The 72,089-nt window shown below is 44.0% G+C and overlaps 1 long non-coding RNA gene across 1 annotated transcript; it reads right to left on the reverse strand.

The window, feature by feature from the left end:
* Positions 1 to 32,263: 32,263 nt before the first annotated feature.
* LOC149856351 (uncharacterized) lies at positions 32,264 to 44,026 on the reverse strand. The gene is made up of 4 exons (XR_016444441.1): positions 43,923 to 44,026; positions 43,662 to 43,741; positions 42,403 to 42,568; positions 32,264 to 32,350 (listed from the first exon to the last, which is right to left on the reverse strand). It is a non-coding gene; the product is annotated as an uncharacterized LOC149856351 (long non-coding RNA).
* Positions 44,027 to 72,089: the final 28,063 nt, after the last annotated feature.

Below are 72,089 nucleotides of genomic sequence, written 5' to 3' on the forward strand. Positions count from 1 at the left end.
ACCAGGGATAAATCATTGCCAGGAGAGTTTCTCCTAGACAAGTTAATATCTGTACATGTTGTCTTCTCTCAGAAAAGAACAGTCCTCCAGTCTCCACCTCTTCTCCTTCCCCCTCCCACCCCCAAGAGACAATGTGCCACTTACTGGACTCAGGGACAGGGAGCAGAACATGTCCCCTTCCCAATCCCCACACTGTGCTGCAGGGAAACAGGCTGACCATAGGCAATGTGGGTCAGCCAGTCTGGACTGCCCTATATACTGGTGCTATCTGTCACTGACCAGACTATGGGAGGCTGCAAAGCATGCCAAGATGTGTACACAGGTTGCTCCTTCTCCCTGCCCCCTCTCTTTCCCAACTGTAGAGTGTGAGCATTGCAAGCTCTCCACTCTTCAGGGACTCTGCATATGAATATCTATACACACAATTCTAGATAAGTGTCTCAGCCAAGAGAACAAATCTGAGAGAATTCTCCCAGATTATTTGAATGCGTGTATGCAGCCTTAAAATGTAATTCAGTTACAGTCAGGCAATTCATGACACAGCAAAAAACGAAATCAGCCACAAAATTATTACACAAAACCTGCAAAAACAATTGTGGCTGGTTTCCATTGTGCCTCAAAATGAATGTGCGGCAGGGTAGACTGTACTGGAACTAAAGCTACCACTGATCTGCTAATCAACAGATGGCAGATATTGTATCGGAGCCTATTTGAGTTCTGGTGAGGTCTACCCTGCCAACCATTCATTAAGGCACAATGGTAACCAGCCACAAAATTATTACACATTTTTTGAAGTAATCACATAGCGATCAGAAAAGTGATCAGCTGATTAACAGTAGCATCAGGACCGCACTGAGGCTCATATAGTTTGAATGAAAGTTAACTGTGGATTTTGTTAAGGGCAGTAAGCCAGGACTTCATCTGTCTGGATTTTTACCTAATATTAACTATAAGTAAGATATTTCAAACAACAGGACTATTTTATACCGATGGTCTTTGCAAAATATTATGTTTACAGTGACTAACATGACCTTCTAGAATCTATTAAAGTTTATTTAATGTGGGAACATTATGAAAATAGCTTCTAGATATATAATGTAGACATCTCTTACAGGAAGGAAGGGAGAAAGGGGGAAGGGAAGAAGAATTTTTGCTAGAAGAAACTGTCAAGGACAACTGTAGCTTTGTTGTGATATATAATGAAAAGGAAATTTTGCCTATAGGAAAACTCTTCTCCCAGGACAGGTGTTCAATAAATGGCCTTATGGCCATACCTGTGCAATGCATCTCCCAAAGATCAGTGAACCAGCAATCAAGCAGACAGATTCAGGAGTAATTATTTTCCCTTTCTAAGCTCCCACAGCATGCGGGAAGCAAGCTTCTTGAGTGATCAGCCATACAGTCTCATTAACAAATATCTGCAGTAAGTGGGTACTGCGCTTTCCTTTCTTGATTGCTTCTTTTAGTCATATGTTTGTCAGTTAGGAATCATGAGAGGCACTAATAGTCTGGAAAACTGAAGCTCTTGTTTATCCACATAATAGCACAAGTGGGAACAATTCAGGTCTCCTTTAATGACCCACCATTTTGCCTCTCTCAGCTTTGGAAGGAACATGGTAATGGGAAACATGAAGGACAACAAGAAGTCCTTTTTTAAATACACAGGGGGTAAAAAGAAGGTACTGGGTAATGTGGGGCCTATGCAGGACACGTTAGAAAATCTGGTTGTTGCACCAGGCATCAAAGCTAACCTATTTAACAATTTATTTGCTGCCATTTTTCTGAGAAGGGACAAGGTCCCCACCCCCAACAGGACTGCCATGGGTCCCAGGGGAGGCACACCCAGGCCTAGGGTCAGTGAGGATCTAGTCAGGGAAGTTCTGGAGGGACTGGACGTATTTAAATCAGCAGATCCTGATGATCTCCACCCCATAGTGCTGAGGGAATCAGCAAAGGTCATTGTGGGACCCCTGGCACAGATTTACGATCACTCATGGTTCTCTGGCATGGTGCCAGAGGATTGGAAAAGGGCCAATGTGGTTCCCGTTTTCAAAAAACGGGAGGAAAGAAGACCCAGGAAACTATAGGCCAGTTAGTCTTACCTCGGTCCTGGGTAAGCCTTTTGAGATAATTATCCTGGCGCATGTCTGTGAGGGGCAAGCAGGGTAGATTATGCTTAGGGGCAACCAACATGGGTTCATTAGAGGCAGGTCCTGTCAGACCAACCTGGTGGCCTTCTGTGACCAGGTCACAAAATCTTTAGACACAGGTGTCGCAGTGGACATAGTCTTCCTGGACTTTAGGAAGGCCTTTGACATGGTCTCTTACCCCATTCTCATTAAAAAAACTAGGGGACTGTGCCATCGACACCTACACAGTCAAATGGGTCACTAGTTGGCTGGAGGGCTGCACCCAAAGAGTGATGGTGGATGGGTCTTATTCGACCTGGAGGGATGTGGTTAGTGGGGTTCCATAGGGCTCGGTCCTTGGGCCCGCACTGTTTAACATCTTCATCAGTGACTTGGATGGGGGTATAAAAAGCACCCTGTTCAAATTCGCAGATGACACTAAGATGTGGGGAGAAGTGGGCATGCTAGAAGGGAGGAATAGGCTGCAATCCGACCTAGACAAGTTACAGGGGTGGGCAGATGAGAACAGGATGGGTTACAACACTGACAAGTGGAAGGTTCTGCACCTGGGGAGGAAGAACCAGAAGCATACCTACAGGCTGGGGAACTCCCTTCTCATCAGTGCAGAGGCAGAAAAGGATCTTGGGGTCATCATTGACTCCAAGATGAACATGGGCCAGCAGTGTGGGGGTGCAGTCAGGAAGGCTAACTGCACCTTGTCATGCATCCACAGATGCATCATGAGCAAGTCCAAGGAGGTGATCCTCCCTCTCTATATAACATTGGTCAGGCCGCAGTTGGAGTACTGCATCCAGTTCTGGGCACCTCACTTCAGGAAGGATGAGGACAGCATGGAGAGGGTCCAGAGGAGGGCCACTCATATGATCAGGGGGCAGCAGGGCAGACCCTACGAGAAGGTACGGGACCTGAACCTGTCCAGCCTCCACAAGAGAAGGCTGAGGGGGGATCTCAGACTAGTCAGTGGGGACCAGCAAGCATTGGGAGAGTCCCTGTTCCCCCAAGCACTACCAGGAGTGACAAGAAATAATGGTCACAAGCTGGCAGAGGGTAGATTCAGGCTAGCTATCAGGAGGTGCTACTTCACTGTCAGGGCGGCTAGGATCTGGAACCAACTTCCAAGAGAAGTGGTGGTAGCTCCTACCCTGGGTGTCTTTAAGTGGAGGTTGGATGAACATCTTGCTGGGGTCGTTTGACCCCAGTATTTTTTCCTGCCATGGGGTCGGACTTGATGATCTGCTCAGGTCCCTCCCGACCCTACAAACTATGAAACTACGAAAGAGGACAGCTTAATTTCCATGGCTTATTCTCAGCCTTTGACACCTCTAGTAACAGTAACAATTAAAAGATAAAAATGCATTGCTGGATGTGGGGTAATTATATATAATAAAGGGGAAACTACCTCTAGGAACTGATGTGAGATGCCATGATGGTATTTCTCAAAATCTAATATCAGTTTTCAGATCAGCAAGAAGTTGATATTCTAAATCATGTCAAACCATGAATGGACCCTTAGTTTAACTGGCCCATATTCAGTGGGTTGGACTAATCTTCTCACGGCTTCCTCTGAATCATCAGGGATGAGAGAACGTACTGTAATACAGTTTCACTTGGCCATTTACCAAAAATTCAGCAAATCCAAACCATTTTTCTGTCTAGATATGCCAAGTATAAACTGCAAGGGTTCTGTTCATTGTTGCCCTGTGGCCACTCTGTGCCAACTATGCATGCACATACGGAGTTTAATACACACACTCTGGGAGTTGCGAGGGGGAGAGGGCACTTTAATTACAGTGGCTCCAAGCCTGAAGCTTCTTGTATATCAGCATCCCCATGCTTAAAAATAGCAGCAGGGTCACTTTAACTACAGTTTGTTGAATGAGCTTTAGTTAAAGCACCCCTGACACTATTTTTAAGTGTGGGGATACTGATACATGAGATCCTGGAGTCTGCTGGAGCATGGTATTTACCACGCTTCAGCAGACTGGATTAATCAAGCCTGGTCCTATGCACTGTAATTACAGTGTGACAGAGCAACCTCATTGCTTGTGTATAGGCACCCATTATGGCTATAAAGTGGTTACAAAGCCATCCATGCAAATACCCCTGGGCAGAGGGATATGTAAAGAACTGCTGATAATCTCCATGCAAAGGCTTTCCAGGTATGGAAGGAAATATGCCTGGAGAGAATCCCCTGTGGGCATCCAGGGACATCTAAGAGACAAACCGGCCTCTAGCAACTCTAGAATAGGAAGCATAAGTGGCCCCATCTTGAACATGAGTACATTCTTATCCAGGAGGTCAAAGCACTCTCCAGTGGAGAGTTACTTGCTACCTTTTCTTTCTGGGCATGATATAAAATGAACTGCTAAACATACTTTTTCTGCCCAATTTCACAGCCAAAAAACACATTCAGACTTAGTAATGGTCACAGGTTTGCTATCCACACAGACTTCAAAGCATTAAATTACACCTACCAGTGTTTTCTTTATATGAACTTTTAATAGGATTCGGGACTCTAATGGATATAAAACAGAAGTATGATGCTGTGAGATGTCAGGACCCATCTGTGCAACTTTCAGTTTATCTTGGCATGTTGCTGAATGACAGGTAAATCCAAGAGAGGAAAATCCTAGCACAAGGTGCAGTACTTTCTAACTTGTTTTTAACAAGTTTGTTACAAGGTGAGAGGAATGCACCCAACAATGAAAGCTAGCACAACTGCTAACCCTGAAATAGAAATATGTATTTAGCAGTTAGACTGTAGAACTGGTATTTTGATTCCCAGCTGGGCCAAAGATTTGCTGTGAAACTCTGGGACAGTCACAAACCCTATGCCTCAGTTTTATCTGTAATACAGTAACCAACATATAAAGGTTTGAAGGACTCACTTAAAAAAGATGCATAAACAGTGCTGTACAAATATCACAAAGTTCAGCAACAAAAGTCAATGGAAACAGTGTTCTAGAATGTGTCACTACTAATTACCCCCAGCAATAAAACAGATACAGTCCGAGAGCTCATACAAGGAACAGCAGACGCAGCTAGTTATAAAAATCTACTTTCCAAACATTTAGCTTGCTGTTTTAAGCAAGACTTAAATGAAATCTGTGATCTCTAACTGGCCTTAGCACAGGGGTGGACAAAATATGGCCCATGGACCAAAGTTGGGCCACCTAGAGATTTTATTTGGCCCACACCATGTCCCTCAGCCTTGCCAAGTCCAGGCAAGGGTGGCAGCCCAGACCATGGTGCATGCAGCTGGCCCCACTGCCTCTGGGTGGACCGTGGGGCTGGGGCAGTATGGAAGCTTGACTCCACTTCCCAGCAGCAGCAGCTCTTTCTGGCTGCTGCTCCCAGTATTGCCACCACCACTGGACCTGGCCCGAATGCCTAGGCATTCCAGCTCATCCACCCTGCGCCCACTGCCGGGGCGCTGGATGGAGCGGGCGGGCTGGAACTCCATAGAGACCAGCCCAGGCCCTGCGTAGGCTGGGCATGCTCAGCCAGACGGATGGGATGGGGCCATGGGCAGCTGCAGGGAGTGGCATCTAGGAGCAGGATACCCCAATATGTTGGCCCTGAGGTAGGTGGAGCCAGGACTGTGGGACTGGATCATGGCTCTGCCCCAGGCCCTGGCCCATGCTGTCACTGTCCCGTGATCCCTGCCTGTCCATCCCCACTACTAGACACCACTCCCCACCTGCCCACAGCTCTATCCCATCTGCCCAGCCAGGGACAGGATTGCTGGGCAGTGATAGTGCAGGGCTGGGCCCCAGAGCAGAGCCATTTAGGGAGCTGTTATGGGGTGGGGTGGGGATGCTGACCCAGGCCCCAACAGCTCACCAAGACTCCCTGAGTTGCCCTCCAGCCCAAGTAATTGCCCATCCCTACCTTAGCAGATGATCAAAGTGAGAGGCCCACTAACTTAGCTGCTGCATCAGGTCAGAAGTTTCTCTCTCTCATAGTAAATGAGAATGCAAATGTTGCATCTAGTTAAGTTAATAGTCTTAGAGGATCATTCTACATGCAGTAGGCCAATTCAATATTCTGCCAGCAAGAATTGTCAGGAAAAGATGGCATATCTTGATGGTCATATCTAACTGTCTAAAAAATTCTCTCACAATAGGTCATAATCAAAAACCAGCTGAGTCATGATGTTATATCATATAAATCATCATCATGATTCACACTGCCATCCATGAAGACTAAGTACCTCCATGTCAGTGTACTTCGATGTCTTAGAAATCTATACCAGCACTTTAGAGCTGAAAAATAACATGCTAACACCATAGGTCAGGCCGGAAACAAAGAATTATTTCAGGACCAGGAGAAGGTTGGGAGGTGGGAGGGGAGGATAATGTTTCTGGCATATTAGACTCTAAATAAATGAAAAAGACATTAGGAGAAAAGCCAAGGGGCCCTGAGGTAGGTAAAATGTAGTGATCATATAACACAGACCTCAAACATAGATAAATCTGTTCTAATCTGAATAATTTATCCTGTTTCCAAACCACCGTAATTTCTTCTCAGTACAGCAGTTTATTTGTAGGCAATTGCCCCACGTAGTTACTTCCAGACATTGCCTCATGGTTCCCTTTCTCATGGTAGCTTTGCTGCTGCTAAAGAAACACAGACCACTATGCCAGATATGCCTAATGTATTTGCATTTAAACAGGCCTACGGAGGACCCCAGCATGGTTTCTTTACTAGATACTACTTTGATTGAACAGCAGATCATCAGGTGTGGCAGCCCTGGACCCACAAGGAAAGGATTACATTTTGCATTTGCAACTTTTGGCTGTCTCAGGAAAAAAAGTTAAAACCTACAAAACTTTAACTGCAGATTTGCCAGCTCCACTTGTCAAGTGATAATATTTTCTTCCCTTCAGTGAGCCATCTTGCTTCTCTTAAGAACTTGAAAATCATTCTAGTGGAAGGTTAAATTGAAAGTCCTTTTATAAAAATATCTTCTTTCACAGTCTTTTCTGGTACTTCTCAGCCCTGGAATTATATACAAAAAATTATTTTGCAACACATTCTCTGAAATGCCTAATATAAATATACTGAAGCTCACACTCATTAAAGAGTGTTACATTAAACATGAACAAAGGCAATACATAAATCATGTACCAATACTGCCCCCATTTGGAATAAATGTTAGATTCAAATTTTTGACATTTTCCTCTTGCTTCTTAGAAGAAAAATGCATCCATTTTTCATATTAAATAATTGTTCTTCTTTATATGTTCTGACACTCAGAGTATAGGAGTCACATGCGATTTCAACGGCTAAATGAGATCATAAGTCAAAAGTGAAATTCCATTAGACCTTCTCTTAGGGGACAAAGAGGAATTGATTCCAAAACTAAAAATTACTGTTCATGACTTGATTGTGCTTGCACATAAATATAATTCAGGCCAAGTCAGTAGTATATTTGGCAATAGGTAAGTGACAGCTCCATAAAGCTTTTAACAACTATAAGCCAAATCAGGAAATAGGACAGAAACATAAGATTAATAATTACTATAATAACAATTTGAAAAAAATACAAGATCATAGTCATGATTATATATTAGACCAGGGATGGCCAACTTACTGTGCCACAAGTGACATGAGCAGCCTCCATATGTGACGTGTGGCAGGTCAGGGAAGGGACAGGTAGCACAGCAGCAGCAAGCAAAAAGCAAACAAGCAGACTGTGAAGAAGGAGGTCAGAGGGACACTCCAGGACAGTGCAGAGCTGATTCGTGGCACACTTGCCAAAAAGATTGGCCCCCACTGCCTTAGGTGCTAGTATTTGTGGAAAACTTATAAGGGAAGTTAAAAGAAGGAGGTGGGGGGGGGAATTAATGACCAGAGTTAAGGGCAAAAAGGATATTTTCCCAAGTATATTTAGAACAAATAGAACTGTAGTAATGGCACTGATCCATTCCTAGAGGGAACTGCTATTACTGTCAGAGTAGAAAAGGGGAAAAGCATCACACACAAATAATTCATGTCCTCTTCCCCATCTATCTATACCTTAGGCAGTTATTTCAACAATAACTCAAGAGAATATTAAATAGAAATTACTTACGTTAGATATGTTCAAATCAAAAGAACCAAATAACTTGCATCCACATTTTAAGAGCTTATTGAGAAGTACTTTCAACCACTGTTTTTCACTAGAACTGGGAAAGCTGAGGAAGTCCCAAAAGACTCTCATAAAGCTAAATTTGTACCAATATTTGGTGGAGGATAAGCAAAAAAAATATAGACCTCTTAGCCAGACAACGGATCACAGGCAAAATAGTAAAACAGTTGATAAAAAACTACTTTATTTGTAAATGATAAAGAATTAATATTAAGGCTAATCAATATGGATTTTCAAAAAACTAGGTCTTGTAACAGCATTGAAGGACATCAAGTTCGACAAGTCTTAGTAATATGTCAGTACTACTAGCTTTAATATATTCAGACTTCTGGGAGGCATTTGACTTGATGCCATGTAATACTCCGATTAAGAAATGTGAGCAATAACAAAAAAAAGTAAAGATAGCACATTAAAAGCAGCCTCATCCCTCAGCCTCTGCCCGGCTAAGGAGCTGGCACTGGAGACGACCTCAGTTGAATCCTTGCAGGGTTGGAGTGTCCATATGGGTACAAATGAATGGGACACGGGCAATTCATAATCGGGCTTTGCTATACAAACCTGAAGACCTCTGTTCTCCACTGAGAACGGGGCATGAGTCATGAAATGAAGTCTACTCTCAGATTTCCAGCCCTCAAGCTACTCCTCCTCTTCGAAACACAACATGTGAATTTTAGTCCATTTCATATAAATGTTCATATGAAGCTTTCCTTCACTGAAATTTCCTATAAGAGGCTGGTAGGGGGAAATATATATATCTCATCCATTTGACCTTTGCATTTTTTACAGAGCTGAACCTGGCAACTTTGGCCAGCTGTATTTGTACATTAGTGAATTGCAGGGCATCTACAATACCGTGTAATTACCAAGTGCTTCTGTGGTTATTAGTACCTAAATAAAGTAATATCAAAGAGGCCAAGGACAAAGAAAGCTTTGAACTCCAAGTACTGTAATTTAAGAAAACTGTGCCAAAAATAAGCAGAAATATACGTAGGTCTTCAGGGCAGAGGAAGTAAGGAGTGCTTTTGTGAAACATTTTGGTATGCCAATTTCTGGAGGTGCCATTATAAATGTTTCCTAAATAATTTCAGCACCTCTACTTCTCCTCACTGGAATCTGCATTCTTATTACGTAGCAAATGTACAAACAGCAGAACAGGGCTATGGTTTACCTCAGGGACTGCATTGTCATTTTGGCTGCATTTGTCTGACCTTTTACATTCACACATTAAGAGATGATGACTATTTCTGGCCTGCAAAACACTAACTGAAGGACAGATAGATTATATACTATGCATTCTAAAGTGGCAGGTTGCTATGGTTTCCTACTGCAGGAAAGAAATTCTCTTCATTAGGTTATCTAAAATCTGTTGTATTGCACCAAAATGGTCCATCAGGGAAACAGACTGTCCTTTAATCACAGTTCTGTCTGGTCAAAAGCAGGCTGGCTTCCTCCCATGACAGACTTTGACAAAACAGAAAGACGTGGCTCTGCAAAAACTGTTTATTTAATGGGCTGAGATGTCTTAACGTTACACATAACATAAGCTGTGCACTCTCAGCAATGGCTGTGCTGAATTGGCAGTCTGGGCAGTCACTGGCTAACAGACTGCAATCTTCAGAGTCACGGTTCTGAGCAAAAATTATTTAAAACAAAAACTACACTAGCTTAAAAGAAAAGATGAGTCAGAAGCACGCTCAAGGCCACCAAAGCCAGCCTTAGGGAAAATGGTGACCTAGGTGAACTTGTATTTTGCCCTCCCTCTCCATTCCCTTCCCTCCCTTGCACCCCCAGTCCCATTTCAGAAATAAAACTGTAATCTCAAAAGTTTTTTTGTAATTGATTCTCTCTCTCTATATATATATATAGACACACACACAAACACACACACATATATATGAAGGAATGACAACTATCCAATACAATTCAATTAAAAATAAATGCTATAACATAAAAAAATAACATTATAGCTAAGTGATAAATGAACTAAACATTAAGTTAAACACTAAACTAACAAATAAAAAAAAATATCTCCAAGATTTCAAGACTCAGAAGCCGACTCTGCATGCATTTGCTGCCATAGACTCTGATCTTGCTTGTGACAGGTCTATATTTTGAGCCACAGCATTAGACACTGCCTCAATAGACAGGACGGTCAGCAAAGATAGCCTGCAGTCACCCCAGTCAAATCACAAATATGTTTTTTATGAGCTTCAAGTTTAAGAAGCTCTGTTTGCTGCTTGCCACCAATGCAGGCAGGTTTAACAGCATCCTGAGTACTATCTATGTGCTTGGGAAGTTGTCATGAAGTTCACAGTTGTAAATAAATTATAGAATTCCTTGAGGAGTGCTACAGTCTACTGGAAATACCAAGTTCTTCACAGAGACTGGCACTGTTAATGTCAGAGCTCTCCATATGTGAACATACCATGAAGGTCCTTACAATGCTTCTTCAAAGTTTCTTTGTCAGGGAGTCATGTCATGTTATATAGAAATCCCCACGGGTTCAGATGTTTCAGTTGCTCAAGCCATTCTTCCACGGGCACCTCTCGCCAGTCTAAAAGCCAATTGAAAACTTCAGTTTGAAGTTTGAACTTGACTTCTGGTTGTTCATCTTCACATTTGTTGCTGAATTGATACTTTTTACAATGAACACAAGGGGCTGGTTTAAACACTAGCTCAACACCAAAATTTTCAACTATTTCCTTAGCTGTTGTCAGAGCTCCTTCATACCTGACTTCTCTGCAGTTTACAATACAGTCATGACAGGCATTTATCAAGTTCGTGACTGCAACAATGTCAAAGTTTTTGTTTTGCATTTTTCCACCACAAAAAAAAAAATGACTTGAAAAAAGATAGCGTACCACACCATAATGAAGACAAGAAACTTGGATTCAGTGAGTCAGCATGCCAGGGTGAGCGCTTCATGATGGACACCAGCATCTGCTTGCTCCAGTTCAGCCAATGTGATGAGGGCATCATGGACTTCAGCTTTTTGGTATCAGACAGCTTTAATGCTTTCAATTCTGCACTCCCAGCGTGTTTGACATACTGGCTTAGCAGTAACATGGACATGATCTGAGAATTTTCCAACAATGAACAGAGGCAGAGAACAGAATGTAGGTCCTTTGCAGAATGCCAAAGAGGGACTTGGACTCCACTGAAGATGTTGCAGCATTCACCACCACGAGATTGAGTGGTATCCACATGGAAGGAAAAACACTCAGGTTTTGATTAAGGATTCTTGCCCATACACCCTTGTTTTTCCCCTTCATATTTTCACTGTCACAACCCTAACCCCAGCAGTCTCAGATGTTTATGTTGCATAGTAATAGGTATAGTATCAGTTAGTCCTTGCCCAGTTGACTCATTCACTATTTTAAATCCAATAAAGTGCTCCTGAATGGTCATTTTGCCATCCAAACTGTCAAGGACCCTGAAAGACATCTTTTCAGAATGGCTCACATCTTCAGTGCAGTCCAATATCCTGCAGTAGTACTTGGCACTCCTTAACCTTTTAATAAAGTCTTGCAGCACTTTTGTCACCAATAATTCAATTATCTTATTCTGAATAGTTCTTTCCACAGTAGTGATCCATCACCTTCCTGGAAAATGTGTGTCACAGTTAGAAATGCAAAACTCCAGAACTCATGGTTCAGAGGTGATACCCATAAAAGGTAGCTTTTATGGATATCACCTCTGAACCACGAATTCTGGAGTTTTGCATTTCTTTTCGTCTCAGACCAACACAGCTACCAAATACATCCCTGGGTCACAAATATTTCTTCATTATTTAATAAAAAGCCATGTCATTTTAGAAAGCTAAAGTGTTGTTATCATGAACATCTCTAGAACATTCTCCCAGTATCGTCTCTTGTTTAATCACACACTGAAGCTTCATGTTGATGCAATTATCCTGTTTTATCCTTTGCTCTGCTTCAACCAGTGTTCAACAGGAATTAAAACGATGAGGCAATATTTCAAGATGCATGAGAATCTGAGGCATGTAATCACTTGACCCCTCAAATGCTAGGGATTACTTTGGATTCAAGCTGAAGAGCTTGCAGCAGAAACAGAAAACCTTGTTAGTGGACTGTGAATAAAGTAGCCAGGACCACTTCAGAATATCACTGTTTTCAGGATTTCTGTATAAAAACATCATAGAAAAATATTGATTCTGTTTATCCAGAGAAAAATCTATGTCTTACTTTTGGTGGACTGTTGGTCACTGGCAGATCTCAAATTCTGGGTGTCAGATTGGGCCATAAAGCAGGATTAGAAATGGTATCACCAATGCCTATCATGAGAATTGTTTCATCTCTATTGCTAGTGGCATTGTCTGGTCTGGATGAAGAGTTCCTGCTTTGTTCGTGTCACTTTGTTTCTCTTGCAATGATTCTTGCAATTTGAATTGTGGATCATCTATGCATTTGATCTATTCATTTGATATCTCCACTGATCATCTTGCTACTACTGCCCAGATTGTCGTTAATAGTTTTCAAGTATTTTTTCATCACGTTTGCATCTTTTCTTTTAAGGCATTGACTGAGCTTTTCATTTCCTGTTCTGCACCCCCAACATCCTCTTCTTAAGTACTTGTGACAGTTTATCTCCTTCCAAGTCTTGCAACCAGTGAAAATTAAAATGGGCATCCCAGGATACCCTCGTACATGCTTGCGCACCCTGGCACAACCTTGCAAAGATCATGGGTGGTGAAAATTAAAACAAGTGTCCCAACTCTGGCCCTGCTCCTGCCACTACCCCTCTCCCCTGGATGATGCGCTTCTGGTACGTATTACTATTCAGGTAGCTAAGAGAGTTAGTGATATACTAATGACCCATTGGTCTTTACTTCACAGGTGTTAACAACCATCTCCTTTTGTTCCCTTAGCTGCCTGAAGAGTAATACCAGAGCTGTACCACGCTACCCCAACCACTACCTCCGCCTTCAAAACTGCACCTTGCCACCAGCTCCCTGGGCAGTCGCCCATACCACCCACCCACCCACCCCTAATACTAGCTCTGATGGACATAGTCATTCAATAGACTTTCCTTGAACAAAGGAAATATTCAGAGAGGAAATTAGGATCTAATCACTGTGCCCCTTGGGCAGTGAACTATCCCAGTGTAACACGAAATATTTTTTTATTCCCAGGAAATTATCAGGGTTTTAATCTGCCTTTCAACCAGGTGATATAGAAATAGCAGAATACAGTTTGTTATAAGCCTGATTTTGTTAGTAGCTGAGCACTTTCAATTCCTAGGGTAGAGAGACTTACAGGATCAGACCCCAAATCTATACTACACCTTTTTATTCCAGACAATCATGAAAAGTTGGACATTGACAGATAAATGTTGTCTCGTATGTAACACCTAGGAAACTCTTCACTGCAGTGTTACCTAAATAGGCTTTCGTATAGAATTAGGGGCAACAAAGGAGTTCATTCTGCAGTGAAGAAGCCATTACATGGTTGGAAATTATGAACCTCTCGAAACAACATCTGGATCAAAACCTAGGCTAGAAGACATTTTGCAGCATGTAAAAAAAAACAAAAAACAAACAAAAAAAAAAACTTTGTCGGTTACCAAGTTCATTTCTCTTCAAATAATCATATGAGCCTGAAGTGACTGATTTGAAGTTTCAGGCTTTGGGCATTTTTTTTTTTATGACTGTTCTGCTCCAGAACCCATTTGTTTCAGCTGCATTCATTTGGGGCATATTTGGCAAGCACGTTTTGTCTATAGGAAGCTTTGGGAATCAGTTATTTTTCTCTTTAAAATGAACATTGTTGTAATATCTCAAACACAACTGAATTCTGGAGAGAAATATTCTTGAATGTAGTTCCTTAAATAAACTGATCTTAAATAATCTACAGCACCAAGAGATCACCCTGATTTATTTATTTTTTAAGTAGTATATGGTAAAAAAAATTGTCTTGTTCTACACATGCACATACTGAGAGACTTAGCAAAAGCAAGTCATCAGAAAGCAGACAGGAAAGAAAGAAGCTGGAGCTGCTGGAACCCACACACAGCACAAGAGGGAGGCAAACAGACTCAAGAAAAAGCTATTTAGTAATCCAGCCATGGCAGCAGTAGACCACTTAAGGAGATGCAACTTACCCATCATTATGTGTCATTAAACATTCCTACATAATTGGTTATATTAAAATTCTCTCCTCAGCTTTGGTCCCATTTTACTTCTATGAAACATCCTAGTAAAGAAATTTGCCTCGTGTTAATAATGAGCCTTCATACAACTTGAAGCTGTATTCCCTTTCTGCTGCATTATTGACCTACTTAATCAACATCAGCCTCTTCAAGCCAGGTACCTTAAGTTAATTCTCACTGACGGTACTTGAAAATCGCTTCAGTATAGGTATCTTAAAGCTGTTTACAATGGATCTGAATGACTCCAGGAATTGGTAATACAGCATCAGCATTCTGCAGCAAGTTTAATTTTGGCCTTCATTGGGAATAATGGAATTATTACATTATCCCAGTAGCCAATTTACTTTCTTCATGATTCCAAAATACATTGGAATTTTATACCATTATTCCATTCATAGATCTAAAACTATGTCATAAGAAAATGAAGATAATTCTGCCTCCCCATTTTAGAAAAAAGGGAAAGTAAAACAGAGAGGATAAGAAAATTGTCCAATTATCAAAGCAAGTTTAGGCCAGATGGAGTTCTACTCACTGGAGTATCTTGCTCAAGATGGAATGGGCCATGGAGGCATCTTCACCTCCTCCAAGTTGGAAGAAACTGTAGACAAATGACACTGACAGATATGCAGCTTCCTGGTTTAACTTACAGCACTTCTCAGAAAATACCATGAGTTAAACTGACCCTCCTGACCCAACAGACATTCACTAGGGAGGGTGGGTGATTAAGCTCCACTTTGGAGCTGATGCAGAGAGAGAGGTTGAGTGTTTGCCGTGTCCCCTAGCCTTACCCGCCTCTCCAAGCTCTCGTACTGTCTCAGGATGGGAGGGGGGAAAGGGAGGTCCATTCCAGCATTTCCCAAGCCAGCTCTGGAGTGATGGGGTGGGTGGATTGGAGCCTCCATCTCAGTCGGGCTCCATTCCACTTGCCCCACCCTCCAGCACTGGCTGGGGAAACCCCAGACCAAACTTACTCCTCCTCCAATTCTGAAGACAGCACCCGGTGTAGTGCTGCATTGTATCAGCCCCACCCTGCTCCCAATGTGCACTGGCAGATATTAATGAAGGTGCTCCACTTTGGAGTGCCTTTATCTGAACCCTTATGCAACGAGGGTTCAGTTTGTTGAACAATCAAGCATCTTTTAAGCACGCTGCAGCCTTGCACTTGTCAATGCACAGCTGTAGAGTGCTTTCAGTGGCTGATTGCATGACAAATCACCACATCTGTCAGGGCCCGTACATTGTGAAGCAAATTTAATCCTAGCATGGCCCGAGTTCTCCTTGCTCCATGGATAAATAAAAGAGTATCACTTTCTAATGGCTTCAGTCTAACATCTGTTCACAATTTTGATACAAAAAGAATGGAAATAAATTACAAAATTAACTGTAGTAAATTTAGACATAATGAAGGTATCATTCAGGTCACAATTATACCATCAATAAATGAAATAATCTCATAAACAAAACTAAAAATTAGTCTGTTACACTCAAACAGACCTGCCGTACTGTCTGCCTGACTTCAGGCTAACTTGATTAGCCACATCCAAACCAAAAAAACAACAAAATTTAACTGACTAGAGAACTGAGCAAAATAAAAACAGCATCATCTACCTGCAGCAGGAAAAATTACTCTTAGCATATTTCTATACTCACATAATATCCAGACCTCTCTCTCTCAGCTCACATGGCATCATAATTTGAAATCATTGAAAAGACCTGATTCTTGGTCTTGCTTTTTGTATTATTAGAAGTTTAAGCAGCACAGCAGTAGTGTAAATTTATTTGCGGCCTGAAGGTAGACACTTTCCATTACATTGTCTATGGAATGCTATTGTAGGTAAAGGCAGCCCTTTTGCAAGAAGAACAGAGTTGATCAGGAATTTTCTCTGAAAAGGATGCTTTTTGATGAAAAATGCAATACAGTATTTTGCTAGAAAATTGTGCTTTTCCATTACTTCAGATCAATCTAACCTTAATCAAAATGTTTTTTGAGGCAATGTAGCAAACAGAAGTTCTATAGCCCCTCAGTTCCCTGATGAAAAATTGTATGTGGGTGTCTCACGCCCCTATTCTCTTCTAGGGGCCAGATTCTGATCAGACTAAAACACGTGATGCAACCCATTTTTTCTTCTGACAAAGTTGTATGAAGTATCATGTCACACACAGCCCATCAGGGAGCCTGGAACAGAAGACAGTGAGGACATCTACAGCTAAAACTTTGATGCTTCATAGGAAATGTAGTTCAGTGTAAATTGACTTGGAACAAAACAGTCTGGGTCTCTCCAGCAAGCTAAATGAAGTTAAAAACTTGCCAACCTCGGAATGTTCCATTTCAGTCAAAAAATACCTTATTGGCCATTTTTAAAGTCAAGCGAAAGGATTTGGGGAACTTTCTGTTCTGTAAAAAAAAAAAAAAAATCACTATTTCAACTTTTCATTCCTATTGGGATGAAACCTATTAAAAAGTGCTGGAATTCCTTTGGGCTGTAAATTCTGATTTTTCTTTAGCTCTAAACAGAGACAATGGCACATTCTTTTATGTATTAGAATTGATGCAAGCCTGTGGGCAAGTTTTTGAAATCAGGGACTCCTTTATACTCCAATTATTTTGAGAGAGCTGCAGGAACATAACTGAATATAGGGATATCTGGCCCTATATCTAAACCGCATACCTTGACTATCATTCCTTCTAACTAGTACAAGAATGGTTTGCCAAGAAAAGAAACTGACGTAAATCTACTTTCCATTTCTCTTGGGAAATAATCTTATTAGTGCTCAGATTTACACTGCTAACAAATAATGCTTTTTTTGGTAATCAGTTATAGGTATGGGTTATGTCCTTAAAATAACATCACACCAGTGGACTTGAGGTTTTAAGTGTTACCATGTAACTTCGACCCAGCACAGAAGAAAAGAAAAAGTCTATCTGTTTTATCATTCTGCCTCGTAAATCCTAATTCACTCTGAAAATGACTATACATTTATCAAGGGATTACCTGTTTATTGTGCCTGTATTGAAACCAAACATGATTAGTTTGTAAACCAAACTATGGTACTGTATTTTCTTGCTGTCCTGCCACCTTGACCTTTAGTTGGAAAATTCAGGAAGGGTTCTCTTTTTTTTTAATTTATGTATACAGTAGTCCTAGTGAGAGAGATTGCTGGCCAACTGGCATCACCACGTTTACCTGTAATTCACTGTAATTAGGCTATTTTAAGATTCTGATTTAAATAACACGTTGTCTTATGAGGCTGCAGGACATGCATCTGGGAAGAATCTGGCTATGCTACCTTTAGTATTTAGACACCAACCCTAAAAACATTTGTTGAAAAAGCTGGTTATTTGGATAATACAGAAGATAAGTAAAAACTGTTCCTTTGCAATGAATGTAATGGCTCTTATGGCTTTAAAAACAAATACCAAGGTAATCATTCTTAATATAGCCTAGGAGCAGATCTGTCTCAGTTCTACACTGTAACAATCATATCCATCATGGATAATAAAGCATACTTCTGTTTTGATCACAGAATAGAATCTATATAAAAAGACACTTAAATAAATTTACAATACTGCACTTTAGATAAGTACTTTAGTCATAGTCACTCATGGCATCATATTTAGGCTATTACTATAGTATTTGGGGAGGTTATAAAAACAATAGTATTTAGACGGGGTCTTTTTGTCTTCTATATATGTTATTTTAAGTCCTGCGTATAGAATCTGTAGCCTAATTCAAAGCAAGAGACAGAATTGCATAAAACCATCAAAGCTTTCAAACTGTAACTATGAGGAACACAGTGCACAGATTCACTTTCTCCCTAACATACAAGCAAACCTGGGAACTTTTTATTTACCTCTCTGGATCAACATTCTCTTAGTGCTTCTCTGGGGAAGTAACATTTGTAGTACGAGCCATTGACAGGTGGGTAGATAACTTGTAATTAACAAAGAAACGTGTGCCTAGTGAGTAATACAACAAAATAAATCCAATTTCCTATTTTTTCTACATGTTACCCATAATTCAATTATTTCAGATTCCAACCCAACTAGTATTCCAATTAATTATATCCCATCATGTTCAAAAGCTAATAGTTAATTATACTGCTGATTGTAAGTTATTTCTCCTCTCTTCTTGAAAAACAGTGACTTGGACTTTTAACTTTGATATGGCTACTGATGGGGAAGAGACATTATTTGAAATGTTAGAAGACTTGTGTATTAATATAAAAAAATTACCGTGTTTCACTTCAACCAAAAAGAGGAAGTACCAAAGGCTGCTGGGCAAGTTAAAAAAAAAAGGCAGGGCTGAAAGATGTTATACCGGTACCAGTCTCTACTCACAGACCGCGCCACGTTCTTCAGAAAAACCAGGCCACTCATGTAGATGTCCTTAGGTGCCAAATTTTAAGAACCCACATTCAAAACATTTTTGCTTTAATTATTCATTTTCTCAGCTCTTGTAACAGCAAAATGGAATGTTTTCCTGGAGTTGCTCATGGTCCATTTTGGTGTTTTAACTGAATTTGTCTATGTGTTGATGGACTAAGCAGTCATGCAGTATGCTCATGAAAGGATGCGAGAGTTGTGTAAAGAGGTCCTGGACCATATGAGTGACCCTTTTGAAAAGGAATGATGTACTGTATTTTAGGAAGTTCATGGGTGCCTTCTGGTGGCACATATAACTTGATCTACATTGGTGCCTTTTGCCAGCAAATCTTTGGATGGATCCAGTAAATTTCAGTTTTGCTGATAAAATCCTGAACTTAGACCAGTGGCATTAAATCAGAACTGAGCAACAAACACTTTATTATACTGCACAATAGCTAGATAGGCATTGTATTATTGATAGTACAATAATGAATACTCCAGTAACAAGCCTACTATTGCTGAAGAAGTGACCGCTCTATTGTTTTAACTTTGGTTACTCAGGGAGTAGCAATCCCTAGGCATGCTAAGCCTAGGTTGGCCATCATAGAGGACAGTATGGTTGTCCGCTCTCCTCTATTGATACAAAACCGGACATCTTTATGCTCTCTATTTTTCTCTTGAAGAAAAAAAATAGAGGGCATAAAAATGTCCAGTTTCATATCAATAGAGAACAGAGGAAAGAGTAGCAGAAAACCAGAACGTCCTCTCTAATGTATATCAAGAGATCCACCATAAACAGCAAAAATAAAATAGATTAGGGAAGATACATTCTCAGTTACCCAAGACATTGAGTATGCCTACACTGCCTTCCCAGCACTAGCAGGGTTATATAAACTCTTGATCATGCTCCAGCCACCCACAGGTGCAAGAGATGGAGAAGAAGGAAGCCATTCCTGAATGCCTTCCATACCTAGAAGTCACAGGGGAAAACTCACTTTTGATTACGCATACAAGCAGCAGTAAGTGCAGGGCATGCTCAAGTAGACTCTATAAGCAGCTCCAGGAACATGGTGGGCTCCCTTTGAGTTCAGGGAGTCTATGGTAAAGAAGTACTGAAGAATCAAGAGGCACATCAAGACATCTTGCAGTTCCCCAGATGGTAAACTGAGATGCTCCATAGCATTATGAAGCAAGGTTCAAAGGGCTTTCATCCTACCAGGCACAGAATGAACAACTCCATTTTCTCCAAGGCTACAGCCATATTCTCTCTCACTTGACATGCATCCCTCCTGAAGACACCAGCCATCCCTGTTAGCAGTCCCTTCCCTGCCACACCACTGAGCGAGATAGAAAAATGCAATGAATACACCAATGGTTTTTCTGGGTTGCAGCCAGCAACTCAATAGCTTACTATTGCATTAATTCTTATTTTTCAACCATGTTTTTTCTTGGTCTTGAACTACAACAAAAACATTCCCGCCAAATCCACAGCTCCCTAGTATGCATGTAAGTTTAGTATTAAGTACTTATCCAATTTCTAACAAAAAAATCCACAGAAAAAGAATCCATGACCAGTTGACCACAGCCACACAAGCCACCTTGTGTGTATATTTTTCAGTGGTTTCCTCAGTCAATCTAAGTAATTAGCTTCGTCAGGCTCCTCAAAAACAACAGTCTTCCATGTGTTAGGATCAGGTCTGTTAATTGCAAAATTTCCTGTTATTTATGCCAGTAGCATAACAATGGATGACTGAGTACAACATGAGCCCTGGGCACAGGTTGGTTAGCGAGAGAAATTACACATAAACTAGTATAAATGATCAGAAACTGGTTCAAATATGTAATACAACAGAAGTTCAGTGCACATAAACCATTTTCAAAATGGTTGAATCTGATTTAAAATAAACCTGGATGGATGTATCAGACTTCACTGATTTAGGTTAAATTGGTTTACTGAAGTTCTGTCCCAGATCCCCTCCAGATTCAAGTTAACTCTCAGTCCCCCAGCATCCCTGGATGCTTTGCACCTCCTCTGCAAACCCCCTTCATAGGATGGGCAAGCTAGCCTTGGCCCAAGCTGTCTACTCCAGATGAGCAGGGAGGCATGTTTTAGTGTCCTCCAGCTTCTGACCTGGGCCACTGCAGGCCTGTGGCTCCATTTCTAGAATCGCTTGCTTATCAGCTCAGTCTACACCGCTTAGACAAACTTGAGAAGATTGAATTGATTCAAGCCGTAAACTTCTGTGAATATGTAATTCAGCCTCAGGCTTTTTCACAGTTTGTACTTAGCCTTTAAGAGTGGAGGGGAAACTGAACTAGAGCTAGGTGGGCTCCCACCCTCCTGTTCCTTCTCTCTATTTCAGTTCCTATTACACACACTCTGTACCTTCCCTATGGCGTCTCCAACTCTGGCAGGGGGGAAGGCAAAGCATCAGTGACAGCACACAGGAGCAGCTGGCAGAGGTTCACTACCTTTGGGGACAAGGGGAGGGGAGATATCACTTTCCCTTCTCCCACTTCCATTAGAAAAAAAAAAAGGAGTACCTGTCCCCTCCTCTGGCCACTGCTCTTGTACCATGCGCTGGCACTGGCTATGTGCTGCCACTGCCCCACCAGTTATACCTCTAAGATATGGAAGTATTACACTGCCAGTTCTTTTGCTGTATGCAGCCATTTAAAAAAGTCACTATTCAGATACCATATTCCATCAGCTTTGACCAAGTAGCTGAACTATTTAAACATTTTTGTTTAAAGAACAAAATTAATTCAACGCAGAAATGAAGGAAACTTTCAAGTGACTCAGACATCATAACGATCTAAAGGATGAGGAAAAGAAATCTCAAAACTGACTCAAAATCCTGTAAGGAAACAAGTCACAAGCACCTTTCCCCCCACCAATGCAACATGACTCCACTGGAGTTGTATCACCATGAGTTTCCTATGGCTTTTACAGTCTCTGATGGCCTAAGTAGGCTCCAAGAAATGTGCTAACTTTTCTGTTTGGAACAGAAAGTATGTGCACTCCTCAGCTTGCTCCTTTGCATGGAGATCTGTAAAATGACTTGTGCTAGATGGAGAAAATGGGATAATATTGGGAAAGTAAGTGACCCCACTACTTCCTTAAGAGTCAGGGAAATCCATGCAGGAAAAAGTGCACACGGTTCTGGAGGAGAATCCCAGACCCAAGTAAGGACTTCCACCAAATAGATGAGTTCCTTCATCTCCTGAAGTGAAGTGAATATGCTCCCAGGAAATGTTAAACATACCACACCAATAAATCAGAATAATGTATTACTACTTCACTTCAACCAGAGAAGTTATACAGCAAGAGAAAAAGATGTTATCCCAACTTGTAGCTAAAATAATAGCAAGGCAATGAAAAAAATAAATAAATAAAAAGGCTGAACAGCTATATTGCTTTTTGGGAAAGTGCAAATATTCTGATTCTCAATTCCAACTGAATAATCACTTCAAAGTGAATAATTCAGATATACAAAACAGTAAAGCTTTTTTGGTAAATAAATTCTCTTTTCTCTGCAGAGTGCTGTATGCATGAGTATCACTCATCTCCCTCATTCATGGGATTATTCTCTTTCATAGCACATATCAAGAGACAAGATATAATCCTGTGATTTGATAGCATGATAAAAGCACATAGGCAAGGGAGAGAAGTTACACATAAACCAGTTTAAGTGATCAGAAACTAATTTAAGCCTGAAACAGAACAAGGGTTTCATAGTTTCATAGTTAGTAGGGTCGGAAGGGACCTGAGCAAATCATCAAGTCCGACCCCCTGCCATGGCAGGAAAGAGTACTGGGGTCAAACAACCCCAGCAAGGTGATTGTCAAGCCTTGTCTTAAAGACCCCCAGGGTAGGAGCCAGCACCACTTCACCTGGAAGTTGGTTCAGTGCACTTAAACTGCTTTCAAAATGGCCAAAACTGGTTTAAGATAAACTGGTTGGCTATAGTATCAGACTTAACCGATTTAGGTCAAAATAGTTTATGGAACTTCTGCCCCAGAACCCCTCCTGGTTCAAGTTAAACCACAGTTCCCCAGCAACCCAGGATGCTTTGCAACGCTGGACTGTGCTGTCTGTAAGAAGGGTCTGCCCCACGCTACTCCCTAGCTGGAGCATCATCAACCCCTCTGGGTAGCTGATGGGGTGGAGAGGAAAAAAAATCCACCCTGCTGGCCTGGCAGGGTGCTGCTGGCAGGAGTGGGGAGAGAACCAGAGCCCCAGCTGCGTGCTGCCAGCCTCAGGCAGGGAGGCTTGCTGTCTGCAGAGGGGGCTTGACTCTGCCCCCCAGAGCTGGGCTGGCTGAGAGCAGTAGGGGGAGAAGCCTGCACCAGGCTTGGCTCCACCCCCAGAGCCAGGAGCCACACCCCCTTCTCAGCCTCCTGGATACCTAATGGCAGGGGTGGGGGGAGAAGCCTGCACTAGGGCTTGGCTCTACCCCTAGAGTTTGGAGCCAGAAGCCATGCCCCCTTCCCGGCCTCCAGGCCAGTTGAAGGGGGCTGTAACTGCCAGCTCTGAGGGTGAAGCTAAGGCCCCACTGCAGGCTTCTCCCCCACCTACCCTCAGCCAGCCCAGAGTATGAGGAGGGGGCATTCCTCCTGACTCCCAATTCTGGGGGCAGAGCCAAGCCCCAATGTAGGCTTCCCCTGCCCCCACCCCTCAGCCTGCTGGAAAGTTGAGGGCATGTAGCTAAGAGATTTTTCTCCCTCCCCCTCCCCTCACTGTGCCAGGCTGCTACTGGCTGGTGGCCTAGTGCTGGGCCAGAAGGGTGGGTTCCCCCCCGACACACCCAGTCTGCCAGCGGAGGTGGTTCAAGCACCTACATTGAACACCTTCAAGAGTAAATTGGATGCTTATCTTGCTGGGATCCTATGACCCCAGCTGACTTCCTGCCCTTTGGGCAGGGGGCTGGACTCAATGATCTCCCAAAGTCCCTTCCAGCCCTAATGTCTATGAAATCTATGATTTGGATGAGGGGGTGAAGAGCTCACTGACCAAGTCTGCAGATGACATCAAGCTATGGGGAAGTGTGGTCACTCTTGAAGATAAGCTACAGATACAGGAAGATCTAGTCAGGCGAACAAGTTGAGCAAGTCAGAACCAGATGAAATTCAACATTGAGAACTGAAGTGCTCATCCTGGGGACGAACAATACCCTGCACAACTACAGGGCAGGCAATGCCAACCTGACCAGCACTACGAATGAAAGAGACCTGGGGATAATAATAGACCACAGCATGAATATGAGCCAGCAGTGCAACTCTGTTGCCAGCAGGCAAATAATACTCTGGCATGCATCAATCAATGCATCTCCAACAAGACCAAGCAGGTGATTCTTCTGCTCTACTCGGTACTGGTTAGACACCAACTGGAGTACTGTGTCCAGTTCTGGGTGCCGCACTTTAACAAGCACATGGTAAAACTTAAGAGAGTCTAGAGAAGGGCCACCTGTATAATTAAAGGCTTGCATGGCAAGCCATGCAAGGGAAGGCTGAGGGGCCTGGGACTCTTCAGCCTGAAAAAGAGAAGGCTGAGAGGGGACTTGGTAGCAGCTTACTGCTACATCAGGGGAGTACATCAGGGGCTCAGTGAACAACTGTTTACCAGGGCATCCTTGGGGAAACCCAAGAGTAATGGCAACAAACTCCCGGAGGATTATTTCAGGCTCAACATTAGGAAAAACTTCTTCAGTTAGGGTGTCCAGACTGTGAAATAAGCTCCCTCCAGAGGTGGTGCAATCACCTACCCTGGAAATCTTCAAGAGGAGACTAGACAGTCACCTTGCTAGGGTCACCTGACCCTCAGTTATCTTTCCTGCTTGGTGCAGGGGGCTGGACCCAATGATCTTCCAAGGTCCCTTCCAGCCCCTTATAATCTATGAAACCCAAAGATTCCTTGCAAGAGGGTCTTGGTGTTTTGCTCAGGGTTAGACCAACTGCCATATTTTGAGTCAGAAAGGAATTTTCTTCCTTGGGATCAATGTCTCATAGGAAATTATAGGTATAGCATCTACTATAGGGATCCTTTGGGACATGCAGTCTTTTTCTAGAATCGTCTTAGAATATATTAGCTAACCACCTTCCTGTCATTACATTGGCAGGGTATCGACAATGCCGTCAAATTTTATTCTATCTATGGCATATTATGGAGTGTTACCAGCATTTTATATATTGTTCCTTCTAGTTGTAGGTGAGGGTTTGAAGTGGCTATTTGGAGTATTCCTTCATTTAAGGGTTGCCTACAAATGGAAGAAAATAGACACAATGGTACAGGAGGCCTCCTTCAAGTCTATGTTCCCATAGGGATACAGAACATGGCTGCCACCTCTTAGACTCCTGCGGCCACAGTTTAAACATTATGTAGGAGGGTGCTACTTCAGTGAAGGCAGCACAGTTACCCACCAGGCCTCACCAGAAGATTCTGACCCCAGACATGGGACCAATCAGCACAAAGTCAGTTTATTGCCACAAAAAGATCAAAATGAAATTCCATTAACTGTTGGCAAAGGCAAGTATTTAACCTTTACTACATTGAGGCATTACAGTGAAAGGACTTTTTGATGCATCACAAAATAGTTTACATCAGGTCTGAATTTCACCTATAGAGATAAAAAATACATAACATGAGATCATTATAAATTGCATACATATTTTCACAAGGACTTGTCTTTGTCTTTCACATACATTAGTCATTAGCACCATTTGCAGATCCGTATCTAAAAGAGAGTCATCTTGGTCTGAAGTCAGAGACGAGTTTCCTCAAGTAATAACTCCTTACTTTAAAGCCCAGAAGTATATACTGCTAGACAAAATAGTCCAGTTCCTACATAGGTTAATTGTTCACATTTTTACAGCAAGTACAACTCACCTCCCCTCTCCCCTGTATTTTGTTACATTTATTTTTTAATGTATAAAGTTATTAACACCAGAAACCCAAATGCTGAAGTCCTTCAGGCAAAATGCCTATTCAAGCTAATGAGACTTCTGTCTGAGTAAGGAATAATTAGAAACAACAAGATTTAATCCAAAAAATACCCTCACCCAGTACATACTTTTGCATACTTATCTAAAATTCTTCATATTTCAGCAATAGTTTGAAATTACGGGATGGACTGTAAGGGTAAATTTTATTTGAACAGATTGCTTTTAGCTTTGCTCCAACCTACTGGTAGGCACAGACAGAGAAAGGAAAATGGAAACTGCAAAGGACGTTATTCACAATTCAGATTTGCAAATGAACCTTGGTAGGTGGAAATTTAATTCTAAAAAAGTTTTGGAGGGGCCGAAATGATCTGGGAAATTGGAAATGTTAATTTCAGGGAAAAAAACCTCTCTGTTCTATTCAAGAGCATTCTTGAAAAAAAATCAACTTTATGTATGAACAATGAATTACACATTTCAACCAGTTTCCAGTCATTTCAAAGATACGGAATGATTTAGGCTCAGCAGTGCTACGCTGGCTAGCACTACAGAAGAAAGAGACTTGGGGGTCATCACTGACCACAAGATGAACATGAGCCTGCAATACGATGCTGTGGCTAGTAAAGTGACCAAAAACCTCCCAGGACGTCATTCTCCCCTTGTACTCAGCCTTGGTGTGGCTGCAGCTGCAGTATTGCATCCAGTTTTGGGCTCCACAATTCAAAAAGGCTGTGGAGAAGCTTGAGAGAGTCCAGAAAAGAGCCACGCGCATGATCAGAGGTCAGGAAAACAGACCTTATAAAGACATGCTGAGAGCCATGGGGCTCTTCAGCCTGAAAAAGCGTAGGCTCAGGGGTGATCGGATGGCCACCTGTAAGTTTATCAGGGATGACCACCAGTTTCTGGGGGAACGTTTGTTCACCAGAGCGCCCCAAGGGATGATGAGGTTGAATGGTCATAAGTTACTGCAAGACCGTTTCAGGTGGGACATAAGGAAGAATTTCTTTACTGTCTGAGCCCCCAAGGTCTGGAACAGCCTGCCAGCGGAGGTGGTTCAAGCACCTACTCTGAAAACCTTCAAGAGTAAATTGAATGCTCATCTTGCTAGGATCCTATGACCCCATCTGACTTCGGGCAGGGGGCTGGACTTGATGATCTTCCAAGGTCCCTTCCAGCCTTAATGTCTATGAAATCTGTGAAATCTATGAAATCTCCATTCCTCTGCTATTTTGTTATGTAACCTGTTGCTACTATACCAGTGTGACAACTTCTCTTTGGGCGCTTGTACATGTAACAAAAATTGCCCTTTTGTGTGGCTTAATAGTATCACACTCTACACATACACAAGTTCTTGGTGATTTAAATGAGTTTGAGTCATTAGTCACTTATCCCCACCCTGATGTTATTTAGTTTGCAATGATGCAACTTGGAATGGGGCAGCCATCAATCTGTCATGTATACATGGTAATTTACTGAATGATACGTGGTGAGCCTTTTTATCCATCGAATGTCACTACAGTGTTTTTGTAGTGAGCCCCTTTGCCCACCAAGTGTTGCTAGAACTTGAAGATGTTTGTGTATAATTAATGTTTTAGGACACCAGGGGTGAGCTGCTAACTGGTGCCAAAACTCACAACAGTCACCACTAATTGGCACCAAAACGTGCAACAGTCGTAGAACACAGCTGTTGTGTGCCCAGCAAAAATCCCCAGACTTTGCCTAGCCACAGCCATGAGAAAGCTCTGCTCCCCTCACCCTGCACCTCTAAAACTTTCCTTTTCAACTGGGTCTGGTGTAACTGTCCCCCTAACAACATTAATTCATTTGCTGGTTTTATATAAACCCAACAAGTGGAGTCCCGAGAGCCCACATGAGCATGCCCACTTTATGAACAGCCAGTGAGTCCTGCCAGCATTCTTTCCCTCGCTGGCTATGTCCGAAATCCTCACCAGTTCATACCATGTCCCACTACGAGTGGTGTCTTGATACATGGGTCACTGGATAGCTTGCTGTTGTGCCATACCCAGACAGGGAGCCTATGGGCCCCCATCAAGGGCCTAACTCTCAGTATATTGCCCAATATGTAGCCTCCTATGGTGCCATGGCATACACAGTTAAAATACCTAGCAGTGCTAAAAGACATGCAGAACAAGTATGTCCATAAGATACAAAGTTGCCACTGGTACAGACCCCCCTCCCTGCCTTGACCTGACCTGGTGCCAGTATGTCTGATGTCCAAACTTTGCCCAGCAACAACAGGATGGGAGTGGGGTGAACTTCCCTTGGCCCTGCCACCTCAAGACCTATAAACTGAGTGGACAGCTCCCTGGGATATCCTTTATTGATCCAAGATGTCTAAAGTTCAGGGGAGAATAGAAGTGGATTGGGATATGTAGATCTATGTCCAATGGGGCCTTCACTAAAAGAAAGAACTTGGTGCAGGTGCTGTGCAACACCCACCTAATTACTGTTCCCCACATTAACAACATTCTGGGCAGCCCACCACCACCCAGCTTTAGTCTGGCTACTGTGCCTTCTTCCTGGTCACAATACTAAAAGCCTGGGCCTTGAAAGCCCATGGTCCCCTGTGACAGGAGTATCTCACTGGAGCCTTTTTATTGGTGGCTCCACCTTCCTGTCTTGGGCTAACTGCCTGCTTACTCGCCTGCCACACTTTGATCTTAATTGATTGACTGATGTAATTAGTGGGAGGCTGCCCACTTTATATGCCTGGTGTCAGGGGGCGCTATCTGCGGCTCCTTTTCCTCCCCTACACCGTAGCCCAAGCCTCACAGATGGTACTTGACATGGTTTGCCCTATGCCTTGGCCCTCTTCTTCACTCCTGGGGCTCCCCACTGCCCCCTCTCGCTCCGGGGCTGGGGTCAAATGCACCCCGAATGCTGCGCCCTCTATGGCGCCAGGGTCCCCACGCTACCATGGAGCTCCTATGAGGCCTCCTCCAACCCCTAATAACCTCACCCAGTCTTCTGGTAAAACAGTAAACACAAAACTCTAAGCCACTGGGCTATAATGTAAACTAAACTGTCTGGTCAAAACCACATTGTATCCCTACCGGGAAAATACTCCAACTCATAGTGGCAACCAGGGGATGCTCCTGCAGTCTATCTTCTCCTTCCTTTCTGCACTAGCTGAGCGCCCCCTTCTTTGGCCGCTGGAGGGTAACTGCCCTCCTGGCCTCATGCTTGGGCTTAAGAAGGGGCCAAGCCCTGCCCCTTCCTGTCAGCTGATTCCCTTGGTTCCCCTAGCAACCAGCACCTGTGCTGCCCTGGTGACTGGCAGTTGAGCCTCCCCCTTCTCACCACTAGGGGTCTCTCCTGAGCCATTTCTGCTTTTAGGCGCAGGGCACCAGAGTGCTCTGAGACACCCCCCAAGCTCCCCCTTGGGTGGTGTGCCTGGGGAGCATTCCACTCAGAGGAAATATTATTACAGGTGCTGTGTAGCACCCCCAATTGCTGCTCACCACCATACCTTGTGATACCCACATTCTGGGCAAAATGTCCCCCCCGCCAGTCCAGAGGTGCTTGCGTCCTCCTTCATTCATGCAATGTGCCTGAAACAAGCCTGGTTTTCCTTGGTTTGCCTTACCTCCCCCCCACAACCCATGCCTCTACAACCCTTCCCATTACAACAGACAGACAAGGATAAAAATTCATTTTAAATTCATTAAAGCATTTATTTTATTGTCAGTAACTGAAGCAGAACTGAAATAGTGCAGGAACACAATGCCCACTCCCTGATTTCCTATGGAAGCACCAGCACTAACAACTAAAAACCCATCAGGGGAGAAGGCGGGGATAGAAGACCAGGGTCTCTCGTTAGCCCAAGGAGGGAGCTTGGATGGTTGGTATGTGGATTTGTGAGTGGAGCATGGGGAAGAGGCTGAGGAAACTGGAACTTGGGGGGCTATGGGAATGGAGACCCAAACAGAGACAGAGACAGAGACATGGCAAGAGCTGTCTGGGGATAGAAGGGAAACAGTGAACAAAACAATGACCCCCGACAGTGCAGGAATGTGAATAGAGGAATGTGGGTGCAGCAGGGCAGGGGGGTTCTAGGTATCTGCCCGGTCAGATAATGCAGGGGGCACATTAATGGAGTTTGAATTAGTGCACCACAGAGTGCATACTTGTGTGTATATTATAAGCACTCAGAGAATTTCAGCACCCTGTTTATAGGAGTGGTTGTTTGAGGAAAATAATAAAGGTAAATTTACACACAAAATAAAATTTACCTGACCTAGAAATAGGAAAATAAAAAATAAGATGAGAATAAAAATAAAGATAGAAATAAAAAGAGTAAGAATAAAATAAGAATAAATAATTAAAAAAAAATATTGGTGTAAAAATTCAAAACCAATTAAAAACGTGTATAAAATTAATGACAAATATCCAGGGATCAAAAAGTCCAACAAAACCTATACTGCTTTCATGCAACGTGGAGAACGGGTGAGCATATGGTATGTGCCGCACACTTCATGGCCACCCTCATCTGGATGTGGCCTTATCGTTTGATATTGCTTGTGAGTGGGGAAATTTTTTCACAATGGAACATCTAAGCACAAATTATCTTCCCAGGTTTCTGGATAGGGGCTCAGGCCAAAATAATCAATTTGTGTAAAACCCCTGAGATGAACTCAGCTTTTGTTGCTGCCATCTAGTGCCTGGCAGAAGGGTTAGTTACTTTCTGAAATCCTTGAAGCTTGTGGGAACCCTTCCTTAGAGATTACTATAACAAGGTCCTTGTTAGGAACCCTGTTACTTGGGGAAAATTCCTGACAGCTGGAGAAGGACTCTCCACCCCTGCTTGGGCAGCCAATAGGGCACAATCTCCAAGAATAAAAGAAAGGGGAAGTCCTAATGAAAACGCCTTCAGGCACCATGGAGAGGAGAGGAGCTGCTTGAGACTCCTGAGAGAAAGGATCCGGTGGAGGGATCCGAGACAAGTCAAGCATAGAGACTGAGGAACCCCGCTCACTATGTAGCAAAACCCTCTTTCTATCGAGAGCGAGAGAGAGAGAGAGAGAGGCATGATATATATGGTAGACATGCATTCCCTTCCCTTCCACAGTTATTTCTGGCTTTTCTTTCTCTCCCTCTCTATTCCCTATAGACAAGCATAAGCGAGCTCAGACTTAGGATAAGCTTTAACATTTTTATTTTGGTAGCAAACTTTTGGTTTTGGATATCCTCTGTTTTATATTGTATTATTATTAGGTTTGTATTGATTTTTACTGTTGTATATTGTATTATTATTATCATTTTTGCATTGATTTTTGTTGTTTCCTATAGATATTGTATGGTTTAGGCCTGTGTTTCTAAGTGAACCAAAGTAATATCAAGTTTCCCCTCTAACTTCCGTCTCATTTCTCCCTTTCCTGCTTCTGGCTCTCTGCAACCTCCAAAGCCTGTCCTGAGCTCCTCTCTGCCTCCAAACCCCCTGTTTCTTTGCCACTGTCTTATCCCCACCGCCTTTTCCTTTTTCCCCTGAGCAACCAGGTTTCTGCCTCATTTTCTTTCCTGGCTATCTCCTCCTTGCTACCACTTACCTGCACCCCCGCTGCAATACCTCAGCTGTCTGCCTCAGTTTCCAGCCCCAGTCTACCTTAAGTAAACCCAAGCCTCAGTTCCTCAGCCAGCTTCTCTGTAGTCCACTTCTTCTAATCCTGGTTCTGGAAGCTTTCACTCCCTACACTTTAACTCTCTCTCTCTCACCTTAACCTTCCCCCAAGTATCCCAGGTACGCCAAGCACACACATACACACTGTACCATCCAAGTTAGGAACTTATGTGTGTATGTGTCATTGTGTGCATGACATACGCTATACGCTCCGGAAGTTAGACCCAGATCACTAATTTGTATGTGCTTGAATTGGTGATAGGTATGCCTGGGGGTGGGGGTGTCACCCTCCTGTCTAACAGCGCAACATTGAGATCCTGAAGGTTGGCCTGACCCCACAGGGCAACAACTACTTACCACGAGCCCACAGGAGTTGCAGTGAGTCTGGGAAGAGCCGAGCCTCCATTCTGGGATGAACCACAGTTGCATGCTAGGATGCAGCTGGGTAGCATTAAAGTAAAAAGGGGTCACAAGATGAGACCCCAGAAGGGACACTGTCCATCAGCCCAGAGCTCAAGGGGAGCCGGGTCCAAGTTCTGTGACCCCAATGGCAGGAACATTCCCTGGGTCACGCTGGCAAAGAGCACAGAAAAAGACTGGGCTGCGCCTGTAACAAGCCACTAATGAGTTAATTAGCAGCAGGAAGCTGAGACAGGGGCAAAGAAAGGCCCCTTTGATCTTTTTTCTCCCCTTTATTATTTTGCATGGAAAATGACTGGGACAGCAGGGGGTTACCATGAGTGACCCGCACAGAGAAAGGCAGATGGGAACACCCTCCATAAGGGCAGCCTATGTAGAGCAGAAGCCATCAGGTGTGCTGACTATGGCCACAGCTATTAGCCTGAGAAACACCAGCCAGCACTTACCTTGGAGATTTCACCACCAGGAGTCCTCTTTTGAGCCCAGGGGTGATCCCAGGGACAGCTCAGATGAGCTGCTTCCACCCATCTGGTCCTCTAAGGAAAAAAAAAAAAAAAAAAATTAAAATTATGTAATGGGTCAGGAGTAATCCTTCAATGGGTATCAATTAACAACTCAGTTTCTTTCCTCCCCTCATATGATTTAAGTCGTGGCAAGTGAGAACCAGAGGAACGGGAGGTACCCCACCAACCCAATAATAGTACCCAACAGGCATTTCACCCTTATCCACAACAACAAATTCCAAGGATTCCTTTGCATTTGAAATGCATGTTTTCCCTAGGATTACTCATGAAATAATAGTCCTGGAATTAGACATCAAGACATGACAGGATAGATGATCAGCTGTCGTGCAGTTTTAAACCAATGAAATATTTAGTAGGGCTGTGCGAAGCTTCAATTGTTGATTCGATTCAGAGACGATTTGACCCAATTTGCCAGGCAAATCTTCTAATAGAATCGGGAGACCCACTAAAAGGTCCTAATTGAATCCAAAGCCTCCCAATTGATTCAGAAAAGATTCAGAGAGATTCAGATCAGCCAGTGAGATGCAGTGAGACTGTCAGCTGGAGCCCAGCACTGCTCAGCCCCAATGGTCCTAGCTCCCAAACAGCACGTGGCACCCTGCCAAGCCATGTTACACCCACACTAAGGAGCAGCTGCGGCAAGGGTGCTAGGCAGGGGGGCCAATCCCCACTGCCCACCACGAGCCCTGATAGCTGCTACCAGAGCCAGTGAGTGTATGGCTTATTTTTTTTCCTTAAAGTGCTAGGGGGGGAAGGGGCTGGGCAACACAGCCATGGGGGCTTCTCCTGTGGCTCCCCCTGCCCAGGAAGAGACAGGCACAGCCAGAGGAGCTGTGGGAGAACCTGCAGCCACCTGGCTGTGCCTGCCTCTCCCCAGCTGATCCAAATCTCCAAATCAGCACCAAATCTCTGATTCTGATTTGGCCAAATCAAATGAAGACAGTGATTCGGATCACCAAATCAAATCACTGCCCTCCAAATTGGCCAAATCCAAATTTGAATTGAATACTTCCCTATTCACACAAGCCTAATATATAGCCTACTGTTGTTGTTTCTTTTTTATGGGACTTCCCCTAATCTATTTTCAGCAATACTTTGTTTTTTACTTAAAAAAATATATATATTATTGTTTTTTGTTGTTTTTTTTTTTAAAAACAACCTAATTTCATCTGAGGCAAATGATTTCAAGTGCATAGAAAAGGCTAAAAGCCTACTGCAAATGATGGGTGAAAAAACACTGTAGAGACCATTTCATTTGCAATATAAAATTTTGCATTTGTAACTCATACAACTATTTCTAACTAGAAATAAAATGCATATTCATGAGAGCTCATTTACTTTAATCTTTCTTTATTTCTGATATCCTGCATCTGTGAACACTTCAACTACTTGAGTTTGTATTCATTGGCAATTATAAAGGAATCTCAAAACAGCAACAGATTGATTTATAGTTTTAAGAACCCTTTTTTGTTGTTTTTAAGAGCTGTAGAATAAAATTGGAAACTAAATCCCTCCCCCCTTCCCTCCCAAATATGAACAAATGTTTGTTTTTGCTGAATAAAAGCAATACCAAGACCATCATAAGGACTGATCAAAATGGCTATTTACAGATGTGTTAACTTCTTTAAATGTCTGATAGCAGTCTACGGGAACAAACTGGAAGAGAAGGCAAGTGTATACTCTCAATTATTCTAGTCTATGCAAAGAGAAACCTGAACCTGAGAAAAGATACACAGAATTGCACAAACAATGACTGGATTTCTTCTAGTCTCCTGCACCATTTTCCATTGAGTTTTCTGGAACTGTTTACTACTCTAGGGAAGATTGTGTCCTTCCAAGTCTCCAATATCTTGTCAAGTTTCTCTTTGAGACTCACCAGTCCTCCTCTCTTGATTCATCTTACTAAAAACCTCCGCACACTACAAAGGTATTCTAATAAAATAAATTGCAACAAAGTTTTGAAGGTAAGCCTTAGGGACAATAGGGAAAGCATATTAAAAGTCAATGGCAAAACACATGAGAGAAGAGAAAATGAATGTCTGTATTAGAACTAAACTTTGCCCTCTAGTGTGCCTGCAGGTGACTCCCACTGATTTCAAAATAGAGCCATAGCTCTAAATTTAAAGAAAAATATTGGCACCTATTGTCAGGCAAGTTCTTTCAGACAACAGTCAGTTTTTGGTTTTTTTTGATCAACAGCAACTGAAATCCAGGTCCTTGTTATTGATGTGAAGCTGCATCTCAGCAATAAATGAACAGTGGTCTTGAAGCTAGAATCAGGAGGATAACATTTTCTATTTTTGCTATAAAATAGTGAAAGGAAGGGATTATTGAGGGCTTTTAACTAAACCTTCTAAATATTATTGACATGTTTTGAAACATGGGATGGGTCTATTTGCTATATCCCAGACAACCACAACTTATGCTTTTAGATTAATGCACATGAAGGATGCAAAGATCCACAAGATCAGTGTCAATAAGTGGATATGGGATTTAAATATTTCCTTTATATGCTGAGCCAATGTGATACTACAAAGCATCACAACCAAGCTGTGTTAGAGAAAAAAGGTTGATTCAGAGCCGTGCAATGTAGAAAGCTTTTGCTGGTCCTAATCTCTCTAAAAAGGTGAGGCAGAGCTGACAATCCCATTACAACAATATAGTTCTGCTGTTATCAGCTGGAGAAAAACTACTTCATGCCTTTCATGTTAGCTAAATAGTGGCCAAAAGTACAAATTAACTTTACTGTTTGTTTTTGTTCTGTAATCATAGCAAAGATCTTCTAGTCCCACAACTTTTGGCTATTGTAAAGAAAACTGAAGTTAAGGTTATCTGAGAAATCAGAAAGCCATAACTGAGCTGGAAACTTGGATACGCTTCTAAAATACCTGTTACCTTGTCAAACTATTGCACGAGGAGACTCTTGTCTGATTCTGATTCTGTGGGACAGCAGAATATGCAGTTACTACTTTCCAGCTGCTTGTGTATTTCCAACTGCCTAGAATTTAACTACTGTCCTTCCTAACACAGCCATGACTACGTCTGTCAATTCAAAACCAGTGCGACCAGCTGAAAAGTGTCAGATGTTCTCTAGTGACCAAGTTCCCTGTAGTCAGATTCTGTTCACTTTTAAGAACTCATTGAAAACAGATCTTCACAACTGACCCAAAGAATCCTGGGCTCCTATACATGTGCAGGGAGGCTGCTCGGACAGACTAATCACAGTGTCAGAGCAGACTTGATTAACTGAGTCTGCTGCAGTATGGTAATTACCATGCTCCAGCAGACTCCAGCATCATGTGTACCAGCATTCCTGTGCTGAAAAGTGGTAGTGGGTCCCTTTAAATTAAAGCTCATATGCACTGATACATATGACACGCTAGGCACTTCAATTAGCGCAGCTCTCAGAGCAGCACTAATTAAAGCACCCCCCTCACTTCCTGGGCCATGTCTATAAAAGGCCCGATTCCCACCAAAACACTCACCAGACTCCATCCTGCAAGCCCTTATTATTAGACTTAATACCCATAGTCAGGACCAGATTATGGCACTTCTACACAGAAGATCCAGTACTGCCCAACAAAAGATCAAACCCTATGAGAATTCCATATTTTATACATGTAAAATTATCTGCCAATACTGAAAGCTTTGGCAAAGCGTTGCTGTTTCCCAGTGACAGACAGTGTGCAGTTCCAACCATATCGCATTTTCTCCCAAGAATTTCTCTTTTTTGCATCCTGATTCAGATTAAGGTTCCTGCTTGGACTCTTGCAAAAGCAACAATATAGTGAAGCAGTTGTGGTTAGCCAATGTCCAAGTATCAGAGGATTCAGTATTTTGAAAATGGGCATCTCCTGTCAAATACAATCTTTGCCACCGCTCTGTACATGAATGCACAGTCTAGGAAACAAACAGGAAGAATTGGAAGTCCTTGCACAGTCATGGAACTACAATGTGACTAAAAATTGCCCATCAAGATGATGGGGGGAGGCAGGGATGCCCCCCGCTTCCTGCCACTCCAGGTCTGGCCCCGCTCCACCATCACCCCCCACCACTCCAGGTCCTGCCCCACTCCACCCCCATCATGTCTGGCCCCACTCCCCACCCCTGCTGCTCCGGGTCCAGCCCTGCTGTACCCCACCCCCTGCATCTGGCCCTGCTCTGCACCCCCCTCCCAGTGCTTCAGATACTCTAACCACCCCCCCTTCCCTCCCCTGCCCTGCATCTGCCTGGTCCATGTTTGCCTGCCTCCCCCCACCTCCCCTCTTTGCCCACTACTGCCCCCTGCCTGCTGGCTGTTCTGGGGGTCATCAGGGCCAGGCAGCGCCACCACCGTGATCCCCCCACTACACCCTCAGACAGAGAGGCATGGGGAATCCTCACTGCTAGGGCAGCCAGGGTGTGTTTGCCACTGCCACAAACTTCACTGGCAGTAGCTCAAACTTGGACCCACACAGCCCAGGCCAAACAGCCAATTGCCACCTGCCACCTCAGCAGCACATGTGCAGTTGCCCAAAATTGTTATGGACAGACACACACACAGACTAAGCCTTTTATTATATTAGACTTGGAAAAACAGAGAGTTAGTGGGAGCTTGCATGACTGGAGCACTGTCATGGATGGATACAAACTGTTCAGAAAGGACAGGAAAGGAAGAAGAGAAGGAGAAGTTGTACTTTATGTCAAAGAGCCATATGACTGCTCAGTGCTCCAGTGTGAAAGTGGAGATCAGCCTGCCCTCCAGTGTGAAAGTCTGGGCTAAGGTTAGAGGGGAGAGCAGCAACGGTGATGTTGTGGTGGGTGTCTGCTATAGACCACTAGACCAAGAGGAAGTGGTAGATGAGATTGGAGAAACTTCTGCTAGTCGTTTGAAGACAATCACAAGCCCTGGTTCACATGGGGAACTTCAATCATCCTGATATCTGCTGGGAAGGCAATACAGCAGTATGTAAGCAATCCAGGAAGTTTTTGGAGAGTGTTAGGGACAACTTCCTGGTACAAATGCTGGAGTAGCCATGCTTTTCTTGACCTTCTGCTCACAAACAGGGAAGAAATTGGTGGGGAATGTAGCAGTGGATGGCAACTTGGGCATCAGTGAACATGCAATGATGGAGTTCAGGATCCTAAGGAAAAGAAAGATGGAGATCAGCAAGGTAAGGACCCTGGACTTCAGAAAAGCAGACTTCCACTCACTCAGAGAACTCATGCGGAGGATCCCCTGGGAAACCAGTCTGAGGGAGAGAAGAGTCCAAGACAGCTGGCTGTAATTTAAAGAAGCCTTACAGACAGCACAGGAACAAACCATCCCAATGTGAAGGAAGACTAGCAAGTATGGCAGAAGACCAGCTTAGTTTACTAAAGAGTTCCCTGCTAAGCCAAATCACAAAAAGGAAGCTTTTAAGAAGTGAAAACTTGGACAAATAAATAGGGAGGCGCATAGGACCATTGCTCAGACATACAGGGATGAAGACAGGAAGGCCAATGCACAATTGGAGCTGCAGCTAGCAAAGTACATGAAGGGTAACAATAAGGGTTTCTACAAGTATGTCAGTAACCAGAGGAGGACCAGGAAAAGTGTAGATCCCTTATGGAATGAGGGAGGCAACCTTAGGACAGAGGATGCAGAAAAGGCTGAAGTGCTCAATACTTCTTCCCCTCAATCTTCACAGGAAAGGTCAACTACCACACCAGGCAGCACAGTTTGGTGAGGAGGTGAGTAGCCAACAGTGGCAAAAGAACAGGTTAGGGAGTATCTAGAAAAGCTGGACACATACAAGTCCATGGGGCTAGACAGGATGCACCTGAGGGTGCTGAGGGAGTTGGCTGATGAGATTGCAGAGCCATTGGCCATCATCTTTGAAAACTCATGATGATTAGGAAAGGTCCTGGATGATTGGAAAATGGCAAACATAGTGCCCATTTGTAAGTAATGGAAAAGGGAGGATTCAGAGAAGTATAGACCAGTCAATCTCACCTCAGTTCCTGAAGCAGATCCTCAAGTAATCCATTTCTAAGCACCTGGAAGAAAAGGTGGTTAATCCTTGCTGACTTCCTAATCAAGGGCAAGTCATGCCTGACCAACCCGATTGCCTTCTAGGATGACATGACTGACTCTCTGGATGAAGGGAGACCAATGGATGTGGCGTACCTTGATTTTAACAAGGCTTTTGATACAATCTCCTACAACATTCTCACAGGCGAACTAAGGAAGTATGGGCTCGATGCATGTACTGTAAGGTGACTAGAAAACTGGCTGAATCGTCATGCTCAAAGAGTAGTAATCAATGGCTTGATGTCTAGTTGAAAGCCGGTATCAAGTGGAGTGACCTAGGGGTTGGACCTGGAGCTCTGCTTTGTTCAATGTCTTCATCAGCAACCTGGAAAACAGCATACAGAGCACCCTCAGGAAGTTTGCAGATGACACCAACCTGGGGGAGTAGCAGATATGCTGGCGGGTAGGACTAGGATTCAGAGTGACCTAGACAAATTGGAGGACTGGGCTAGACAAAATATCATGAGGTTCAACAAGGACAAATGCTAAGTCCTGAACTTAGGATAGAACTATCCCATGCACCGGCACAGGCTGGGGGCTGACTGGCTGGGCAACAGCTCTGCAGAATAGGACCTGAGGGTTACAGTGGACAATAAGCTGAATATGAGCCAGCAGTGTACCCCTGTTGCAAAGAAGGCTAATGGCATACTGGGCTGCACTGGTAGGAGTGTTACCAGCAAGTCAAAGGAAGTGATTATTCCTCTCTATTCACCACTGGTGAGGCCACATCTGGAGTCCTGTGCTCAGTTTTGGGCCCCCCACTAAAGACAGGATGTGGACAAATTTGTGATGGTCCACTGGAGGGCAACAAAAATTGTGAAAGGGTTGGAGGACATGACTTATAACAAGAGGTTGAGGGAACTGGGTTTATTTAGTTTAGAGAGGGGGAGACAGATGGGATATAATATCAGCCATCAACTACCTGAAGGGAAGTTCAAAAGAAGATGGAGCTAGACTCCTGTCAGTGGTGGCAGATAACAGAACAAGGAGCAACGGTCAAGTTGCAGCAAGCAAAGTTTGGGTTAGATATTAGGAAGCATTTTCTTAATAGGAGGGTAGTAAAACACTGCAACAGGTTACCCAATGAGGTGGTAGAAACTCCATCCTTGGAGGTTTTTAAGACCCAGCTAGACAAAGCCTTGGCTGGGATGATCTAGTTGGGGATGGTCCTGCTCTGAGCAGGGAGTTGGAATAGATAACCTGCTGAGGTCCTTCCCAACCCTAATTTTCTATCATTCTACAATTCATGTGAAATCTTTTTCAGCATTTTGCAGCCTATCCATTTCAGGAATGCTTCCATTAACAATGGTGCCAACTTTGTATTATTCTCAAAAGTAAATGCACTGTATTAAGCAAGAAGGGTCGAAAGTCTGGACCCACTGAAGGCAACACTATTGACTATGACGATACCAGGATTTCACTTCTAGTCCATAGCAAAATTGTGCTGTATTAACTTTTTAATTCCATCACTAAAATTTCTTTGGCTTATTGCTTCAAAGCTTGAGATTGCTGAGATTTTACCTTAAAGTCCACATCAGTCACATACCAGTTTAAAGCATTCTTAACATCTCCCTAATATGTGTCTGTATTTAGAAAAAACTTATTTCATATAGGAAACAGTATTGACTTAAAAAAAAAAAAAAAAAAAAAAATCACAGTTTCATGCGAACAGAGGTCAGTGCAACATCACTTTGCAGTACGGAAACTCATGAAGTTCAAGGAGATAGATTACAGTTTGGGCATTCATTTGAAGTCTAGCAGAGGCTTCTGGCTTGGGACCCTCGGGCTGTTCCTGCCTCCCTCTGCAGGAGAGGGAAATTTAGATAAGAAGCAGGGGAGTGGAGGCAGGGGAGGACTGCGGGTGATCACTCTTGTCCTCCAAACTGTTCAGGAAGGACAGACAGGGAAGAAGAGAAGTTGTACTTTATGTAAAAGAGCCATACAATTGCTCAGTGCTCCAGTATGAAATTGGGGACTGGCCTGTTGAAAAGTCTCTAGGTTAGGGTTAGAGGGGAGAGCAACAAGGGTAATGTCATGGTGGCTTTGTGCTATAGATCACCAGACCAAGAGGAAGTGGTAGGAGCATTACCAGCAAATCAAGGAAGTGATTATTCATCTCTATTCGCCACTACTTTCATCATGCCTAGCAGAGTCTTCTGGCCTGGGACCCTGGGGCTGTTTCTGCCTTCCTCCATGGGACAGGGAAATTCAGGTAAATGGGGGGTGGGGAGGGCAAGTGGCCCTCCAGCCTAAATAATTGTCCGCCCCGGCTTAGATTCAGCCAGTTCTACTATAACGTCACAATATTGCCACCGTCCAGCTTACGGAGAAAAAGAGAGGCAAAGATCAGATTTTGTAGCTAGGATATAATGTTGATATCCTCCCACAGTGTTTGCTTTAGCTGATGTTTGTTCAGGGGCTACCAGTCTGTCTTCTTGTCCATACCTCCATATCAATGCCTCCGCATCAAACCAATCAAGTCCTAATTAGCGACTAGTCATTAGAACTCACAGGCCATAATCAAGTTTGTACACCTCCCAGCACAAGATTAAAATGGCCTTTGCCTCAAAGAACTTACAGTCCAAGCCAGGGCAGCATACAGTTCATGGGCCATATCCCGCCAGCCAGCTGATTCTGTCCAGCCCGTGGGTGGACAGTGCAGATGGTGGCTCTGGTTCCAGCTTCTACTGGTGTCCCAGGGGACAGCAGGCAGAAGCAGTCTTGCCTGCCTGCCTGGCTCTGTGCAGCAGGCTCTGGGTGAGCCACGCTTAGCCCCCAGGGCTCCTACTTGGGCTGGGCTTGCAACACCCCTCCTGCCTGCAGCTTAGAGCTAGCAGAAGCTGCCCTGGGTGCTAGGACTGTGCAGTGGGCACTCTACACCTGTGCCCAGAGGCAGTGGAGTTTCCCCAGTGTCTCCTTGCAGATGAACCCAAGTCTCAGCCCCACTCCCACCTTCAAGTAGAGTGCCATGACCCAGCCCAGTCACCTGCCACCTCCCAGCTGCACCCAGCACAGCTCCCATCCTATCCACCCAGGTGAAGCTGCCCCCCATTTCCTGAAGCTGGATCTCCTCCAAAGGGAAGGAGGACTCCTGGGCTGTGGGTGGGTGCAGGCCCTTGAGGGGAGCTAGGGCAGACTGTTACGGGGTTTCTGGGCTTCGCCAGACTTTGTGGGGGCAAGTATGAATAGGAAAGGGGATAGGACAGGCAAATTTGGAGTGTAGGAGGCTCGAGGGGCATGTTGGGGTACAGGCTGAGGCAGGAGTTCCCTTGTGAATCATGGCGGGGAGGGGGCTGGGCAGTAGCAGGGGGTGGGGGTGTCTTCCCTTGGCTGTGTCTCCTGCTGGCTGGTTTTGGTTCCCTTGAGAGACAGAGGCTTTATTTTGAGCTATTATGCAAATCATCTCTATATACACTACTAACCGCCCCCCCCCCCCACACACAAAAAAGTCAGGAGAACAAATATTTTTTAAAATAAAATTAAAATATTTTGTAGTAGATTTTTAGCTTAGGATTTGTGTTTTATCTATAGTTTGTGAAAATTATAATCTTCACCATTAATTTTGTGTGTGCAGCCCTCAACAGCTCACCAGAACTCATTAAGTGGCCCTCCAGTTGAAATAATTGCCAACTCCTAGTTTAAGTAGTTCTCAAGAGACTCTGAGAGCTGCTGTTCATAGGTGGTAGGCTGTAGGATTAAAATAGTAAAAGAGCAAATACACTGCAAAAAGAGGTGTAGTGTAATAACCCTCTTTAAAATGTACCTCAAACTTTAGGGTTATTCAGCTGACATTTCTGATTTGGCTTCTCAGCCTCAGCCTCCCATGCACTCCCTCCCTCAACCCATCTGCTTTTAAGCAATACAGCTTTACTAGGTTACTTCCCATGGAGTTCTAAAATTAGTTGAATGTGATTTTACATAATTCAATGCAGATATATAGTCATAAGAAAGATCTGTTACAGCACAGAACATAGACAGCATCTTACCCCTTCAAAAACAAATAGACACATACCAGAGAGAACATACAGATATAAGGACTTTTTGGTAGCATCCTCTTCAGAGATGCACTTTAAAGAACTTGCTTCTTTTCATCAAACACTAATATTGATTGGCCTGCTTTCTACTGGATACTGCAGGCTTTGCTGTTTTCACAGAAAGCAGAATTCTCCAAGGAGATGCTAGAGCAAGAAAAGTAGGTTATCCTGAGAACGTGAAGGATAAAGAGAGAAATAGATACTGCACAATTTGTCTCACTCTGTATGCTCAACAGTATACTAGGAGAAAATCTGCTCCTTCCCCCAAACCATTTCTTTTGCTGCACTTGACTTGTATGTTTTTGTCAGGAAAATTGATACTCTTTAAACCTTTCATTCCATTTCTTATATAAACACAGGTGGGCTAGAAACCCAAGCTGTAATACATACTTCTCCCCTTTGCAATCAGGCAAAAAAAAAAAAAAAAATACTTGCAGTAATCCTATGGCTAGGAAACAAGTATAATAGTATTGAACACAGAGAGGGACTAGAATTCAGTTTTCACATCATCATGTGTATTTTGATTTTGAAGCTGCTCTCACTAACATCAAAAGGAAAATTATTTTTCCATTGGAGAGCAGGATCTGGTCTATCACTACATTACCTTTCCTTTAAAGGAACACAACACTGTGCCTTCCAATGCAACTGTCTGGGACAGTTTAGTTTTACAATGATCATCAGTATTCTACAACAGCAACTGAATTTCCTATCATATTTTGTTGGGTTTTTTGAGGTTTTGGAAAGGATATTTTATTTCACAGGAACTTTCTTACTTGCATATCGCAGCATTTTACCTTGGCTAGAAATCTGCCTCAGACAACGACCAGTGCCCTGTGCCTCAGAGTTACACACAAAACCCTGTATTATGCACTTAATTCTACAGTAGTTGAAACATGGAGAGATCTGTGTGATTTGCTGTGAATACCAGCTATTTCACTGTGGCAAGTAAGTAAAAAAGGATGTTAATAAATAATAGATTTCCATAAAGTCAGTCAGTTAGCAACACCCATTATTTTGAGAGCCGAAAGGATAGCGCAGTTCCAAAACAGTGTGTGTTCTTGTGGGCTCTGGGACACTCAGTATTAGTCAAGCATCCAAGCAAAAGTACTTGCGAGGCCCTTGAGATCTACCAAGTGTTAATAATCTATTAGAAATAATAGAAACACCTTATAGATTCATAAACTCTTGAGTCAGAAGACAATTGCCAGTGGGCTTAATTAAAGTCTTTGCCACATACCTTTAGAGCCCATTTTAACATCATCAGAATCTTTTATTGCCACAATTTATGGAAGAAGTCCAAAGAGGTGGATGTCAAAACTGCATGAGAGAAAAAAGAACAAGAGAGCAACCTTTATTAAACTCTTCTGCAGATCATTCTGCCTAAATTTAGATGGAGAGTTCACAGAACCGACTACACCTAAATGTTAGTACCATGCTGCCATCTACAGCAAGAACAACAAAATGCCAGAGAAGCAGAAGTTCAAGGGATGCATTTTACCTATCAGCTGTTGGGAACGCACCTCCTTCGTCATGAGATATTTCTCAGTGCTGGTTTTGGACTTCACCCACAGATGTTCTCAAAGTAACAATGAGCCTTGCAACACCACTGCAAGGTAGGCAGAGATTATTACACATAGTCTATATAAACTGAGGCACAGAGCACTTTATTTGTTCAGTAACTGGGGCAGGCTCATTTGGAATGCAATCCAAACATTTTTAATGTAGGAATTGCAATCAAAAACCCAAAGGATTTTGCTCTGAGCTTACATAAGCAAGCATGGGTCACAATGGTGGGCCTTTACTAGCAACCAGTACTGGCAATTAAGGGTGAAACTCCCATTAAGAATCATGCAATTAATCCTCCTGCTTATCCCAAAGAGCTGCTCTGAAACTTCACCTCAGCATGCAATGCATTTTTCATAACTTGCATATAGGAAGTGACAGGAAAGAGAAGTCATGGAGACAGCTCTGCAAAGTGTTCCCTGATTACCAGTCTCCTTTGTGTTTCAGAGAGGGCCATAAGAACAATGACAATGAAGGAACAAAAAGCAGCACCCTCATCTCTTTCCTTGTGTGATGATGGAATAATGAATACTTGTGATGATAGTCTTTACCAGAGGAAAGAAAAGAGGGGATGCCCAGGTGATAGTTAAATTGCTTGTTTTACCATGGCTTTTAAAAGCTTTTTAGCTTACGTTATGGAGGCTTTTAAAATCAGCTTCAGGTAACCACATCTACAGTGATTCATAGCTACCTACCAGTATGCTGTAAGTTAGCTAGCGTATTCCTGAATGATTGGGAGCATAAAAAACTGCTCAAAAAGTCATTAAGGTTGCTACAGGGCATGACTGAGATCAGTGGCTGTTGCCTCCACTAATGAAAGTACTTATTTACCTTGAACACTTGTTTAGCTATCACACAATAGAGGCATCCCATCAATGCCAGACAGAAATGGCTAGGGTCACTCAGCTTATGTGGATATAGCCCAACGATTTGGAGATTAAAGCAGCCACACTTTATGAAACACCAGAGCTAGTTAAATACCAGCTAGATATTATATGTTTTGCGTGGTGCCGTCTGTCCCATTTTATTATTTGCTTTAAGTGCTCACTCATGTTATAAGCATGCTAGATTCATCCCAAACAGGCAAAGATTTTCATTCTTTTATACATACTGAAAGGAAATAAGAGTGATAATAAGGTACTTCTACCACAAGAAGAAGTACAGACAGTCAAAAAGCATAAGGCTGAATTGATTCAGTCTTTGCAGGTTAGTCTAAACTGCACAGATTAAATTGAAACAGAAATGAACAGACATTTACCTTTCATCCAGGTAATGTAGCCACATGCCTGCAGTGGCTCAGACCAGACACTTTGGCTGTGTGTTCACATCCTCTTCCTGCTGCCCTAGAGGTCTCTGGGATTTGCAGTGCAGAATTATAGCACCAGGACTCTGCAAGATTGCTCATCACTTCCTCTTCCTGCTTCCAGGTGCCTTTGGGATTTGTAGTCCACAACTGCAGCCAGCAGTAAGTTTAAGCAGGGGAAGGGGTGTTTAGCTCTCCTCCCTGACCCCAGACCACAGATGTTTGTTTCAGTAATGGTTGGTTAAGTGAAGAGAGTAGTTTTGCACATGCTCAGGGGATGTGATGCTAGGAAGGTTCTAGAGAGAGCTCACCTTTCAACCTCAATAAGGTATTGACCTAACTAGAGTGAAGGAGCATGTACAGTTTAGATATTAATTGTGTAACCATTTTCCAGTCAAAGTGAGTGTGAGGCTATCAGTATGGATAGATTAGTTCTGAGGTGTGAAGAATAGCAATTGGTATACATGGTGATTGACAAATGATTGATAGGCCTCTTGAGAGAGTGTGATTGACTGGTAAATGATCAACAGCAGTGGAGTGACTTGTGAAATTAAAAAGGAGCTTGCACCTATGAGATGATGCTTGAGTGGGTTTGCTTGTTGGGGTTAAGTAAGTCTGTGGAGAGGTAAGGGAATTGCTTGGTTTATGTAGCAGGTTTTGACTGTTTGTTGGTGGAGTGAGATGATTGGTGTCCTAGCAGATTAAATGCTGCTCCAAGGAGGGAGCATTGCTGATAGATAGGCTATTAGTCCAGGTGACCTTCGAACCCCATCATCTCTGCTGATAGCAAAGTATTACCTATCCCTTTGATCCTTGAAGTGCTCAGTTCCCGGAGAGGAACTGCAGGGAGAACTTCACACTGAGCTGCCAGTTTCTGTGGCACTACCGTGTAGTCAGAGAAACTATTTTGCTCTCTGTTTGTTGTCTCTGTGGTTATCCCTCACATTGTTGTAGTATCATCTGCTATTGTATATACAGTTCATTATCCTACTTTTGCCTTACCTCTTTAACAATATGGTCCAGTTGTTTTGAAACTTACCCTTGAGTCTGTGGTTTTTATATGTAATTTTCAGACACTAGGTGGGATTGGGCAGTATATCAATACCAAGTGGAAAGCTCCGCAAGTTCCCAACACCACAATTATTTGGACTTGGGCTTCAAGGATTAACAGCCCTGCTACTATTTATTTCCAATTTCTGATTAGTATATAGATTTGATTAAATTGTACAGGAGACTTGCGGCTCTTCGATCCCTACTCAGTCACTAAAGCCACAGTGCTAACTCTTGTAGAAGAGCTGAAGTTTAAGTGCTAATCTTTAAGATTGCTTGACAAGACTTTGACAGAAAATGTGCTTGTGAACAGTTTCCCCTTCCTCAAGAGAAGTGATTCACGACTTGTGAAGGTGATGGAGAAAACAAGAAGTAATGGTAACCTACAGTGCTTTATGTATGAAATCATCGGGGCAACTTGCCTTCAAAAGATACAGACAGTGAACTTAATAGTTTTGCTTCTATTCAGCAGTCACTGAAGAACACATTTTAACAGTGAAAAAATACATAGCTGCCATTTTCATTGCACATCTATTGTCAAACCATCTGATTTCACTATAGTCTCCTTCCTTACAGAAGAACTGAACAAGAACTGTTTGGAGAAGTTCACCATTAAGAAGGCTATATGATCTGAAATAAGATGTCCAGCAAGCTTAGGATGACCATATGTCCTGGACTGGCTGTCTCTGTCCCACCATTAGAGAAAATTTAAGCAAAAAGTTCCAGATTGGTGGGATCCTGGGAGTCACGAGGTGCATGCATGTGTGCGTGTTTGGCAGTGGCCAGAGTGGGTTGGGGTGTAACAGCTGGCAGGGCTGGAGCAGCTGTTGGGACTCGCTGGGAAGCATAGTGCCTCTGTCACTATGCCAAGACGGCAGCTGAGACTGGGACCAGGGCATCATCCAGGCTGGGGGTGCTATGCAGCCTCTACCTGCTTCATGCTGACTTGCACCTGCAGGTGCTGGGATGGGGCCAGAGCTGCATCCTGGCTGTGAGCCCTAGGGCCAGACCAAGCCAGCTGCATTGCAGCCTCCATGCAGAGAGCCCAACCTGGCCCTCCCATACCCTGCCCTAACTGCGGGGGGAGTTTGCAAGGTCAGGGCTGGCTGTGCTCACCCAGCCCAGAGGCACAAAGCCAAGATGCAGCTGTAGGTGCCAAGATGAGGCCTAAGCTATGTTAGACAGAGCTCATGCAATGCACAGACAGCACTGTGCCCCAGCTCCAGTGAGAGAGCACTGCACTCCACAGCACATCTTGGCCTCAGACTTAGCTCTGGTGACAAAGCCACGGAGTTTCTGACACCTGCTCTGTCTGGCCCTGCCCACTGCCACACAGTGGGTGTGTGTGTGTGTGTCCGTCCAATACTTTCTCTATCCCAGATTTCTCTAAAATAATTGACCACCCTGTGCATCCTTACTCTTGAAGTGTCTTGTGCAAGTCACCTGACTTTTCCAGCTTTCCCACCAGTACAATGGTGATGACCCCTCCAAGAGGTAGGTAGATGAGACTAATGTCTGTACTCTCCTTTGAGCATATAATGCCGAGTATGATTCTGAATGTGGCATGTAAATATAAGAAGTGAAGAACATATAAATAGATGTACTAAGAAATCAGTGTGGCTTGTTTAGGGAGTGACTGCACAAGGAATCAACACCTTCAGTGGAAGTGACAGGACATGTGTCAGTTAGAGAAATAACTTCTGTTGCAGAGAGAACATGTTAGGCATTCCAAGCAATGGCAAAGGGAAGGGATAACAACATTGTGTGGACAGGAATCAAGAAACCTGGCTACGCTCAACTCCATCAGTAACTGCCATATGATCTTGGGCAAGTCAGATCACCGTGATGCTCAGTTTCCTTCTCACTTCTAATCTGTTTAGACTATGGGCTTGGTCCTGTGTTGGTGCATTTACATGTGTAATTAATGCTATTTAGACTTACTGCACAGCACAGTAAGCCAGCCCCAAGAAGGTATTTACACATGCACTCTGTGGGCGCATCTACATATTCATTAATGTGCTGTAATTACAGTGCATTATATTAAATACTTGTAAAAAGGCGGTGTTGGGGCTGCTTTAACTAACATTTGTTCAATGAGCTTCAGTTAAAGCATCCCTGCTGCCATTTTTCAGCTCAGAGACCCAGGTATATGTGACACTCCAACTACTTTAATTAGAGTGGCTCTTGGAACCTCCCTAATTAAAGAGGCTCCCCCCCCTTCCCCACTGAAGCACATGTATAAGTGCCCAAGGAGGTTGAGTAAAGCAAGCTGAGAGCAAAATGCAGGAGGCCCTGACACGTAGAGGCAAGAGCTGCGTTTAGCTCAGTGAACCTGGGTAAAGACTGCATTTTTGGTTTTAAGGTGGAAGATAAGAACAGCTCAATGTTCTGGTGTTGTCTTTTGTTTCTTACTATTATATCTCTAGAAATCTTATGCTTGTTCTGTTTTTATAATAAATCCTTTTGCTGTTTGTCTCTTTACTGGTTGCCTGTGGAAGGAGCGACTTTTAGACAGGTGACACTCCAGGCTGACTCTCTCCATGGGAAGGAGGACTACGATTTCTTCTCAGACCAGAAATGGGGTGTCTGCCTGAGGGCTGGCAGAGATTCCTTCTCCATGTCTGCAGGGTCTAGTATAAGGGCAGCAGGATGGAGATATCCTGGAATAGGGAGCTATTCCAGGGCCACCTTGGTTTTCTCCTTGGGGCAAGTGGTATCACAATGGGGAAAAACTCAGGGCACCAAGACTCCCCCAGTTAGGAGCTGCCACCTGTCAGAAACTTGTATTTCCATTCCCCAAACTCAAAAGTTGACACCTAGGGCTACTGCTCCAGTTGCCCGCCTTAGTTACGCTACTGCCAAAGGCTGACTGTTTTGGCACCCTGGATGGAGCAAAGTGGAAGAAGGGGAGAGGATTCTGAAAAGGTCTTACTTCAGCTGGGGACTCATCCTAACAGTCAACCCAGCAAAGGTTCAAGGCTGCTGCTCCTGCCAGGCATGGGGTCACTGCACTCTGTTTGCAGCTGCCCCCCTGACAGGAGGGCAGAGTTTCTGCTGCTGTGCCAGGCTCAGGCTACTGTTGCTGCTGCAACAACACAGACTCTCCACACAGCAGTTTAAATCTCCCCCAGGGTACAGGCTCCCTAGTGGCCACTATCGTCACCCCCCTGCTAAATCTGCACCTGGGATGGGTGCCCCCTTCACCTACCTCGTTATGCTACTGTCAGAGACTTACATCAACAAGACCTGCTGGTACATAGCATTCCTGATAACTTGGGCCAGACAGTGTTTTGAGAGCAGGCATCTCAAAACTGAGGCATGCAAATTCACTTGGAACAGAGGTATGCACATTTTGGAAACGTAGGCACGAATGCAGTGCATTGCTACACCTTGCAACATGCAAAGAGTTACATGTGTTTTATGGTATTTGTGCCTTCAAAAGTTACCACTAGTACTTTGTACAAACACAACATGGCAGGTTAAAAATCTAGTGAAAAGATCCTCTCAGTATAGGTCCTGCTCAAAATGTGTGAAAAATATTTATAAGCAGAATTATTTGTATTTGAATCTGCATGGGCTTAGTGATGAGTAAGGAGATCCGGTATTTCTCATAGAAGACCAAATGCCTACAGATTTAGCTTTATGCAACAATATGGCACAGCATGATTTTTTTGGACACATTTCTTATTTTTGACTGTATGAGAACTGAAACCTCGGTAGCTGTTTGCAATTCTCCTCTGTAGTAATGAATAAAATATTGTAGAGAAACACGAATGTCACCCTTTCACTAAAAAAGCTACAGCACATACTGTACTCAAAACTACTGACAAAGACGAAAAAACCTCTAGGTTCTTCTGTATTAAATGTGAAGAACATTGACCCAGAAAAGGGAACAAAACAAATACACAAACCAACCCTACCTGTTCTCTACTTATCCTTGTCAACAAAGTGAGACTACAGAGGGTCACAGTTAGGGACTTACTTAATTTGCAGCCAGACAAAGGAATTTTCACAGGTTGGTTGCAGCACAAAGAGCCAATTTCACAGGCATTTCCCAGCGGCTCCACCCCTCATCACTGATTGGTGGAGAGGCCCCAAGAGGGAGGAAGGACAAGGAGGCTGTTGACTTCTTGGCTGCCCTTCTGCCACTCTGCCAGCTGGTGTCTTCCCCTCCCAGGTGGGCTGCAAGGCAACAAGGACCACTGGCTCCCACTGGGGAGCCAGGATTGTATTTTTAGTAAGGTTTTTGCAGACAATCACAGATTTTGTGATTTCTCTGAAATCACAAATTAAATAGGGCCCTAATTATCTGATGTCTTCACACAGAGGTCCCTTTAAATCACTGTCAAAGGGCTTAGAGGATGGGGAAAACATATTTGTCATTCTCTCAGATCATTCTTCCCTCAACCCCGAGGGCTACAAGAAGGTATGAATCTCCATGATGTTATTCTCATCCCCTGACACTTTTCCAGAGTTGATCCTCTGTTTGCAGAAAGCTATATGTGGCCAAGTGTTACTCAAAAGCCCTTTAACAAGATGCACATAACAGAAGCCAAATGTTTCGCCAATGGAGCCATGAAGACAAAACATAGGAAACTTAGCTAAATATGACTACCTCTATGTCCATTCCTGGCCTTATGGAAAAATATCTTTTTGCAAAAGTCACAATATTTAGAAAAATGTTAGAAACTTAAGGATGTCATTTCAATTTCTGTTACATTCCTCTACTGAAATAGAGTTTGTTTGTGTTCCCAGCTACCATAAGTAAAGGTTCATGTTGCTACAGCTACTGATTTAATGCTGGTGGTTAAAAGGTAAACACGTGCTGTTTATTGCTAAGCAGAAATTTCACTTGCTATCAAAGACGTTTTCCCAAGGTAAATTGCATATTTTGCTTCAACGCGAAAACTATTTCAAAGCATATGCATTAATTTGAGACCTACAGGATGCTGAAAGATAACAATAGTTCTTCGGGTCTGTAATGGAAGGAATACGGGTACAATCATAGTCTAAATTAGCATACCTCCAAGACAAAATTTGAGAATTTAGGCAATGTACTGACAATTCTGTCACACTGTACTGAGATTTAAAGTGTGACACAGAAGTAAACACAGCCTGGAAAGGAATCAGGAAAGCTAAGAAAAGAAAACAATTTTGGCAGATGAACAGGTATAACACCACCACCAAATTACTTTGTTCAAATAGATTTATCTGGTTAGTAGCATTAAATGAGAAAAGTGAAGGCATATATGTAGTCTAGATTAAACAATTTTCTGAACAATCAGGTAGAGAAATGCATTGAAATGGCATCAGATTCACTATCAGGAGAGGATAAAGCTGTTGTTCAGGCATCAATCAAAGACCACACTCTGACAGATGTCTGGTTCAGTTTCTGAGTTTTAACCGGTCAGTATTCCGTCGTGTGAACCTCCACACAAAGCAACTGGATGCAACTAACTCTTGTGAAAGTCTTAAATCCAGGGTTTGCCAATTTTGCCTTCCCCAGTTCAACACAACTGCTAATAATCAAAAGTAACATAATACAACATTTCAGGAAAAAGTCTACTTAACACAAATATTCCAAAAATATGCTGCAGCATTTTTGCTTTTCCACCTGTTTACATGGCAGCACAGTCCATTAGTTTTGGTCATGCCATGCCTTGGGGCTCCACTGTCTTGACATGCTGCAAGCAGGTTCAGGGAAACCAAGCTACCACTACTTCTGCTAGCAGACTCAGACAGGAAAAAATAACAAGGACAGAAATGGCCTATCATCACTGAGAGAACATTTTTCACAAAATAATCACTACATTTCAGATCTCGCAGTTTTTTTCCTCAAGGGAAGATAGACTTGAGGAGAAGGATTCATAGCTTTACCAGACCAAAAAAAAAAAAAAAGCATGGATTCAACCACTGACTTTGATTCATTACAGTTTATCTCCCCTTTGCTAACTCCTCATCACTCCACAGGTGGTGACTGTCTAGTTCTTTCAGGCGGTCCAATCAGCTAACATAATTTAGTCAAAGTGGGAGTCACTGTTTTAACCTGAACTCGATTGCTTCTTCCTCAGACCTGATGAAGGGCACTTGACGGTCTGAAAGCTTGTCTCTGATCTCTTCTTGCTACATAAGTTGATCCAACAAAATCTCACAAACTTTAACCTGCCATGGTTATTGTCCCTCTGAGATCTCCTTAAGTAAAAGAGATGACTCAAGCACCACATACATCATTCTCTTCTGGGATTTGGAAAATGTTTTATTTTTCTGTAGTATGCATCAGTCTGGAGCAATAACCTCCCACAATATGGGGGCTATTCTGCAGGTACACTAACATCTTAACAGTATTACATGCAAATCAGCATGTCACTTTTTAGCTACATTTTAGTACTGGTGTTTTAGTATTTTGGTACCATTTTCTACTAGCCTGTTGGACTGGTGAAAATAGGGACTAGTGGTGATATGTCTAAAGCTGTATTTCACTGCAGACTGTGGAACTCTTGCCTACTTCACTGCACATAGAGTTTGGCTCCTTTATTAAGGCAACTTCACTCTTCCCCTTTCAGATGAAATGGCAGCAGTTATCCAAAACAGGTACCACACGTGTTTAAAGTAAAAGAAAATAAGAAATGAAGCCATCATACTTACCAACTATTTTAACAAGGCAACACTACAATACTCTCAAACTGTCCTTTAAAGACAGCTATGGATTTTGATAATACTAGTAGCAGAGCCAAAATGGATCTGAGCAATTAGACACAGCTGTGAGGATGTGGCATTAAAACATAAAAGTTATTTCTGAAGTTTGGAGATTATGAGAAGAATTCTTGGTTTTACACTATATATTTAGTGTAAATTCCCTAGCACCATTTCTTTCTAACATTGGTCAAGGAGGTTCTGAATGACCATGGAAGCACTACAGCCTTTGGGGTTCCACAGAGGACCACTCAAGTCCCTCTTCCTTTCCTCCTCTTTCCCCATCTTTTTCTAAAATGAAATAAAACCAAGCTCAGCTGTACCTACTTTGCTCCTTTTTGGAAGTTCCTCCCTGACACAACTTTGAACTCACTCTGGGAGAATTTCCTCTAAAAATAAAAGCATTTAGAATAAAGGGATGTTTTGCTGCTGTTGACCCGAAGCATAGCTCCAAATACTGTAATGTACCCTGTTAACTCAGTAATAACCATATCCTCTGCTAATAATTAGTTTCAGTCTCACAGTTTTTCCTATAAAAATCCTTAGCCTTTATCAGCACAGCTTCGTTACTTAACAGCAGAAGGTATGCTCTAAATCACATTTAAGTACTTCAGTCACAGCCAATCACTGCACGGTGACTTATAACTGCAAGCTACAGTAACGTGCATATTGTACCATTAAGAAATAGCTATTATTATGCAAACTACATTCAGCCAAGAAAAATTACACAACTGAGGAATAACACAACTTGGCTCACCAACGAAACAGAAACCATTTACTTTGATTAGGTAAGAAAGTGCTCAAGTATAATTTTATGCCAGCTGTGTAAATAATTTAAAGACTGTCTTGTCTGTTGCTCCTGAAAGATAAGATACATTCAGTCAAAGAGTTTGGAAATATAGGAAGACAGCATCAAAGATATTACACAGGGCTTTAGAGCCTGTTATTTCTTTTTATTATGAAATATTAACAATTCCTACACCCGTCTAAAGATTTTTACAATCCAGTCCTAGAGGGGAAAAAAACATTTCACATAATTCCATATAATTCTAACATATTCTTGTGAAAATATTCACCTTGAAAATGGCCACAATAGCTTTAGAACAGATTACCTCTACAAAATATTAAGAATCAGTCTCCTTTAAAGACATACCAGGAAAAAGAAATTCCTACAAAGAGACCAGCATTTTATTAAAATGTTTAGTGGAATCTAGAAAAACAATGCAAGAATATATTAGGTTGGAATGGACTGCTTTAAGAGTATACCTCCTACCATTGTATCATGTTTGCATAATTAAAGTAATAAAAAGTCAATTACCTTTGTTTAGCTGTGTTCTGGTAATCCTGTGGGTTTCAGTGTATTTCAAGGCATGAATATGACAGTATCGAAGTACAAGTTTCTACATGCAATCAATGAAGCTGCTGTTAGTTAAAATTAGACACATGTAGGAGTTTTCAGGATTAAGGCCTAATACCAGTTTTTCTGCTCATCCTCTGTTGTAGCAGCAAATTTCCTTGTGGTAGAACTAGAAAAAAAGCATCTTGCGCAACAGTCTTTAAAATATTTCTGTTATATTTAAAATGTTTCACTTTTTGATGGTGTTTTTTTCAGAACAATCACTTTGAACTGTTTCATGTAAAATTTAATTTTGATTTGTTTCCTTTTGTCTGGGAAAATACTTTGATTTTTTTTGTTCTCTAATAAAAAATGTTAGGGAAAAAAGGGAAGAAGAAGTGAGATAACTGAGATTTATTTTATAATATATGAGAAATATTTTGGAAGGTTCCACAAATCTCAGTGTTTTTTGTAGAAAACTCACATATTGATCCTTTCTTATCTGATCCTGCAAACATATAGGTACTGTGTTTAGCTTTTTGCATATCATTTGCATGATCGATCCTGCAAGTGTGGGAGAAATGAAGATCTCTAATAATGATGTTGAACCCACTGTTATGCCTTTATATAGATTATAAAGATGGCAGAGAGAGAATTTTTATGTTTAGAAACTGGGAATTAAAAACATTTAGAACTGTTTTTTTTTAAATAACTGGAAGTGATTTGAGAACCAGACAGAGTACTCTTAGCTTCGCTTTATCTTTTGTCCTCTTTTCCCCTTTCACTTCTATTTCTTTGTTAACCTTCTTTCCTGTCTCTTTACTTTCCCTGTTTTTTGCTGGTTTCCTTTCACATCTCTTCTGCCTTCTCCTAGTATTCAGTTTCCTTCATCTCCATTTGCTTTTACTTTGCTGCTGCTTCATCTCCCAGGTAACACTGCTTGGAAAGGTGCTGAATCACAGGAATGGATAAAATGGTGACAGCAAACAGCACAGCAGAACAAGTTTAAAAATTCAGTGCAGGTATGAATCTCTCTAGGACTGCACTAAAAAACCTAGGAATAGGGACAGAGCTTCTGTGAGCGTGGGAAAGGCATATAATCTTCAGATTACAGATAACAGAAATATTTCTCGCAATAAAGAAAACAAAGCTTTTTGATAACCTAATCTACTGTGTCTATTAGTAGGTATGGCAAATTCCCCTTAGTGAAGGGGATGAGCCAATTGAAAAAGCCAAACTACTAAGAATTTTACCATCAGCAACACAATTTTCTTGTACAATTGATCGAAGGATCTTTTCTTCAGCTTGCTACATATTGACTGTAACTTCTCAAAGTCTGATTCTTCATGGTGTTAAAAACCTTAGATTTCCATTATTTCAGTGACCAATAAGATAAATGTCTCATGAAATTTACAGCATATCTCATGATCAGACCTTAAAACTACAGCCTCTGACCTGTCTATATCTGAAAATAGTATAATGCAGCCAACCTACGTAATATTTGCCCGTAATCATGTTATACTTAGTCCGTATTAAAATCACTTTTCTTGTATGTATATTTGTTGTTGCAAAAAGACATCAGTTTTTGCTGACATGAGCTCTTTCAATAAATGCAGAGATGCAACATTTGATCCAGGTATCAAGGCTGTAGCCATATTGGTAGAGAGGCAAAAGAAATCAAAACTTGTGGCAGAGATGATATATTTTATTAGATCAGCTAGATATTTACAAATACATTTTTTTATTTGCAAGCTTTCAGGAACAGGGACCCTTCATCAGGCATAGAAAACTGCAAACATTGTTAAAGTTTCATAGATTCATAGATTGTTAGGGGCTGGAAGAGACCTTGTAGGTAATCGGGTCCAGTCCCCCTGCACTAGGCAGTAAAATACAACTGGGGTCAAGTGACCCCAATGAGGTGACTGTCCAGTCTCCTTTTGAAGATTTCCAAGGTAGGTGACTGCACCACCACTGGACGGCATTTATTCCACAGCCTGGATACCCTGACTGTGAAGGAGTTTTCCTGGAATTGAGCCTGAAGCGGCCTTCCAGGAGTTTGTATCCATTACTCCTGGTTTTCCCCATGCCTGCCCTGGTGAACAGCTGTTCACCGAGTTCTTGATCTAATCCCTTGATGTAGTAGTAAGCTGTTACCAAGTTTCCCCTCAGCCTTCTCTTCTGTAGGCTGGAGGCCCAAGTCCCTCAGCCTCTCCTCATATTGCTTGTCTTGCAAGTCTCTGATCATATGGATGACTTTCCTCAGGACGCTCTCAAGTTTTTCCATGTCCTTGTTGAAGTGTGGCACCCAGAACTGGATGCAGTACTCCATCTGCAGTCTCACCAGTGTGGAATACAGTGGGAATATCACTTCCTTAGTTTTGCAAGAGAGGCAGCGTTTAATACATACCGGCATGTTGTTTACCCTGCTGGCCACAGCATCGCAGTGCCGGCTCATGTTCATGCGATGGTCAATCACTACTCCTAGGTCCCTTCTGGCCGTGGTGCAAGTTAAATTGTCACCACTGAGCCTGTAGGTTTGTTGGGGATTTTTTGCCTCAGATGGGGCACCTTACACCTCTGAGTGTTGAACTTCATCTGGAAGTCTAAGTATATAATGTTGACCTTCTCTCCCGTGTCCAGGTGGAGAGAGACCCGTTCATAGAAGGAGATGAGATTGGTAAAACAAGACGTACCCATGATGAAGCCATGCTGGCTGTCGTTCAGAATCTTACACTCAACAAGCATATCACACATAGATTCTTTAATGAGTCTTTCACTCTTCCTCGTCTTGAAGATGGGCACAATATTGGCTGTCTTCCAAACCTCAGAGCTCTCCCATGTGCCATGATTTCTGAAAGAGTTTTGCCAGGGGTTCTGCAATGATCTCAGTCAGCTCCAACAGCACTCTTGGGTGAAGTACATCTGGTCCTGCTGACTTACAAATGTCTAGCTTTGTTGCCCTGTGGGGTCAGGCCAACTCTCAGGATCTCAATATTGCACTGTTAGACAGGAGGGTGTGACACAATTGCACATATACAAACACACAAATCAATCAGTTGCATACAGATGCACACTACCAGCTCAGGCACATACACATCCAAACCAGCCTAGGCACATGCATACCTGTTACCAATTCAAGCCTATACACGCTACACACATGAAATTTATACAGAATCAGTTACCAGTTACCAACACCTGCACATCCAATACACATATGTGGATTACTAATTTATATACCACACACACACAATGATATCTATATATGTTTATATATATGTATTCACTAATTTACACACATACCACCCACCTGCACATACACACAAGTGAGTTCCTACGTTGGGTATTGTGATATGTATGTATGTATGCATGTGCTTGGTGTACTTGGGATACCTGGGGAAAGGTTAAGGTGAGAAAGAAGTGTAGGGAGTTAAAGTCACCAGGACCAGGATTAGAACCGGTAGACTACAGGGGCCTGGGCTGAAGAACTGAGGCTTGGGGGTACTTTAGGTTGATTGATCTTAATAGTTTAAAAGACAATGCCCAAAGCCTGCGGAACAGGGAAGCATGTCGGCACAGAGTCTGAGACTAGAACCAGAGCTCCGGGGGGCGGGGGGCTGAAAAGGTATTTGGGGAGGGGGAAAAATGGGACTAAGGGAAAGTGTAAGTGTTAAAGAGGGGCTCTGGATGTGGAGAGCCAGAGGATGGCTCCAGGACATCTCCAGAAGTTGCAGGGAGCAGCAGTAGGTGCTGGGAGCTGGAGAAAACTGCAGGACAGCCACAAGGAGCTGGGAAGCTGGGGGGGCGGAACTACAAAAAGTGCCAGGGAAGCCTGAAAACAGTAGAAAATCACAGGAAAAGCAGCAGGTGGCAAGGCAGCAGGAAAGCAGAGAAAGGTAGCAGAAAGTCACAGGAAAAAGGCAGTAGGAGCAGGGAAGGCTGGGAGGTGGCAGAGAAGAGGAGATAGAATTGGGAGGAGATCGGGAAACTAGCAGAGAGGGTGGGGACTAGAGCTGAGAGAGAGAGAGAATGAGGCTGGAATTTGAGGTAAGGAAGGCCCTGGGATTTAGTAAAACATGACGGAACTCAGGGTTGCAAATGACAGTGGTTTTATTGAACAGGGGAGATGGTGACACAATGTCTTATTGGTTCCCTTGCACACATGCGTGCGCGCACACACACACACACACACACGGGTTAGAGAGGCTTGGTGCAAGGGTTGAAGTCCACTGAAGTCCAGGAGGAGAGAGAAAGACAGAGAGAGTCCGAATTGTAGGAGGAGGTGTGCAGGTAATATCTACCTATCCCAGGCTGGAAGTTGATCCTCGATGGCCAGTTGGGGGTCTCCTTCAGCTCAGTGTTGTCCAGAGGGGGGTCGCTGACAGGGCGTCTGGGGTGGATAGGTGATGTGAAGCTGGTCTGGTCCAGATGGAAATGGCATTCCCACTGGGTCTATCTTCACTGCCCCTTTTTATAGGGACAGATCTTGTGCGATCCTAGTGACAGGAGGCATACCCAGGCAAGGGTCAGCCCCTGGTGTACTCAGCATGTGTGCTCCATGCAAGGATGTGCAGTTTTAGGTGTCTGTAATGATGAGAGTTGCTAGTTCTGCAGGGTCTTTTGTCTTTCAAATGTTGGTCTTGTCTCTGTTGCTGGGTGAGGTCTGTGGTTCCTGGATGAATCAATGCGAGGTGATGGCATTACAGGCCATTCAGTAGAGGCCTGCTACCATTGTATTTCAATCATTCCCTATCACACTCATTCATTGGGGAACCAATTTACATAGGAGGGATATATGACTCATACAGTTGTGACACACAGGGGATGCCCAGGCGGAGGACACAAGATGGAGACTTGACATATAAAATGGAAACTTGACATGACTTTGGTTCACTTACAAACACAGGCCTAAACCATACAATATCTATATGAAACAATAAAAATCAATACAAAAATGATAATAATACAATATACAACAGTAAAAATCAATACAAACTTAAGAATAATACAATATAAAACAGTGGATATCCCAAACCAAAAACTTGCTACCAAAATAAAAATGTTTAAAGCTTATTCTACATCTTAGAGCGAGAGAAAAAGTCAGAAATGGTTGGGGAAGGGGAGTGAATGCAATAACATTTTTTAAAAAGAAGAAAAACCGGGGGTTTTGCTAGAGCTTTTCTAGTTGGTTTTGCACCAACTTGGCATCCGCAGTGGGAAGGCGATCATTACCATCGTGCCCCCTGTGATCCTTATCTTGCTTGTCTTTCCCCTTGGTCCGGTGAAATACCAAAGCAAAGTGGGCATTCAGGAGTTCAGTTTTTTCCTGAGTATGTTACCAGCTGTCCTGAGGTGCTAAGTTCACCTAGGTAGAAATGAAAGATGCCCAAAAGCTTCCAAATAAAGATTTTTTTTTTTAAATATCTAGTTGGTCTAATAAAAGATATGACCTCTGCCACAAGTTTTAATGTGTTTTGATCCAAGCTTTTAATTGTACTTACATGGCTAGGGACAGACATTACACGTAAACCAGTTTAAGTGATCAGAAACTGAACAGATGTTCAGTGCACATAAATCAGTTTGAGAATTGCTGAAACCAGTCTGAGATAAACCTGACTGAATGTAGTATCAGACGTAACTGATTTGGGTCAAACTAGTTTATACAATGTCTGTCCTAGAGCCCTTGCTGGTTTGAAATAAACCAGACTCCCCTAGGATCCTGACATGCTCTCAGGGATAGGTGGGGCTCTCTGCTGCACAGGAGGGCTGGCCCCTCCCCTCTGCTCCCTGGCTGCAGCTCCGGCAGAGACTGCAGGCACAGCAGGGTCTGTCTGGCTTCCCCATACCTATCCCCCACCCCTCACTGCTCAAGCAGGAATTCCCCGCTTCCTCCCTCCCATCTCCCACAGCACAGACTCAGCCTCACAGATGCTACGCATGTGGTATGCTAGCTAATGCCGTGTGTGTGTGTGTGTGTGTGTGTGTGTTGTGTGTGTGTGTGTCCAATTCCCCTGGGACAGGCAGGCAGAACAGTGACCACTTAGGGCTTTTTGGAGCTAATCAACAGGTCAGCTGGTAAGCTGTTTAATAAGAGTTTGAACTAATGGAGAGAGGCTGTTGTTTTACTGATAGGGTGATAAACACTGTTATCAGCCCCCTGCTGGCTTGCTTGCCTGTCAGTATACTGCAGACAGTATAAAGAAGCAGGGAGGGATATTGAAAAGATCCTTATCGTCAACAGATGCATGCACTGCACACCACCCCGTGTCTCCGAGTGCTAGCCAGCCTAGGGTCTGGCAACACTCCCGCCCCTTGAGCAGTCATCAGAGAAAAGCCTGGGATGGTCCAGGCAGACCTCCCTAATCAAAGCGTCCTGCCTGGCCACCCCTCCCCACCTTAGCTCAGCACTGTACAAGGGAAGGTAGGGCTGCTCTAGCGTTCCCTCCGCCCCCCGCCCGCCTTCTAGCTTAAGCCACTGCAGGCATGTACCTGAATTTCCTTAGTCTAGAGTGAATGTCTATCTAGTTACAAACTGGTTCATCCAGGCCAGATTAGACTAACCTGCAAAGATGGAATCAATTCAGGCTCAGGCTCTTTGAATCTGTCCCTAGCCACAAAGACGAGGGCCCCATTAACAGGAGACAGAGGTATGCAGAGATATGTATCTACAACTTGTGAATAGTGCTCTTCCATTAGCAACAAAGTTTAAATTTGTCTGTGCTGCAGGAATGTTATTAAATGAAGAAGTTTAATCTAGAAAGCTTTAAACAATAGACTATTGTATCTCTAGATAGATTCATAAGCCAGAGCTGATAGCCTCATTGTGTAGCAACAGGCCACTGGGAATTTAGGCAAGTTTAGAAAATGGGAAAGGGGAAAAGGAAATTGACTGGGTATTCAGATTACTGCAAATATTAGTAAATAAAAGTCCTGGAAATAACCTAGTGTGCAGGCTGGTTTTTAATGAATTAAGAATTACTTAGGTACATCTAAATGTGTTGGGCTCAGTTGCGACTCTGAAAAGGGTATAAAGCTTTTTTTTTTTTTTTAAAGTATTCAGCACTAACTACAGCCATGGATCCAAAATTCAATTTTTACACCTTTGCCTCCTACATGCTCACAGGAAACCCATATTCTAGGGCACACCATGTCTGCTGGCCTCACATTTTGTTGTAGTAAAAGGAAACAGAGGACAGAGAAGAGCTGATACAAAGGAAATGTCATCATTTTGATTGCTTTGCTTCTACAAACATGTTCATACTGTCAGCAGAGTAGGAATTACAGCACATTCAACAACATCTGAGGTACTTTTATTCTAGCCAGCTCAAATAGATACCAATAGCAAGAAGACATGGCATCATGTATTTCAGCGATCTAGTCACCTTAGTTGAGTCTTCAGGTTCTAGAAAGACTTTTAGAGCTCAAGCTTAAGTTTATACTACCGTGTCTTCACTGTGGTTATCCAACCTAGTTGGATTAGACTTGGTCAATATGCTCTAGTCACACTTGCTGAATGTGTTGTAAACATACCCAGAAAATTTCCCCCAGTTCTTCATTATTTTGTGACTTTTTATTTGTTTGTTTGAATGTTAATCTCCCCAATCCTCGATGTACCTTCCTATCTGGTTCTTGCACAGTATGATAGGGCTTTGACTATGGTGTTGTGCCTGGATATTAAAGGACTCATCTTGTGGACAGAATTGTGTGCTTCAATTTAACTACGGGAGTGTACACTAAGGTTTAGACCAGTGATTTCCAGCCTGGGTTCCTTTTAAAGGTGCTGTGGTGTGCCAGGCAGTATTAGCATCATCAGGTATGAAAGCACCTGAAACCCAGAAATTTAAAATAGGAATACGTATTACCAAAAACAGCCTTAGGTCAGGTACAGAAGTCACACTTATTGAAGTAAACTGTGAGGGAGCGGCAACTAGGGGCGGCCGTGAGCTCCCTAGCGCCGCCTACCGTCACGTTAGGGTGACGTAGCACCCTCAGAATCTCGCCCGCCACGACTTTGATGTTAAGATATATGATGTGGAGGCTGCCAGTTTCCCTAATGGACGGTCTAGTTCTTCGTCCCTACTCCAGACTGGGGATTTAATAAGCGTCCTGCCTTAAGGGCAATGCGTGCCTCCAAGCCTCCCCCTTAGCACGCCCCAAGCCTCGCAGCTATTCCGGGGGACGCTTGTATGGTCCCTCGCCCCTCGGGTGCCCTTGTTCTCACTCTCGGGCACCGGGGCTCTTCGCCCACCTGGCGCCTCCTTGGGTCGGGCCCCAATCTCTGGCCCGTTCCCCACGCCCTGGGCCTATCACGCTGGCGCCCAGCTACTTGCTGGCGCCTCCTGGGTCGGCTCCTCCAGCGCCGCTCACTACCGGCCCCCTGGGCCGGTTCTAGCCGGCGCCTGGCTAATCGCCGGCTCTGCCCGAGTCTGGAGCACTCTCGCCGCCCTAGCCTCGGCGCCCTCGGGCCGGCTCACTCTCGCCGCCCTAGCCTCGGCGCCCTCGGGCCGGCTCACTCCCTGCGCCCGGATCTCGGGTCTCTCGCCACCCTCGTCTCGGCGCCCTTGGGCAAGCACTACCGCCGCCCTCGTCTCGGCGCCCTCGGGTGGCTAGCTAGGCTGGTCTCGCCGCACTAGCCTTGGCTCAATTGCCGCCCTAGTCTCGGCACTCTGGGGCCGGCTCTCTCTCGCCTGGCGCGCTTGCCTTAGCTCTATCGCCGCCCTAGCCTCGGCGCCCTTGGGCCGGCGCTATCGCCGCCCTAGTCTCGGCGCCCTCAGGTGGCTAGCTAGGCCGCTCTCGCCGCTCTCTGTCTCTGCCCCGCCTTGGGCCTTGCCCTCTCGGGGCTGACTCTGCATCTCTCGCGCTCTGTCTCTGCCCCGCTCCAGGGGCCTTGCCCTCTCGAGGCTGACTCTGCGCCTCGCGCTCTGTCGTTGCTCTGCTCCGGGGCTAAACACCGCCCTTATGGGCCGGGGTCTGTAACCCCGCACCCCGCGCCTCGCCGGCGCAATATGGTGCCCTATCGCACCGACAATAGTGCCCCTGGCACTATGCCCAACTGGGCACTGGGAACCCCCAAGCTGTGGGGAAGCTCCCCTTGAGGCCTCCTCGCTCCCCTACAGCCTCCCCGGTCCTCCGGATGTAAACTATAACTAAACACTCAAGCCATCTGGCTATAACATAAATACAAAGGCTCCACACGCCTAACAACTCCAAGCCCCACCAGGGCTCTCAATCCTACCTCCAGTTAGGGCGAAGCTGTTCCCTGCATCATTGCAGCCGGTTAGCGCGATGAAGTAGTAGCCACTAACCCCGGCCACTCAGCTCAGCCGCAGAGCTCCTGCTCCTGCGGCAGCCAGAAGGGAACTGTGTTTCAGGCTTTGGCCTGAGCTGGTTATAAAGGCCTGGCCCTGCCCCCTTCCGGTCATGTGACCACCTGGTTGCCCCTGGCAACCAGGCACCTGAGCTGCCTGGGTGATTGGCAGCCCTGCCAATCACTCTCACAATCACGGAGCCCTTCTGTGACTCCGTGACATAAACATTCAGAAAGCAATCTACAGCCATAACCAAACCGATGGTGAGGGCACAGAGCACTATAAAAATGGCAGATCCCGCTGTAAGATAACTAGGGACCTATCCAAATTGCAGCATGCAGAGTTGATTTTGAGGTCTTTTCATGGTGATCCTCTTCTCACCACTGCTTGGCCTAGAGACCAATCACTTATCTTCAGACTGCAGCACTGCATTTAGCTTCTTAAAAGATGGTGCTAAAATCCTTTCGTTTTTTTGACTGGTGCCTTCACCAGTGTCACCAGCTCAGGTTCTCAGTAGCTGTCTCTCAAACCACCTTGTTTATGACTGCAGAAATTGCCACACTTTGTGTATTCTGGTAAGCCTTCCCACCCCTCCTCCCCCCCAGGCAATTCTGAGCAGATTCATGGGAAATGACATTTTTTTTGTGGTGATTTTTTGTGGTGATTTAAGTAGGTTCCTAAAGATAACCATAGATTGATGTGGTATGAGACTTCAGTACTGTAGGTTAGAGCACTGTAATGAACATCTGTACCAGATCGCATCACAACTCATGGTAGGCTTCATTCTACTGGCAACCCATGGGGCTTCCCAGCTGTAGCGGGTGTTATACCCTGACTCCATGTGGCACCCAATGACTGGGGAGACGACGATCCAATTGCTCATGGGTCCTGTTATTCATTAGCCAGAGCAAGCAGGGAGCAAATGCTACTTGCACACATTGCTCGCAACAGCTTTATTTAGAATGGAGACAACTTCAGGCGGGCTCCCTCACAGACACCCAGTCTTTGAACATGGGGAGCAGCCCTGAACAATAGTTCTTTTCACAGTTTATACACCTTGGTTCATACATATTAATATTTGTTCCACCTCTGTTCCTTCTTCTGTTCCACCCATTTCTCCTCCCATCTCAAGCTCTGCCTCTGTTTACTTTATTAGCATGGAATTGCCTATGCATTTCATTCATTTACATGTCTCTCTGCTGAGTGCATGCATAAGGCCATGAACTCGGGTACTCTTGGCCAATCACTGGTTCTTTTTGGTTTTTTGCTGACTCCTTCTTCAGCCCCAAGGTCTTGCTTCTGCTTTATCTCCTGACGATAACTGGTGGGCTGCATCTTGTTCTTCTTACACAATGGGATCTAACACTATGACTTTATTAGAAAACTGGTTGCCTAAGTGTCTTAGAATGAACTACTGGGTCCAGAAGATTCCCCACGCTTAAACAAAGGACGTACTCACGGTTGTTTTCACCCTTGCAAAGCTTTATTTAAGGATACTTGCATAAGCATGCGATAGAACAGAGCAGAGAGAGAGGACGGACACCTCACATTGGCCTTAGGCAGCAGCCGCTACCCCGCATGGTTCCCCTGGCCCCGGAGCGTTCCAATCCTGGGGATGCGATAGCCTGTGCCGGGACTCCATGCAAGTTGGAACTCTTGCCAAAGTGGAGGAACCCATCGTAACTTAAGAATGTACAGCTTATATAGTCTGAAGTAAACTATATGTTATCTCGGACTAAGGATTTGGTTATCTCAAGCTAGGAATTTGGGATGAGTCATGATCCAATGCACCCAGGATTTATCACATTCCACTGTCTTACAATATTCTACTATCTAGGTTCATGGCTTGGTCACACTCACACAGCAGGAGGCTACGTGCTGCTACACCAGCCTACTATAGAATTAGCATGCAAAACTCTTGCTCTTAGCACAGTGTGCACACTCTTGCTCTTAGCAAAGCTCTTACTATTACACTAAGCATTTTCTGAGGATGTTATTAGTGATACATACAGGGAATTGGATTTAAAAGTTAAAAATATGAACAGATTTTTTGAGAGGTCTCTGAGTTCACTCTGACTCAGCTGTCACTCACAAACCAGGTCATAAGGTCGTATTTCTACAAAATTTCAATTAGTTAATAAAGATCCTTCAATTTAATTGACAAACATTTCCAAGACCTTTTTTCCTCATTCAGGTAAAATTTTAAAAGAGCATGAGAGTAAAACATAAAATCTAGTGCATAAATAGTAAGAATAATATATAATTTACTTACTCCTGCAAATTTTCCTATATAAGTATATTTTTAGTGGAACTACTTATATAGGGCACATCCGGACAAGTGTGCACGTGCCTCTTCCCCCACCCCAAACCCCTTTGAGGCGGGGCAACAGGCATGTGCAGGAATGAAAAAATGTTCCCCGCATTGCAAGTTTGCAACACAGGAAGAAAATCAGACCCCTGGATATCCAGAGGTCTAAAAAAATAGAAGTTTAAAAATGCAGAGCAGAGCATGGTCCCCGACTATGCCCTGAGGCAACCGGAGGCTAGGTCCTCTACGGAGATGCTTTGGCTGCCAGAGCATCTCTATTGTTGGCCCCTCACCTTGGTGCTGAAACACACGGAGGACCAAGCCGCGTGTTTCAGCACCAGGGGTCCTTTACCAGTGAGTAAGCGGTTGGGGGTATGGAGGAGGGGACCATGGGGGAGGACCCCCCAAATGCCCCACCCACTCCAGCCCCCCGACACCTTCCTTAGCTGGCCCCACCCCCTGCCAGCCTCCCCAAGGTCCCGGACCCCTGCCCTGGCCAGCCCCAGCCCCCCCATTCCCTGCCCCCCAACATAGTTTTAAAAAAAAACCCAAATCCCCAAACCCTGGCACTTAGTGGTAGTCTGGCTGCCCTCATGCTGACAGGGGCCCCACTTGCACACTGTGGGGTAGGGTGACAGCCCCAGCTGTGTACAGGCTGCCCCTGGGCCCTGATGCCCTCCTGCTGTGCTGAGCTGCCCTGGGGTCTCTGACAGGAGGCCCTGGAGTGCCCCCCCACCCCTGCTTCTAAGGTAATCAGAGGCTTTTTTTTTTTCAAGTTTTTTTTTTTTGGTTTTTTTTCTGGGTTGTTGTTGTTGTTTTTTAGTGATAGTGCCTGGGGTTGTGGGGGTAGCCATGGGGGCCTGGGGGTACAAGTTGGGGGGTGAGGCTGGGTGGGCTAGCTATCGGGGGTCTGGGGGAGCAGGTGGGGCTGGGTGGGGCAGCCATTCAGGGGCTGCAGCAGCTGGTGGGGGGATGGGGCCAGGTGCGGCAGCAATCAGGAGGCTGGGGTGGGGCATGTCGGCCTTGCAAGGGGATGGTAGCCCCTGTGGGGGCCATTTGGCCCCTTGTGTGAGTAGCTGAATCCCCCTGTTAGGGCGCCATAGCCCTTCTGTGGAGCTGAACCTCCTGTTGGGGGTTAACCCCTTGTGTAGGGGCTGAATCCTCTGTTGCGGGGGCCAAATCCCATGTATGGGGGCCACTGCCCTGTGGGAGGGCAGCAAAATATCTGTTCATGAATTCATAAAACATGTATTCAGAGTTCACTTTATTATTATGATAAAGACACTTGCTTTAATACTGTAAGAGATATCAATAAAACATTGTCCAAGTGATCACTGTCTCTATCTCACTCTCTCTCTCTTTATAGTGGTCTTTTGTTTTACTTGTGGAGGAACATGGATTTGCAGGTATTTTATAGAGTGACTTTGGGATTTTATTATCAGGAATTTTTCAGTTTTCTGATAGGGAACACCAGAATTCCTGATAGGGAGGCCAGTTGCAGGACCCTTGGACCCAGCTGGCTGTGGCTGACCTCCTGGCCAAATGGGGCCAGGAGGGCATGCTTTGACAATTCAAAGCAGGCCACGATACCCAGAACATCTTCCGGGCAATAGCTGCCAAGATGGCCGGGCAGGGGGCACACATGGCAGCAGTGCCGCACAGAGGCCAACCCTGCAACCACAGTCCACTGGCAGCTGGCCGAGGGGCAGATGCCTCTACTGGCTGTGTAGTCCCTATTCTGGGTCTGGTAGATACATAGCAGGTCACAGCCAGGCAGCACCCCCACTGCCAGACTACTGCAGTGGGTAGAGGATGCAGGGAACTCTCAGGGCTACTACAACAGTCCAGCTGGCACAAGAGGTAGTATCCCCAGGTACCAATTGGCTGGGCACCAGAAGCTCCTGAGAGCTAGTAGCCCTGAGCTACTTTTCAGGGTGGCTTTTTATACTGCTGGGGCCAGGACAGGGCAGCTTTTTATACTGCTGGGGACAGCACAGGTGCTGGCCCCAGGCTCTAGCTCCCTCTGGCTGCAGATCCGGGAAGAGACAGGCAGGGTTATTTTGCCCCAAGTGGCACAATTTACTCCACACCAAACTGCATGTCTAAGCACGTGCGCTGAAGCAAGAAGCCCTGGCTCAAATTTGCACCACTTCTATTTCAGCTGCTGCAAGCACACGTTCTTGCATGTGTGGCTGCGCCCATACTGTATAAGGCTTTCTGGCATAGATTTATATGACTAGCATGTAGGTTTTTCAGAGTTGCATTGCAGATTTATTTCCTCTTACCCTGGACCTTCCCCAGACATCCATTTCCTCCCAACCATCATAAAATAGTTTTTATTTTTAATGCAGACTTGTACGATTACCACTTCTATTCATCTTTTAACTCCTGGACCTTGCATTCAGAATGTTCTCTGACTCCACTCCCAGAACTAAAGAAATTTAAAATGTATTCCTGTTGAAAGGTTCCTTCTTCCCAAAGTCACGTTCAGATCCTGTGGCTAAAGACCATGCACCCAGGCACCTCTTAGGTCCTCTCCAACGGTAAGTTAGGGTGTCCACAACTGATGGAAACTGTCATGTGTATTTAGGAGGTGGCTATTACCTATCTAGTTAGTAACATAATGGTGGGAAAGAAAGGCATGATCCCTGGGCATTGATTAAGGGGGGGGGTGTTGGAACCATGGGTGGGGGGGCACTATAATGGGTTCAACTACAACACTACTTCAGCAGCTACAGGCTTGGGCTTAGTGGAGAGAGGCTGGAAGCTAGGCAGTGACATCATGAAGGCTCTCGGGTCCTGGCGTCTAAGTGCATGGGGGAAAGAAGCAGGGGGTAAGGACAGGGGACACTCCTCTATCCCTGAATTATGGGGTTATGTCTTTGCTCAGAATGGCACTTAGCAACACCTGGGATGGGCAGGTGAGACTTAGTTCCTCATCTGGGGGGACCATCCCTAATAGCTACTAGGAACCTAGAGATGCCCTGGCTTCAGCTCTTGTCTCCTTCCCACTCCTGTGTAGTTGAAACCTACAGCTGCCAGGACTGAGTTCCCCTGTTTTCTCCCCCTAGGTCCTGATCAGAACCTGGAGCTTCAGATATGCCTCTGGCCACCCTCCACATTCCCCCTCCCTTCTCCACCCCCACCTCAATTCTGCACAGGGTTTAGTCTGGTAAGACCAGACAAGTTTAGTTGACCTCTGAGGCTAGGTACAGACATTTGGGGAGATTAGCAGGAGGTCAGATTGCATTAAAAATGGCCACTTGATCTAATTTAATTCACCCAAATGCAGACCTTACACCAGTTAAGTCAAACTAAGTGCAAATTGTACAGACAGTCAGGACGGTTAGATTGATCTAAAATGGACTACCAAAGCGTAATAGCTACAAAGTTTGCCTGGCTGCAAGCTGAGTAGGTGATCTGTGCTTAAGAGCTCTGCAAGAAAGGGGCAGCAAAACTTTTCAGAGGGTGCATAATCTTTACGAGACAGGAGGGTATGCGATGCATACTTCTTATTAGAGTGTTTAATAAGAGCCTGCATTGAAAACCAAGGGCTCTGATTGGCTGCTACTGAGCCATAAAAGCTGAGGGAGGGAAAAGAGAAAAGGGAAAGAAGCTTGGAGGAGGGGGAAGAGGAGTGGACTCCAGCCTTGGAGGAGGAGGCAGACTCAGCCCAAGCCAGGAGAGACCATGCTGAAACTTGCCTGGAGAGCAGAGCATCAGGATAGGGGAGAGCCTGTATCATCCTGTGAGAAGCTGTTTCCCCACCAGTTTCGGAGCTGTGCAAACAGGGACACAGGTGCCAGGGAAACTGTAGAGAGGGGGTGGTAAGCAAGGCTGGTAGCCTTGCTAGGGCTGGGAGAAGCAGCAGAGCCCTTAGCAGGTTAATGACTGGGCTGTGGGTTGTGTCTGGCTAGGATGCTGTGGTAAAATTCAAGCTGGGAACAGCTCAAGCCACAGAGTCACATACCTGTAGAGGGAAGGCCCTGTCTGCAGGTGGATGTGTTGGGAGGGGAAGGCAGCCTTGAGAAGGAATGGGCTGAGAGAAAACAAACAAGCATGGAGGGTAAGAGGACACCTAATCACACGTTTGCAGTAAGAGTATCAGAAGGAAACTGCTTAAGAGAATAATCTGCCAGTAAAGGAAACAAATGGAGCCCTTCATCTGTAGCAGCTTTTTCTGTTCATTGGCTGTTCCACTGTGTTACCAGGACTGATTAAAAGAGCCCACTTTTCCCTGGGGGAGCAGAAGCCTCATCTCTGACATCTAGTGGTGATCATAGTTATAGCTGTGTTGCTATTTACTGCTATGGGAAATGGATTGTGACCAGAAGAGGTTATGAGGGAAACGGTTTTAAATGGTTATAACAGGGTGTATTTATTTAGGTTTATTTAATTTTCATTTTTTAGGTTGCTTACCACAAATAGGACCACCCAGTGTGTTGGAATTATCCAAATTGTTAGTTTTGTTATTAACTATTGTTTTTCTATTTTTTAATTGTATTTTTGTTATTTAAATTTGTTGTATATAATAATGAGTAATGTATTCATCAGGTTTAGAGTGACTTCCTGGGTAGTGAGGGTGAATGACACACCTCTCCATGGGACACTTCAGTCAGTAGTCTGCCTGAGGGGCTACTGGCACCCTGAGGACCCAAAATCCGGGTCATTACCCAGCCTTAGTATGCCAGCATGGATTACATAAATTAATTCTACCTCTGAGGTACACTGAACTTGGATCAGATTGGCCATTGTTAAACCAATCTAATAGGGCTGGGACAGCCCAACTACCGGCCACAGCCCTGGACCTGCACTTTCCTTACCTGTCCCCCTAGCACTGGGTTAATCCCCCCACTCCCTATCCCCCTACCCCCAGATGGACAACCCCTGCCCCTGTAGACCAGCTAGCCCCCCAAGCCCACCAAATGCCCCATCCCACAAGCCACTCCTGGTGCTGGTTTTTACCAGTGTTCACCAGTGCTGGGAGCTGAGCAAAGTAAGGAAGGTGGGTAGATGGGTAAGCAGAATGAGAAAATTGGTCCCCTAGAGGTAGGGTGGTGTTTATCTGAGAGTGGGGGCAGGTCAGGGGCCTAAAAATAGCCTCTGGTCCTGGGGATGAGGGAAAGACTCCCCATCCCCCCACCCCCGGCCCCACTGCAGAGCCTGCTAGCTCCCTAGATCCTGCCAAACCCTCCTGGACCCTATGGTCCCATCACTGGCCCCCAAAATTCCTCCCCCCCCCCCGACACTGCCTTCCTTCCTCAATCCCTCCCTCAGACCCCACTTGGCCCCCAGATCCCCACTTGATTCCCCTAACCCTTCCTGTGGATCCCATTACTCCCCTCAATCCTTCCAAGATGCCCCACTAGCATCCTCATCCTGACTTATCTTAGATCAGGTGGCCTTTTTTAACTTGCTCTACCTTCCCCCTAACCTCCCTGAATGTCTGTACACACCCTAATTGTGTTCTGTGTTTGATTATATGTTCACTTGTTTATCTTGTAGATATTGAGCTAGATGCAAGTACGAATACATTGCTATGGTTATGTGTATAAGGACAGGTGTATAAGCCTATGTGTCCATGGACAGAATAGAATTAAGAGGTTCTTGCTGTGTAATTTTTTTCAGACATCATTCCAGTTCAATGGTTTAAAAGTTTCTCCTTGTGAAATGGGAAGTTTCCCCCTTCACCACATACAGTCCTCAGGTAACTGATGGGTGGGATCCCCTGGAAGGTCAGTCTGAGGGGGAAAGGAGTACAGGAGAGCTGGCTGTATTGTAAAGAAACTGTACTGAGGATGCAGAAACAAACCATCCCGCTGCTCAGAAAGACTAGCAAATATGACAGAAGACGAGCTTGGCTTACCAAGGAACTCTTCAGTGAGCAAAAACATAAAAAAGAAGCAAACGAGAAGTGGAGACTTGGACAAACAACTAGGCAGGAGTGTAACAGCATGGCTTAGGCATGCAGGGATGAAATCAGAAAGGCCAAAGTGCTATTTGAGTTGCAGCTAGTAGGGATGTGAAGGTAACAAGAAGGGTTTCTATAAGTATGTCAGCAACAAGAGGAAGATCAGGGAAAGTGTGGGTCCCTTACTGAATGCGGG

The sequence above is a fragment of the Crocodylus siamensis genome, chromosome 10 (assembly GCF_052110815.1).
Source record: "Crocodylus siamensis isolate JL-2025a chromosome 10, ASM5211081v1, whole genome shotgun sequence".
NCBI lineage: Eukaryota > Metazoa > Chordata > Crocodylia > Crocodylidae > Crocodylus > Crocodylus siamensis.